We start from the raw sequence: 72089 nt of genomic DNA on the forward strand, positions 1-72089 counted from the left end.
AGATTTTTTAAAGAAATTGAAGATAGAAAGAAGAATGAAGATGACTTGGTTAGAAGACTGAATGATGCTGGAAATGAAAACACAAGACTCGGTCATGAAAATGATATGTGGAAGATAGATTTGATGCATAAACAAAATGACACAAATGAACTCATGAGACAAAAAGGAATCTTGGAAAGTGAACTGGCTGCTGCAAATCATCACAAGGAGAAATTCAAGAAAAGTTTAGAAGAACTTGATGACATGCTGAAAAACTAGAAACCTAATGGAGACACAAATGGTCTTGGCTTTGAAGTTGGTGAAAGCTCTAGTACTGCAAACAATCATAATCATAGTAAACCAGTAAGACAACCTAATGCTTACAAATTTAATGGGAAATGCTTTAACTGTAACAAGTATGGTCATAGAGAAAATCAATGTAGATCTAGAAACTATCAGAACACCAACACACCCACCGGTCAATGTTCTAAATGCAACAAAGTTGGTCATAATTCAGAAAATTGTAGAATGAATGTAAGATGTTATGTTTGTGGAAGATTTGGACACTTATCTAATCAATGCAGAACACAAACAGGCATAGGATATGGGAAAGCTATTCAGAAAAAACAACGTGACTTGTTATGATTGTAACAAGATTGGACATATTGCAAAATTTTGTAGAAGCAAGGCATCACCGACAAATAACAAAGGTCCTAGCTTGAAAGGTAAAGAAAAGGTTGAAGAGGTAAAGAAAGAATTCTAAAAACAATGGATCAGAAAGTCAGATCAGAATGTTGATAGGAATACTCCTCCATCGGCATAATAGAGTATCACTCCATCGGCAGGAGACTCTTCATCTAACTAAAGGAAAATCCTTTGGGGGTTTAGCAATAGATTGAAAAACATGCTATTATACCCTCGGTTGATGGTAAGAACTTAAATTACTTCTATACCCGTAGATGAGTTAAGTTGTGACTTAACTGGCAAGCATTAAATGTGGTAGTTGGAGAAAATAACATTATAAAGCAAGTGTTTTAGCTCCTTTTTCATTCACCGAGCATTCAAATCTTTAAGAGCATGAAAATTTCTGAGTGAAGACATCCTTAGCGAAAGGTGAAGCAGTTCATCCAAGCACTCATCCTTAAGGAAGATTGAGGTGTTTATAACTATGGCTTCCTCATCCACACCTGAATTTATTGCAAACCCTACTACGATTGAAGTTATCAAGCGCCCTAGACCCATATTCAAATTCATTCCCAAAATAGCAAAGAAGGTGATAGTTCTGATACTTAATATAAGTATAGATCCAATACCCAACAAGATGAGAAGGGGGGGGGGGTGAATCATACAAACTTAATCATCCATAAAAACATCAGATTCAACCTCGGTAACATATATTTCAGTAATATAACCAAAATTATTAAACATGCAAACTCAAAAGCATATGAACATCATAAACCTCATAACACCAGATTTAAGGTGGAAACCCAAATAGGGAAAAACCACTATGGGATTTCGGACCCACTAAGAAATATACTCTTCTAGAGTATGCTCGATTAAAAGCAAATCCCATTAAAGATTACAAACACATTGCTAGATGTGACCCGGTTAAGGGATTTCCCTCAGATCTATTAGGATCTTCACCTTGTTAGAAGTTACCTTGTTAAAGGGTTTCAAACACTCAATCTTAATGTCACCTTGCTAGAGGGTTTTACAAATAAGACTGTTAAGTCCACTCGGTTAAGAGATTTTTTGTCACTTTCACAAAATAACAGTAATAAAATCTATCTACAACTTCACATCTAAAATGCTATAGCAGATTCTTATTTCTTCAATACAATCTAGACATAGAACTAATCTTGGCTATCTGCTACGCTTCTATACTCTATTATTCAAACAGGTCTTCAAGCTTCTGTGCTCGGTAATCACTATGTAGCATCCCTATGCATACACTTGCCTGCATACACTGTTTATCAACAATTTCCTATTTATAAACAATCAGGTAACCGCTTAATCTCCTTGATCACATTTCCCATGATCAATCATAGCAATCAGATCTTCAATCTCATCCAGGTTCAATGTATCCTTCGATCTGAAAATGTTTTACCCCACCTTGGAACTTGCATATTAGTCTTGGAACTTGTGCCAGGGTATTGTGGTTCAATCTGAGCTATAGATCTTCATGCCGACTTTTAATTGCCTTAGATTCGTTAGCAAACTTCATTCTTGGCTCACCAATCATTGATCAGTTCCAACTCATTAGCTTCCTTCATTATAAGAATGCATGTAAACATTTAATGCATTCTGTTATAGCTCAGTTATAACTCAGTAACAACTTGGTGAATACTAAACTTCAATCGGTAGACATTCCACCTTCATTAACCGATAGCGATAACCTTAGGGTTTACCGACTAGGTTCCTTAGGGTTTACCGACTAGGTTCTTTGCTTGATAACATAGTATAGTATTAACCTTTACATTTTACAACATATGTATGATGTTAAAACAATCTAATCATCATGATCTCATCATTGTCTGACTCGGTACTAGTTGCCCTTTGAATACCTTATTCATCCCCTTATTCATCATATTCTTTGCTATGTCTTTTACCGACATCTTTATAATCTTCACATCATACTTCTCAAGATATGGCAACATCGTACTGAATTAGAAAATTAATTTCTTGACATCGATGACAAAATAATAATATCAAGACAGTAAACATATTTAATCAGTTATATCCATAATCATCAACAACCTTCTCAATATCCTTATGAAATGCCAACAACCTTTCATTGTCTATTATAATGCAATATTGCCAATAGAAGGATGATACCATAGGTACATTCTCTAAAATACCTAAGGGAGTAGTCTATGCAGAGGATCCTAGAATATACATATATTATTATATAGAAGAATTAGGTGATGATGAGATTAAGAATGTATGTATAGGACTATGATTTGTGATGTAGATGGTAATGTCAAACCGGAACACAAGGTAATAGAAACCCTATGTTTTGTGGATATTCTTAGCATTCCTGATTTTCCTAAAGCTGTGATAAGAATAGTTCCAAGAAGAGTCCATGGAGAATTATTTTGGTTGGATTCCATCCATAAGATCACCAAGGAAGCAATTAGGGCAGTGATAGGGCTACCTTCCATTGGTAGCAGGCCTGACAAAATAAAAAAGGTGTCAAATGACATGGTGATGAAACTAACTAGTGCAACTTTTGACAAAAGATCTCTAAGGGTAAATGATGTGAAGGACATCAATGTCAGATTTGTCAGTATGATTTTAGGCTATAAGGCTATACATGCAAATAGGTTAAACTCAGTATCTAGCCTATGTATCAAAAGTGCATATGGCATGGTTAATGATAATGCTAGAATAGATATGTGTGAATGGCTCAAAAATGAATTGATAGACAATCTAAAGAAGATCAAAAGGGATAAGAAAGGAACCTATAGATTTGGAAATTTGCTTGTTTACTTGATGTTGTACACTACTAAGCAAGTACCCGGTATTGGTAGGAAAGACTTTGGCTTTGACATACCAGTAGGAAAGCAACTATTTGATTTATTAAACAACATGGGAGAAGATAGAGAGAAAAACATAAATGAACATTTTCAAGCATTGAAGGCTGAAATGAAAACTAGAATAAGGCTGCCACAGGACATTGTAGACAAATATCAAAAGGAAATATGTTTTGTAATCAAGAAAGATGAAATCTCGATGGTTTGCAAACTAGTCTTGTTTTGTATGAATGACCTCTCCTTTTTCATTTAGCTTGTTTCTGAAAATCCACTTTGTACCGATTACATTTTTGTCCTTCGATCTTGGGATTAGTGTCCATGTGCATTCTTCTTGATTTGATCAATCTCTTATGTCATAGCATTTATCCAATCTTCACTGTTAAATGCCGCTTTCATTATTCTCGGTTCAAATTCAGATATCAAACATGTGTTCTATTTTAGTTTGTTCCTTGTCATCACTAGATCATCCTTATCTCCTATAATCTGACTTGGTGCATGATGTCTCCTGACATACTTGGCTAATATAGGCTTGGTAGGCTCTGTATGATCTTCTTCATTACTCGGTAACTGGATATTCTCTTCATTTTCTTCAACAGTCTTCTCGGTAGGACTTCTTTGTTGAACATAGACAAATTCATCATAGTCTTCTAGTTCCATGGAATTTCCTTCATCATTTCTTTCTGCAAATTCATCAATTTTCACATTTGCACTTTCTACCATTTTGTTAGATGATTTGATCAGACATTTAAATGCTTTGCTTCTAGAAGAGTAACCTAGAAACGTTCCTTCTTCACTTTTCTGATCAAATTTGCCATTCTATCATCTTTATGAACATAGCATCTACTTCCAAAGATTTTAAAATAACTTACATTAGGTTTTTTATCATACCAGATTTCAGATGGTGTCTTCAAAGTACCTTTCTTCAATTGTACTCGGTTCAGGGTGTAAACTATTGTTCTTATTGCTTCTCTCCAAAATGTTTCTGGCACCTTCTTTTCAATCATAAGTGTTCTAGCATAATCCACAATAGATCTGTTTCTTCTCTCAGCTATTCCATTTTGCTGTGGGGTCCTCGGTGCAAAGACTTGCCTTTTAATACCATTATCATTGCAAAACAAGTTGAACTCATTAGATGTGAACTCTCCTCCTCTATCTGATCTAAGACATTTCAGTTGTCTTCCTCTTTCATTTTCAACTCTTGCCTTGTACCGTTTAAACATTTGAAAAGCTTCTAATTTTTCTTTTAAAAACATTACTGACATCATCCTTGAATAGTCATCCACAAATAATATGAAATATTTATCACCATAATAACTTTGAACTTTCATAGGACCACAAAGATCAGTGTGCACAAGATCTAAAATTTCCTTAGAAGTGTAAGACTTACTTGTAAAGCTTGATCTTGTCATCTTACCCATCTGGCATCCTCGGCACATAGCATTCTCAGGTTTTTCAAGACTCGGTAGGCCTCTTACTCAGTGCTTCTTGCTTATTTTGATCAGATTATCAAAATTTTACATGACAAAACCTTTTATGCCATAACCAGGTATCATCTATCTTTGCATATAAACACTCATTGTAAGTTGAGTCAAGGTGAAATGTGTTACCTTTTGTTTGTGTCACAGTAGCAGCTAACTCTCCATGTTTGTCATAAACATTGATAGTTCCTTTCTGAAACTCTATTCGGTAACCTGTGTTGTTTAGCTATGCTACACTCAACAAATTGTATTTCAAACCTTTAACCCAATAAACATCATTACATTTTGCATTGTCAAGAAGTGTTATGGATCCTTTACCTCTTACCGGACATGGTGCATCATTACCAAATCTAACCTAGCCTCCATCATAATCTTCTAATATAACAAACTTGTGTTTATCTCCTGTCATATGATGTGAGCATCCACTATCTATAATCCAAGAATCATTTTTACTTATATGAGATAGTAGGGATTTTTCTCTATACCTTTCTTCATCTGATCCATCTTTGATAGCCACATAAACAATTTCCTCTATATCAGTATCATCTGATTTATCATCATTAGATTCCTCATTAGCTATTAAGCATGTCTTTTTATCTCTTCTTCTAAAGTCTCGGTGTCCTCTGTAATGATTATCTTTCTGTCTATCATCTCAATAATCTCTCTTTTCAGTGGAATCTTTGTCAGGACAATTAGAAGCCATATGTCCTATCTTATCACAATTGAAACATTTCAAAGGTAGTTTTCCTTTATACTTACCTTTGCCTCTCGGTAACCTTTTGGCTAATAGTGCTTCAAACTCTTCTTGCTTTCTTATTTTCTCATATAATTTGTGTGCTACATCCATGTTCTTACGAAATCTTTCACTTGCTCCACTGTGATCTCCTTCAGAGTACTTATACTTTCTTTCATTGAAATCACTAGATTCATCAAGATGAAAAGAACTAAATGTAGATTCAACTTTATTTACCAAAGATCCACTATTATCAAAATTACTTAACTCAAATGCATGTAGCTTACCAATAGTAGCATCTAAAGAAACTGGCATATTAGGTATAGACCTCAATTCATTGATTGCTGAGACTCAGATTGCATAAGCTAGTAGAAGGGCTCTTAACAACTTACTTGTTATATCCTTTTCTTCAATAGTTCCACCTGCTCCTTTGATTTGATTGACAGTCTCATTTAGTCTTGTACTATACTGGGTTATGTTCTCACCTTAATTCATCCTCATAGATTCAAGTTGTCCTCTTAGACTATCTAATTTTGCTCTTTGAACATGTTCATCTCCACCATATACTGATATGAGCTTATCCCACATTGCCTTTGCATCATTGCAGCCTTCTAGATCATTAAACTCTGAACCGGTCAGTGCAGATGTTATTTCAATCATTGCTTGAATATGTTCTTTCTTTGCCTTTATCTCTTCCATAGTCAATGGATAGGTGCTTGGGGTGACAAAATCATTCTCCAGATGGTATACTGCATATTCTCCAACTCCTGATAGATGTAGCTTCATCCTTTTCTACCATGTAGAGAAACTTGACTTGTTCAGCTTTGGTGCATCCCTCTTATACATCTTTGGATCTTTAACTCAAGTGCCTTCAATCTTTCCTTCCGAAGTCCAAAGCTCTGATACCAATTGATAGTTTTGATACTTAATATAAGTACAAATCCAATACCCAACAAGATGAGAGGGGGGGGGTGAATCATACAAACTTAATCATCCATAAAAACATCAGATTCAACCTCGGTAACATATATTTCAGTAATATAACCAAGACTGTTAAACATGCAAACTCAAAATCATATGAAGATCATAAACCTCATAACACCAGATTTAACGTGGAAACCCAAATAGGGAAAAACCACTATGGGATTTTGGACCCACTAAGAAATATACTCTTCTAGAGTATGCTCAGTTAAAAGCAAATCTTGTTAAAGATTACAAACACATTGCTAGATGTGACCCGGTTAAGGGATTTCCCTCAAATCTGTTAGGATCTTCACCTTGTTAGAAGTGACCTTGTTAAAGGATTTCAAACACTTAATTTGAATGTCACCTTGCTAGAGGGTTTTACAAATAAGGCTATTAAGTCCACTTGGTTAAGAGATTTTTTGTCACTTCACAAAATAATAGTAATAAAATCTATCTGCAACTTCACATCTAAAATGCTAAAGCATATTCTTATTTGTTCAATACAATCTCGACATAGAATTAATCTTGTCTATCTGTTACACTTCTATACTCTGTTATTCAAACAGGTCTTCAAGCTTCTATGCTCGGTAATCACTATGTAGCATCCCTGTGCATACACTTGCTCGCATACACTATTTATCAACAGTTTCCTATTTATAAACAATCAGGTAACTGCTTAATCTCCTTGATCACATTTCCCATGATCAATCATAGCTATCAGATCTTCAATCTCATCTAGGTTCAATGTATCCTTCAAACTAAAAATGTTTTACCCTGCATTGGAACTTGCATATTAGTCTTGGAACTTGTGCTAGGGTATTGCGGTTCAATCTGAGCTGTTGATCATCATGCCAACTTTTAATTGCCTTAGATTCGTTAAAAAACTTCATTCTCGGCTCACCAATCATTGATCAGTTCCAGTTCATCAACTTCCTTCATTAAATAATGCATGTAAACATTTAATGCATTCTGTTATAGCTCAGTTATAACTCAGTAACAACTTGGTGAATACTAAACTTCACTCGGTAGACATTCTGCCTTCATTAACCGATAGCAATAACCTTAGGGTTTATCGACTAGGTTCCTTAGGGTTTACCAACTAGGTTCTTTGCTTGATAACATAGTATAGTATTAACCTTTACATTTTACAACATATGTATGATGTTAAAACAATCTAAACATCATGATCTCATCATTGTCTGGCTCGGTACTAGTTGCCCATTGAATACCTTATTCATCCCCTTATTCATCATATTCTTTCCTGTGTCTTTTACCGACAACTTTATAATCTTCATATCATACTTCTCAAGATATGGCAACATCATATTGAATTAGAAAATAAATTTCTTGACATCAATGACAAAATAATAATATCAAGATAGTAAACATATTTGATTAGTTATATCCATAATCATCAACAACTTTCTCAATATCCTTATGAAATGCCAACAATCTTTCATTGTCTGTTATAATATAATATTGCCAACAGGAGGATGATACCATAGGTGCATTCTCTAAAATACCAAAGGGAGTAGTCTATGCAGAGGATCCTAGAATATACATACATTATCATATAGAAGAATTAGGGGATGATGAGATCAAGAACATGTATAGGACTATGATTTGTGATGTAGATGGTAATGTCAAACCGGAACACAAGGTAATAGAAACCCTAGGTTTTGTGGATATTCTTAGCATTCCTGATTTTCCTAAAGTTGTGATAAGAATAGTTCTAAGAAGAGTCCATTGAGAATTATTTTGGCTGGATTCCATCCATAAGATCACCAAGGAAGTAGTTAGGGCAGTGACAAGGTTACCTTCCATTGGTAGCAGGCCTGACAGAACAAAAAAGGTCTCAAATGACACAGTGATGAAACTAACTAGTGCAACTTCTGACAAAAGATCTCTAAGGTTAAATGATGTGAAGAATCAATGTCAGATTTGTCAATATGATTTAGGCTATAAGGCTATACATGCAAATATGTAAAACTCAGTATCTAGCCTATTTATCAAAAGTGCATATGGCATGGTTAATGATAATGCTAGAATAGATGTGTGTGAATGGCTCAAAGATGAATTGATAGACAATCTAAAGAAGATCAAAAGGGATAAGAAAGGAACCTTTAGATTTGGAAATTTGTTTGTTTTCTTGATGTTGTACACTACGAAGAAAGAACCCGGTATTGGTAGGAAAGACTTTGGCTTTGACATGCTGGTAGGAAAGCAACTATTGGATTTATTAAACAACATGGGAGAAGATAGAGAGAAAAACATAAATGAACATTTTCAAGCACTAAAGGCTCGAATGAAAACTAGAATAAGGCTACCACAAGCAATTGTAGACAAATATCAAAAGGAAATATATTTTGTAATCAAGAAAGATGAAATCTAGATGGAGGCAGTTATCCCTAGGACTATCTCGGTAACTGAAATGGGATATGAAACAGATGATAACATCATTGAAACATATGCAAAAGCTTTCCTTGAAGCACCCAAGGAACCCTTTCAAGAAATCTTTGGTAATGCAGAAACAATTGAGAGTGGAATTCGGTCAAAGAAAAGACTTAAGAAAGTTGAACAAACAGTCAGAAAAGGCACTAGACAAGCTAAAGCAATTAAGGAAGATGTATTAAAACAAACTGGTATCAAGGAAAGTGAGTTGGAAGAATCTCAATCGGAACCTCATCTTTCACTGATTGGAACTTCTTCTGAAAGTGATATATTGGCAGTATTCAAAAGGGTAGAAAGGAAAAGAAAACCCTCACCGGCACCCTCACCTACACCTAGGAAAACAAGACAAAAGCAACGGGCAATTAGGCCTTATGTTAAGAAGTTGACTCCGAAGAAGAAGAAGATAAAACAAGATATTGCTCCACTAGATAAACTTCTTAGTGAAATAACAGAGGATATAAAGTTGAAAAACATTAGCAAACTGTATAATACACTTTCTCCTGATAAAGCATAGAAAATAGTGTAATTTTAGACTTGGATATATACAAGAAATTTTTGTTGGAAATTGTTGATGAGATACCCAATGATTTGTATAGAAGACTAGAAGCCAGAAGGGTAGCCATTGTTGAGCTAGATAGGAAAATAAAAATTGAAAAATTACTCGCAATGCATCCAGTTAACTCACCTGATGAAATAGACCAATTAATCAGTGAGGCTAACCAGACAATGTTTTCAACCACTCACCGGCATGTACCACTGATGGCAAGCCAAGTGAATGAAGTTTCTAAAGAAACAACAGATGCATGGGACATATTCTTTGTTGAAAAAGAAAAATAGGAAGAACTCAAAAGACCCAAGACCATCAGGGTATACCAAAAGGACAAGGATAAGGGGAAAGGTAAGGTAGGTGGACCTCCAAGCCTTAAAATAACTGATAATGTACCCCCACCTCCTTCTGATACTCCACCAGCACATACTACTGATAGTCAACTGGCCACAGAGAGTATGGAGACTCCTCTAGAGGATACAAATCCTAAGTCATATATTTTGTGATACTGTAAATATAAGCATAGAAAAACCAATAAAGAAATCAGCAGAGGACACCATTGGGAAAGAAGCAATGGTAAATGAAACTAAAAAACAATCAGAGGTAAATACAGAGAAACTAGAAGTGCAGATAGAGACTACATCTGAGAAACCGACAACTAAGAGCTTAGAGAAACCTTCTGAGACACAGATGGAGAAACGAGAACAAAAACAAGTTCAAACATGGGTTCAAACTAAAATAGTGCCACTGGCTAAAGCTGAAAAGCCAAAACCTTTGCTAGCAGAAATGTAAACATAGACTGACCCACTAGAGGTCGAAACAAGCAAGGTTATTACTATAACCGACAATGGGGAAATTGTGAAAGTAGTTGGACAAACATCTAGTACTTCAATAGTAGAATTTTGGCCTACAAATGTGACAGAGGTCTTACTGGACTCCATAAAGAAAGATCACAGAGTCTAATGCACAAGCCTATAAGGCTATTGATGACACAATTCCCATTCTTAGATTGATAGCACCAAAGTGAATTGTGGATAATGAAGATTCTTTAGGTCAACTAGACACATTGCCTAAATTCATCACTGCCAACATTTTGAGAGTTGATCAAATAAATGAGGAGACATTTAAAGAGAGAATGAATAAAGAAATAGAAAAATTCTTTGAGGAAATAGTGAAGGAGAATAAGGAGAAAATGGAAACCTTATTACTGACACTAGGAGAATCAATTTTGAATTTTAAGAAACTATATAGAGATACCTGCGAAACCAATATTTTGATAGAGGACATAGATTTAGAGATCCAAAAAGCTCAAGAAGAAATCAACAATATTGCTAACAATTTAATAGGATCATCAGATTCATTTCTGGAAATTGAAAAGAACATTGCAGATCTTGAGGAGAAAATTGAGAAATTAGAAAAAGAAAAAGAAGAGATAAAGGTTAAGGCAAAGAACTTAAAATGCAAACTAAGTCCTAAACTAGATTACCTCATTTCTTTGAGAAAAGAAATTTCTGAGGCTCTGGTTCCCAGACTCAAGACACTGGAAGAGAAAATGCACACTCACTGGTATAGTTCAGAGAATAGAAGCGGCATTAAAGGATAGCAAAAGGTTCAACGACAATCTAAACTTGGTGTTGGCAGGCCCTTTCAAGATTATAACCCACCAGTTACAAGGATCTAGGCAGGAACCACACAACACTGATAGTGAATGACAACCTTTGTCATTGATGTCAAAGGGGGAGTAGTGGAGATGAGACAAATGACCAGAAGAAAGGACATCATCTGCTCAAAGGGAGCACTCAATTTTGAAACAACATTTTTTGGAAAGACAATTTTGGAAAACCATTTTTGGATTTTTCTCATGAGTGTTGCCATCAATGCCAAAGGGGAAGATTGTTGGCAAATGCACACTCTAATGAGAAATTGTAGGGGATTGAAGGTATTTTCATTGATGGCAACCTTGCAATCATATGATACCGGCAAACAGATATAGGCATTGATAGACAGATATAGGCACCGGCAGACAGATATAGGCACCAGCACCGACAGACTCTACACCAGCATACAGAGCACCGGCATCGAAAAGGAAGACTATCGGCACCCTGGCCGACAAGAATTTTGTGTATTTATATTTTGTAATTAATTGTAAAATCTTTTGTAAGCTGACTTGGTGGATTGTAATATGACTCATAAAAGTATGAGATCATTATAAATCATTTATGATGCGAAGTAGGAAAAGATAATAGAAGACCTAATGTGTGAATTTAATGGGATAAAAGTTTATGTATTTTGTAGAGCTTAAACTAGTACTGAATCTGGCATAGTAGATGCTGATCTGAAGCAGTACAAGATATTGGATTTGTATAATCCAATTTTGTAAATCAGTGTAACTTCTTTTGTAACTGAGCAATGAGCTCTAGGCACTTGGCCTTCCTGCATGTGTAGGCCCCTATTGTAAAAAGTAATATTCCCTTACTGGCCAGTAAGCGAATATTGTGGGTCACAAATCCCATCGAGGTTTTTCCCACACCAGGTTTCCTCGTTAAAAATACTGTGTTATCGTGTGTCTCATATGTTGTGGTTATTGTTCTCATTTAGTGCATTACGTTTGGTTTACTGGTACACAATTTTGATATGCTTTTCATGTTATAATTCAAGTAAATTATTATACTAGTCAGATACTGATTCCCCCCCCCTTCTCAGTATCTTTGGGAATCCTAACAAGATGTAGGATTTTGCAAGTGGATGGAGGAGGATTTTAATTAAAACAAAATTACTTTATTTCAACAAAATAGATGCAACTTGCATAAATATAAGTGGGGGATTTAAATAAATTAATTAAATTTGTTTATTTGCAAGGATCAATTTAATTAAAAAGGGAGAAAGGGGAATTCAAATAGATAAAGTAATTTATTTAATTAAAGGCTAGAAAAGGTTTAGGTGAACTTAATTAAATAAATTGAGTAATTCATTTTATTAAATAGATGAATGTGAAGAAATTAATTAAATACAATTTAATTAAATAGAGGAATGGAGTTAAAATCAAAATAAAGTGGCTAGATTTATACGTCTACACCTAGATTATTATGATGATGGATTACTCTTGATGATTGATATGCAATCCATGTGATATATGTGTGTTTCATGTTTGTTTATATTGATTTGATGACATTATATTATGTACTAACCCTATTGTATGATGAGGATGACTATGATATTGCTTGATGTTTGCGAGTGTCTTCTACTGCATTTGTGATAAGTAACAATGTCATACCACTCATTCATGAGCATGATATGTGTTGCTGATGAAAGGTTTGTAGGTACCAGACATCGACTCCACTTGGATTCACATGTCTGAGCATGTCTTATCCCAACAGTAAGTTGATCCAAGATGATATGAAAACCCACTCTATACTCTAGGTTTAAGTTGATTGCCTTGTTGGTTTAGAGTCTTGGTGCGAGTTGTTGTTTAGCGCCTCTTGATTCCTTGGGTTATTCTTGTGCTGTAGAGTTATGTTTATTGTTTGGATTAATTATTATTAATGAACTGATTAATTGATTTATATATTTTAGTAATATTAAATTAATTAATAAATTATTATAGTTTAAAACACTAAATTAAATAAACAGTTGATATAAATATATAAATATTATTGTATAATTATTATTATTTTATCCTTTGGTATTTAGAGTAATGATTTAATATTATTATACTTTATCAAAGAATAACTAATTAATTATTATTTATATAATTTATTGAGGTTATTTAATTATATTCTTTTGATTCTATAATTTATCATCTTTATTTAATTAATTGTGCCCATGGGCTTTTTTTATATTGGTTAATCATATTATTTTAATTACTATACCTACTCTTGGTTCTTAATTTTATTACTTGTCCTACTTACCCTATTTTACTATTGGTTGGTAGCTTGGTAAGATAGCAAAATATTATTTTATATTATTTATGCAAAATATTGGTTTGGTAGGTCTATTATATGGTTTCTTCAAATTTTCTGATTGGTTTAGAGTTTCCTGTAGTTGAAGTTTAATTTTTATTTATTTCACTTTCTAAGTGTGCTATAAAGTTACCATTTGGTTTGGATCAGATTTCAAATTTTCTTGAAGCTTGGCTTGAAGATTTGATTTCTTGGTTGGTGATTGTTGTGTTCTTCACTGAATTTTCTATTGATTTAAAGTGCAATTTTCATGTTGGGGCTTTTGTTCTCTTCTTTCCGAATTTCATTTTTGAATGCCTATATACTTTGTGCCTAATTAAAAGATTGTTTTGGGATTTAGAATAGTTTTTAGAGATTGAATTTATAATTGGAAAATATTTGGGAAGAAAGTGATTTTGAAACAAAATTTGTAGATCCTTGTTTTCAGCTTGAAATATTGCTTGTCGGGAGTGCATTTTCTAGCTTATTCACTATGAATGCTAATTAATCCTCTTTGTGATTGAGATGTGATGATAAGATTTGAATTTTTTATGATAATTCTTTGTTTGATGTACTATGTGTATCTTGTCTCAATATAGTTTTTTAGGTGATTTTGGGCTTCCTGAAGCTTATCGAAAGACATTTTGGTTCTCAGTGATATACATTTTATGGGGATAGACCTTGAAAAGGATTTGCGATTGTATTGCAACTTAATTTAGCTTGTTTAAGGTCTCCTTGAGGTTTTTGTGTTATTAGTGCTTCTCTCCTTTGATATTTTGTGTTTAAGTGTCATTTTGAGCACTATGGGAGAAGGTTCTTTATGCAGTTTTCTTTTTGTGAGTCTGCAACCTTGTAATTTTGTACTCCCTCTGATTTTTGGAGTTTCCAGACCTACTCGGTTGGTTTTGAGTGCCTTTTTTTACCCCTTAGATTATTTGGGCAAGTAGCTTGGCCTTAGGTTTGCATTTTGCTTGATTTTTGGCTTCTTTACCGAAAGCACTAAAAAAAATAACAAAAATGCCACCATATGGACTAGGAGCACCACTATACGGACCAGGGGCACTACCATATGACCCAGGAATGTGATTATTCATCCCAAGGTTGTTGGGGAATGTGCCAAGAGAGATGAAGTCTTGAAACTGAGAAATTGTTTGGTAAGAAGGCTTTTATTAAAGAATCTAGACCTAAAATTCTCATCCATTACCTATATGTTGAATTATCACAAAGAAAAGAAAATGAAATAAGAAGATGGCTATGGTGAAAGGAAAACCGACATAGCACAAGTTGTTTAATTCCACAAATTGCCCCCCACAGGGTTATGGAGAGAACCTTATGGAAGTATATGTTGATTCCCTCGAGTAGTAGTTTGCCAAGTACTTTGTAGTCCCATGTTGAAATTGATGTTGTAACCCTATCCATGATATAGGCCCTACCTTCTGCTATGTCCTTGCCATCTTCTCTGATCATCTTTGTGAAGCTTGTGCAGGGAATTCTCAAAATAAAATTCCCACCCAGAGCTCCCATTACCCTTCGTTGTTCGAATCCTAGTCATTATTATTAATTAATTGATTAATGGATTTATATAGTTTAATAATGGTAAATTAATTAATGAATTAATATAGTTTAAAATAAAAAATTAAATAAATAGTTGATATAAATATTTAAATATTATTAAATGTAGTTATTATTATTTTATCACTTGGTAATTAGAGTAATGATTTAATTTTATTATTGTTTATGTAGGATTAATTAATTAATTATTATTTATTTAATTTATTGAGGTTATTTAATTATGTTCTTTTGATTATTTAATTTATGGGCTTAATTTAATTAATTGTGCCCATAGGTTTTATTTATATTGGATAATCATACTATTTTAATTCCTATTTGTACTCTTATTTTGCTATTGGTCGGTAACTTGGTAAGTTAGATAAATATTATTTTATATTATTTATGCATAGATTTTTTGGGTTGGTAGGTATATGATATGGTTTCCTTGAATTTTCTGATTGGCTAAGAGTTTCCTATAGTTGAAGTTTAATTTTTATTTATTTGGCTTTTTGAGAGTGTTGGCGGGTTACCATTCTGCATAATTTTGGATTAGGTTTTGAATTTTATTGAAGCTTGGATTGAAGATTTCATTTCTTGGTTGTTGATTATTGCGTTCTTCATCAAACTTTCTTTTGATTTGGAGTGCGATTTTTCAGGTTGCAGCTTTTGTTCTCTTCTTTGCAAATTTCATTTTTGAAAGCCTGTATACTTCGTGCTTGATTAAAAGATTGTTTTGGGTTTTAAAATTGTTTTTAGAGACTATATTTGCAATTGGAAAAGATTTGGGAAGGAAGGGATTTTGAAAGAGAATTTGCAGATCCTTGTTTTTAGCTTGAAATATTGCTTGTTAGGAGTGCACTTTCTATCCTATTCACTATGAATGGTAATTAATCCTTTTGTGATTGATATATGATGATAAAATTTAAATTTGTTATGATATTTCTTTCTATTTCTTTGAGTCGTTCTTGTCTCAATATGGTTTTTAGATGATTTTGGGCTTCCTGAAGGTTGACACGAGTCATTTTGGTTCTCGGTGATTTGCATTTTGTAGGGATAGACCTTGAAAAGGATCTGTGATTGTATTTAAGTTCATGCAACTTATTATAAGTTTTTCTTGAGGTTGTTGTGTTATTAGTGCTTCTCTCCTTCGATGTTTTGTGTCTAAGTGCCATTCTAAGCACTGGTGGAGAAGGTTCTTTATGCAATTTTCTTTCCTCGAGTCTGCAACCTTGTAATTTTGTATTCTCTCTCTGATTTTTGGAGTTTCAAGACCTACTAGGTTGGTTTTGAGTGCCATGTTTGATGAGGCTTAGCTGATCTAGGAAAGTACCTTAGCCTTAGGTCTACATTTTGGTTGATTTTTATCTTCTTTAAAAAAAGTGATAAAAAAACTCCCAAAAATGCCACCATGTGGACCAAGAGAACCACCATATAGACTAGGAACACTACCATATGGCCCCAAAAAGATAATTATGCATCCCAAGGGTACCGAGGAATGTGCCAAGAGAGTTGAATTTCTGAAAATGAGAAATTGGGAAAACACCCAAAACTCTACCAACTATACCCAAAATGATATCAGATGGTCTTAGAATGCTATGTTATGTACCGAAAATTCCATAGTACATACCAAAAACACTACACTACATTTAAGGGGCACTCAGCTGCATTCTGGGAGCTCTAGACTACTCTAGAGGTCCTAAAAGTCAGTTTTGAGCAATGTAAGTGATTGTTTGGGTTCGATGCATTCTCCAAAGACATGGGTGGTTTTTTTTAATATTCTTTGAGTTGTATTTGATGTACTTTTATATTTTATAATGTATTTTGTGCTCCAGTAAGAGGGTGTGTGCCTTACCATTTAGGTGTTTCTTATGCTTTGAGTTGCTCCAAAAAGAGGAATATTTCCTTACTGTTGAGGATTCTTCTTATTACTCCAGTGGGATGTGTTATGATTTGTTGTTGAGGATTTTGACTCATGTTTTGTTATGTTCATCATAGGATATTTGATTGTAATGCATTGGTGAAGGCTATTGTCATTTATGAGGCCTTATGTATCCTATTTTTGTGTAGTATGTTCATTATGATTTTATGAGCACTTTAATATCTCTTGTGAGCCTTGATTATTTGGGTTATGATGTTATCTTGTTGTATGTTCCACCTAATAGTTCTGATACTTAATATAAGTACAAATCCAATAGCCAACAAGATGAGAGGGGGGGGGGTGAATCATACAAACTTAATCATCCATAAAAACATCAAATTCAACCTCGGTAACATATATATCAGTCATATAACCAAAACTATCAAACATGCAAACTTAAAAGTATATGAACAATATAAACCTCATAACACCAAATTTAACGTGGAAAATGAAATAGGGAAAAACCACTATGGGATTTCGGACCCACTAAGAAATATACTCTTCTAGAGTATGCTCGGTTAAAAGCAAATCCTGTTAAAGATTACAAACACATTGCTAGATGTGACCCGGTTAAGGGATTTCCCTCAAATCTATTAGGATCTTCACTTTGTTAGAAGTGACCTTGTCAAATGATTTCAAACACTCAATTAGAATGTCACCTTGCTAAAGGATTTACATATAAGACTATTAAGTCCACTCGATTAAGAGATTTTCTGCTACTTCTCAAAATAACAGTAATAAAAATATGTCTGCAACTTCACATCTAAAATTGCTAAAGCAAATTCCTATTTGTTCAATACAATCTAGACATAGAACTAATCTTGTCTATTTGTTGGGCTTCTATACTCTGTTATTCTAACAGGTCTTCAATCTTTTGTGCTCGGTCATCACTATGTAGCATCCCTGTGCATACACTTGCCCACATACATTATTTATCAATAGTTTCCTATTTATAAACAATCTTCTAACTGCTTAACCTCCTTGATCATATTTCCCATGATCAATTATAGCCATCAAATCTTCAATTTTGTCTAGGTTCAAGGCATCTTTCGACTTGAAAAACATTTTACCCTGCCTTGGAACTTGCATAATAGTCTTGGAACTTGTGCCAAGGTATTGCAGTTCAATCTAAGCTGTAGATCTTCATGCTGACTTTCCATTGCCTTAGATTCGTTAACAAACTTCTTCCATGGCTTACCAATCATTTAATTCACTCCAGCTCATCAGCTTCCTTCATTACATATTGCATGTAAACATTTAATGCATTTTGTTATAGCTCAGTTACAACTCAGTGAATACTAAACTTCACCTGGTAGACATACTACCTTCATTAACCGATAGTGATAACCTTAGGGTTTACCGACTAGGTTCCTTAGGGTTTATCAACTAGGTTCTTTGCTTGATAACATAGTATAGTATTAACCTTTATATTTTACAACATATGTATGATGTTAAAACAATCTAAAACATCATGATCTCATCATTGTCTGACTCAATAGTAGTTGCCCATTGAATACCTTATTCATCCCTTTATTCATCATATTCTTTCTGTGTCTTTTACTGACATTTTTATACTCATCAAATCACACTTCTTAAGATATGGCAACATCATACTGAATTAGAAAATCAATTTCTTGATATCAATGACAAAATAATAATATTAAGACAGTAATCATCCTTAATCAATTATATCCATAGTCATCAACAACCTTCTGAATGTCCTTATTGAAATGCCAACAATCTCTCATTCTAATTGGAATGCCAACCTTCTTGTTGTTTGTTATAATGGCAACAATCTCCCCCTTTGGCATTGATTGCAAAACCAATTGATTTGACCTTAATAGATTTGGATTGCTGTGATTCTGAAATGCTAAAATGCTCTCCCCCATACATTAGACTTCTCTTCTATTTTAAGTCTTTATTTCAATCTATAGTCTTCTCTAAGTCTTCTCCCATATATTAGTCTTCTCTCCCTTTGGTAGGTCTTCTCCCCCTTTGGTAGGTCTTCTCCCCCTTTGATAACAATGCCAAAAAGAAAAGAACTAAAACATAATTTCTTTTTGTAAAAAGTTATTTCCTACTATTGTATATCAACTGAGTCTTGGTCAGAGCATTTGTCTTCAATTCCTATTCCCTATATAATTCTCTGTATTATTTCCAGTATTAATTCCAATGCACTTTTAGAAAACATTCTAAAGTGTATAACTCTAGCATCAACTCCCAAAAGATATTCAAGAGAGTCATGGGATTGATGCTTTCACCGAACTCAGTCAGTGAATGGAAGATAGGGGTAGGACCCCTAACTTACTTGTGAGATATTCAAAAGTGTCCTTTGGTAGTGGCTTGGTGAAGATACCTACTATTTTCTCCTTTGTACTAACATATTCCAACACTACTTTGTTCTCTTGAGCTTCTTCTCTAAGATAATGATATTTGATAGATATGTGATTTGTCATAGAGTGCATAACATGATTCTTTGAAATGTTAATGGCACTAGTATTGTCACGGAATATAGTTATTGGCTCAGTAACCTGCTCATTTATACCTTCCAACAGTTGTTTGATCCATGCTATATTGGTGCAATTTAGTGCTGCAACAACATATTCAGCTTCTGTTGTTGACTGAGAAACACATCCTTGTTTCTTGCTAAGCCAACTCACTAGTCTTTCTCCTAAAAAGAAAGCTCCACCACTTGTGCTTTTCCTATCATCAATGTTGTCTACCCAATCAGCATCAGTATAAACTTTTAAATCAAACTCATTTCCTTTCTGATATACTAAGCCATAATCTTCAATGCCTTTCAAGTATCTAAAAATTCTTTTGATTGTTGTCATGTGTGTTTCCTTAGGATCTGCAGAAAATCTTGCAACAATACCTACTACATGTGTTATATCTGGCCTACTGTGAACAACATATTGCAACTTTCCAATCATAGATTGGTAAAGTGTCTCATCAACAGATGTAGATTCAGCATTCTTTGATAATTTACAGTTGGTAGTCATAGGAGTACTTACTAGTTTTGAATCATCCATTCCAAATTTCTTCAAGATTTCCTTTATGTACTTGGATTGGGTAATGAGAATCTCATTTTTCATTTGTAGTATCTGTAAACCTATAAAATACTTTATCTCACCGATTAATGACATCTCAAATTCTTTGCTCATTTCATTTCCAAAGTTCTTGCATAAAGAGTCATTTCCACAAAATATAATATCATCAACAAATCTGCCTGAGATTAGTATTCCATTTTCATCATTCTTCATGTACATGTTGTTCTCACTTGTCCTTATAAAACCAATCTTAATCAAATAAGAGTGCAATCTTTCATACCATGCTCTTGGTGCTTGTTTCAAACCATATAAAGCTTTGTTCCACTTACATACCTGATCTTTATTATTGTCTTCAACAAATCCTTCAGGTTGTTCAATGAAAGCTTCTTCTTCTAATATACCATTCAGAAATGCAGATTTGACATCCATTTGATATACCTTGAAATTCTTGTAAGCAGCATATGCCAACAATATTCTTACTCCTTCAAGTCTTGCCACAGGTGCAAAAGTCTCACCATAATCAATTCCTTCTTCTTGGGCATAACATTTGCAAACTAATCTTGCTTTGTTCCGAATGACCTCACCTTTTTCATTTAGCTTGTTTCTGAAGATCCACTTTGTACTGATTACATTTTTGTCCTTCGGTCTTGGGACTAGTGTCCATGTGCCATTCTTCTTGATTTGATCAATCTCTTTTGTCATAGCATTTATCCAATGTTCACTGTTAAATGCCTCTTTCACTATTCTCGGTTCAAATTCAGATATCAACATGTGTTTTGTCTCAGTTTGTTCCTTGTCATCATTGGATCATCCTTATCTCCTATAATCTGACTTGGTGCATGATGTCTTCTGACATACTTGGCTAATATAGGCTCAGTAGGCTCTATATGATCTTCTTCATCACTCAGTAACTAGATATTTACTTCAGTTTCTTCAACTATTATCTCGGTAGGACTTCTCGATTGCACATAGACAAATTCATCATAGTCTTCTAGTTCCTTGGAATTTCCTTCATCATTTCTTTCTGCAAATTCATCAATTTTCACATTTGCACTTTCTACTATTTTGTTAGATGATTTGATCAGACATTTAAATGCTTTGCTTCTAGCAGAGTAACCTAGAAATGTTCCTTCCTCACTTTTCTGATCAAAACTTGTCATTTCTATCATCTTTATGAACATAGCATCTACTTCAAAAGATTTTAAAATAACTAACATTAGGTTTCTTATCATACCAGATCTCATAAGTTGTCTTCAAAGTACCTTTCTTCAATTGAACTCAGTTCAAGGTGTAAACAATTGTGCTTATTGCTTCTCTCCAAAATGTTTGTGGCACCATCTTCTCAATCATCAGTGTTCTAACACAATCCACAATAGATCTATTTCTTCTTTCAGCTATCCCATTCTACTATGGAGTTCTTGGTGTAGAGACTTGTCTTTTTATACCATGATCATTGCAAAACAAGTTGAACTCATCAGAAGTAAACTCTCCTCCTCTATCTGATCTGAGACATTTCAGTTGTCTTCCTATTTCATTTTCAACTCTGGCCTTGTACCATTTAAACGTTTGAAAATCTTTTGATTTTTCTTTTAAAAACATTACTGAAATCATCCTTGAGTAATCATCCACTAATAATATGAAATACTTATCACCATAATAACTTTGAGCTTTCATAGGACCACAAAGATCAGTGTGTACTAGATCTAAAATTCCTTTATAAGTGTAAGACTTACTTGTAAATCTTGATCTTGTCATTTTACCCATCTGGCATCCTCGGCACATAGCATTCTCAAGTTTTTCAAGACTCGGTAAACCTCTTACTCTGTGCTTCTTACTTATCTTGATCAGGTTATCAAAATTTACATGACAAAACCTCTTATGCCATAGCCAGGTATCATCGATCTTTGCATGCAAACACTTATTCTGAGTTGAGTCAATGTGAAATGTATTACCTTTTGTTTTTGTCCCAGTAGCAGCTAACTTTCCATTCTTGTCATGAACTTTGACAATTCCTTTCTAAAATTCTATTTGGTAACCTGTGTTATTTAACTGTGCTACACTTTACAAATTGTATTTCAAACCTTCAACCCAATAAACATCATTGCATCTTGCATTATCAAGAAGTTTTATAGATCCTTTACCTCTTACCAGACATGGTGCATCATTACCAAATCTAACATAGCCTCCATCATAATCTTCTAACATAACAAACTTATGTTTATCACCTGTCATATGATGTGAGCATCCACTATCTATAATCAAAGAATCATTACTATTTATGTGAGATATTAGGGCTTTTTCTTCATACCTTTCTTCATCTGATCCATCCTTGATAGCCACATAAACAACTTCCTCTATATTAGTCTCATCTAATTTATCATCCTTAGATTCCTCATCAGCTATTAAGCATGTCTTTCTATCTCTTCTTCTGAACTCTTGGTGTCCTCTATAATGGTTATCTTTCTGTCTGTCATGTCGGTAATCTCTCTTTTCACTAGATTCTTTGTTAGGATAGTTAGAAGCCATATGTCCTATCTTATCACAATTGAAACATTTTAAAGGTAGTTTTCCTTTATACTTACCTTTGCCTCTCGATAACCTTTTGGGAAATAGTGCTTCAAACAGTTTGTGTACTTCTTCCATGTTCTTCTGAAATCTTTCACTTGCTCCACTGTGATCTCCTTTAGAGTACTTATACTTTCTTTCATTGTAATCATTAGATTCATTAAGATGAAAAGAACTAAATGCAGATTCAACTTTATTTACCGATGACCCACTGATATCAAAGTTACTTAGCTCAAATGCATGTAGCTTACCAATAGTAGCATCTAAAGAAACTAGCATATTGGGTAGAGACCTCAATTCATTGATTGCAGAGACTCAAATTGTATAGGCAGGTAGAAGGGTTCTTAAAAACTTACTTGTTACATCCTTTTCTTCAATAGTTCCTCCTGCTCCTTTGATTTGATTTACAATCTCCTTTAGTCTTGTACTGTACTAAGTTATGTTCTCACCTTCATTCATCCTCATAGATTCAAGTTGTCCTCATAGACTATCTACTTTTTCTCTTTGAACATGTTCATCTCCACCATATACTAATATGAGCTTAGTCCACATTGCCTTTGCATCAGTACATCCTTCTAGATTATTAAACTCTAAATCAGGCAATGCAGATGTTATTTCAATCATTGCTTGAATATGTTCTTGCTTTGCCTTTATCTCTTCCATAGTCAATGGATAGGTGCTCGGTGTGACAAAATCATTCTCCAGATAGTATACAACATATTCTCCAGCTCCTAATAGATGTAGCTTCATCCTTTTCTGCCATGTAGAGAAACTTGACTTACTCAGCTTCTGTGCATCCCTCTTATACATCTTTGGATCTTTAACTCAAGTGCCTTTAAACTTTCCTTTTGGAGTCCAAAGCTCTGATACCAATTGATAGTTTTGATACTTAATATAAGTATAGATCCAATAGCCAACAAGATGAGAGGCGGGGGTGAATCATACAAACTTAATCATCCATAAAAACATTAGATTCAACGTCGGTAACATATATCAGTCATATAACCAAAATTTTCAAACATGCAAACTTAAAAGAATATGAACAATATAAACCTCATAACACCATATTTAACGTGGAAACCCAAATAGGAAAAAACAACTTTGGGATTTCAGACCCACTAAGAAATATACTCTTCTAGAGTACGCTCGGTTAAAAGCAAATCCTGTTAAAGAATACAAACACATTGCTAGATGTGACCCAGTTAAGGGATTTCCCTCAAATCTATTAGGATCTTCACTTTGTTAGAAGTGACCTTGTAAGAGGATATCAAACACTCAATCAAAATGTCACCTTGATAGAGGATTTACATATAAGACTGTTAAGTCCACTCGGTTAAGAGATTTTCTGCTACTTCTCAAAATAACAGTAATAAAAATATGTTTGCAACTTCACATCTAAAAATGCTAAAGCAGATTCCTATTTGTTCAATACAATCTAGACATAGAACTAATCTTGTCTATTTGCTGGGCTTCTCTACTCTATTATTCTAATAGGTCTTCAAGATTCTATGCTCGGTAATCACTATGTAGCATCCCTGTGCATACACTTGCTCACATAAATTGTTTATCAATAGTTTCCTATTTATAAACAATCTTCTAACCGCTTAACCTCATTGATCACATTTCCCATGATCAGTCATAGCCATCAGATCTTCAATCTTGTCTAGGTTCAATGCATCTTTCGATCTGAAAACATTTTATCTTGCCTTGGAACTTGCATAATAGTCTTCAAACTTGTGCCAGGGTATTGCGGTTCGATCTGAGCTGTATATCTTCATGCCGACTTTCCATTGCCTTAGATTCATTAAGAAACTTCATTAAATAGCTTACCAATCATTTAATTCACTCCAGCTCATTAGTTTCCTTCATTAAATACCACATATAAACATTTAATGCATTCTGTTATAGGTCAGTTACAACTCGGTGAATACTAAACTTCACTCGGTAGACATACCGCCTTCATTAACCGATAGTGATAACCTTAGAGTTTACCGACTAGGTTCTTTGCCTGATAACATAGTATAGTATTAACCTTTACATTTTACAACATATGTATGATGTTAAAACAATCTAAAACATCATGATCTCATCATTGTCTGACTCAGTAGTAGTTGTCCATTGAATACCTTATTCATCCCTTTATTCATCATATTCTTTCTGTGTCTTTTACTGACATCTTTATACTCATCAAATCATACTTCTTAAGATATGGCAAAATCATACTAAATTAGAAAATCGATTTCTTGACATCAATGACAAAATAATAATATTAAGATAGTAATCATCCTTAATTAGTTATATCCATAGTCATCAACAACCTTCTGAATGTCCTTATTGAAATGCCAACAATCTCTCATTGTAATTGGAATGCCAACCTTCTTCTTGTCTGTTATAATGCCAACACCACCCTATGTTCTATGTGCATGCTAGGGGGACTGGGCTTCCAAGTGAGTGACCAGGATCGCAAGGGTCTAGATAGCTAGGTTACTCGAGCTCTAGATCGTCGGATATCTCATTGGGAGTTTGAATTTATAATATAGTGATAACTTAATATAATAACTCTTGGGTTTAGGTAGAATACTTCATCTTACTAAGATATTAAATGGATTATGACCCCTCTACCTTGCCTAGTGGTAGTGATCTGGGATAGGATTGGGAAGGCCTTGGAAACCTAGGTAAGCTAATCTTCCTTACCCCATTAAGGTTGAGATGCCTCTGCATTTGCATTTAGGATGGTTGGGACACATACCCATGTTCCTATTTGTTGCATGCAATGACACTTTCCCTACATGTATGTCGTAGTGTCTTGAGCATTGTTATTTATGTGTTACCTTTTGAGAGTTTGTGTTGGAGGCTTTGAAGATTGGATTCTACATCTTGCATTATTGCATTTATTGTATTCATCTTTCCTTTGGTTGTTAGGTGTCAGCCAATATCTAGAGTGTCAGTGGGATCTTTTGTCATCTCCTAGAATGGGGGGTGGTTTGATGCCTTCTTCCATTGGGATTCCCTTACGTGGATGTGGATATCTTGTCTTCTCAACTTGGGATGGATTCTTGTACAGAAAGTTATTGTAAATGGTTCTTGTGACATATTTGTATAGATTGATGATGCAAATGTAATGTGATTGAAAGACATCCTCTTCATGGTGTAAGGATATTTTATTCATGTAAATGGTGGATAGCATTGTAGGAGAATAAATGAAGTAACTTGTGATATTGGTTTATTAATGGAAATGGAATTATGAATATACATGTTGTTATATAGTTCATATAACTGGAGGACAATTGAGAGACGAGGGGTGAATTAGTTGTCATTAGATTACCACAACCATAAGAATTCAAAACTTTATTACCAAAACATACAATATCAATACCATAATGCATAAACCAACTAGCAGAATAGCAAATATACCAATTAAATACAAGCAATAATTAGAGAATAGTTACCATCCATTCATGACACATGACACCAAGATTTGTATGTGGAAAACCCGATAAAGGGAAAAACCGTGATGGGAAGCCTACCCATAGTTAGATAATAATTTTGCAATAATTATGTGATTACAAATTGAGGATCCTACACTTGCAGGAAGGCCAATAGCCGAGATAAATCTACTCATCACAAAAGGAGCCTCATTGACTACATAAGAAATCTAGACTACAATCCAGAAGGAAGAATGAACTCCTATAATAGAATCTCCAATGCCTGAGTACAATTTCTATTCATCTCAATACTAGAGGTCTTAAACCTCTTGCATAAATCCAAATCGATCACCTATGATCAACCAAATCCTCTGCATGAATGATTATTACATTATTCGATTGCATACACATTTTATTTGATCTGAAATGAGAACTTCCATATATATATACAAACCCTAGACCTTAAACAATTAGGTCGGCCACTCAAACAATAGACCTATTACATAATTATAAAACATGTCGGCTAGAGAGCAAACAAATATCATCCAACCAATAAATAATCTCAGAAACACATCGAGGAGTTCCAACAACACGTTTCATTAAGTTAGACCATAACCTAGATAGTACCAGACCCAATTGAGGTCCACACATGCTAAAGAAATGATTCCAATCAGTGGAGGAATTAACACAATCATCATTAGCATCCTGAATCCCTTCTAGAAGCTGCACCAACACCACTTATGCATAGTATCAAAATTCTTTAACAAAGCTCTACAGGTGAAACCCTTACCGGATCAAGAAACTAGGATTACTAGAATATGAGATAGAATCTGATCACCAAGTCAATACCAATTGATTGAACATATATTTGAATAGCATGAATACAAGATCTAAGCCAATTCCATAAGCCAAAGCATATCAAAGTGTATCAGATCAATATCAACCAGAAACTAACCATCCTACCGGGACCAACTGTATATCGGTAAATAGTCAAAATAGCTAGTATTGATATCAATGACAAAACATCAGTGAATCACATAATCAATTCCTTCATATTTCTAACAGTCACCCGCTTTGACATTAATGGCAACACTAGATGTGAAAAACATCCAAGTGCCAAAAAATGCCAAACAAATCTCCCATAAAAGAATATAGCACTGACGTTTTGATGCATACTCTCCCTGTAAATGTTATCATAGTTAAGCTCATCAAATTTCTCCCCCTAATGTATATAACTCCTTAATTTTTTCACATGAATATCTCTCCCCCTTTGACATCAATGACAAAGATCTGACATAAATATCAAACTAAAATCATAAACCACTGAATTACAAGACTAACTACTCCCGCTGAGTAGTAGCATCACCACATCAGTACAGAATGAATAATAGCTCTGATAATTCATACCGAACTAATGCCAAATAACATTAATCAGGTTTCTATCAGAGTGGCAGAAACCCCTAATCTATCTTTGTGGTACTTAGATGATTCTTTAGGAAAAGGTTTAGTGAAGATGTCTGCAATTTGCTCTTTAGTGTTCACATAAATGAATCTAACTTCATTTTCTTCCACCTTTTCTTTCAAGAAGTTGTATTTGATAGATATGTTCTTTGTCTTAGAGTGAAATATCGGATCCTTGGATATGTCTATAGCTGCAGAGTTATCACAATGAATAACTACCAGCTCATTACAATTCACTTTTATGTCCTTTAACATTTTCTTCATCCATAGAGCTTGTGTATAGTTAGTAGCAGTAGCAACATACTCAGCTTCAGCAGTAGATAAGGAAGTACATGATTGATTCTTGCTGATCCATGAAATAAGTTTATTTCCAAGAAAAAAAATTCCATCGGAAGTTATCTTTTGGTCATCAACATCTCCTGCCTAATCTGCATCTATGTATGCACATAAAGTAAAGTCATCATCTTTAGGATACCACAAACCATATTCATATGTTCCTTGCAAGTACCTACAAATCCTTTTCACTGCATTTTTATGACTTTCTCTATGATCACTTTGATATCTTGATGCAATGCAAACTGCATTCATTATATCATGTCTAGTCTGAGTTAAATATAGCAAACCTTCAATCATAAACTTATATCTGGTAGGATTTACCGGTGTTGATTTTTCTTTCTTTGTTATTTTATCACTTGTAACCATAGGAGTACTAACCGGTTTAGAATTTTCAAGACCAAATTTCTTCAACAATTCCCTAGCATACTTAGTTTGATTGATGAAAATACCTTTATTAGTCTGAGTAATATGCTAACCTAAGAAGAATCTCATTTTCCCAATCATAGACATCTCAAATCCATTCCTCAAATTGTTAGAAAATTCCATGCACAAGTTATCCTTACCTCCAAAAATGATATCATCAACAAAGAACTCAATAATCAGTATATCATCATTAGTGACTTTATAATATAGATTATTGTCAACATTACTTTTAGTGAAACCAAGCTTTAAAAGATATTTAACCAATCTTACATACCAAGCTTTAAGTGCTTGTTTAATCCATATAAAGCTTTCTTTAACCTACAAACCATGTTTTTATCATCTGAAAGTGAAAATCCATCAGGTTTCTCAATATAAACTTCCTCATCAAGATCCCCATTTAGAAAAGCACACTTAACATCCATATGATAAAACTTGTAATTTTTTATGTGCAGCATAGGCAAGAAATAATCTTTCAGCTTCAATCCTAGCTACAGGTGTAAAGGTTTCATCATAATCAATTCCTTTCTTCTGAGAATATCCTTTACAAACCAATCTAGCTTTATTCCTCACTACTTGTCCAACTTCATTCAATTGATTCCTAAAAACCCATTTAGTTCCAATAACAATCTTATTTTTAGGCCAGGGAACTAAAGTCCATGTGTTATTCTTTTCTATTTGATCTAATTCTTCTTCCATAGATTTCATCCAAAATTCATCTTTACATGATTCAGTTACTGATATCGGTTCTATTTGAGAGATTAAACATACCTCATTAGCAATCAATCTTCTTCTTGTCATCACTCCTTTGTTCTTATCCCCAATGATCTGATCTTCTGAGCGATTCAACCTTACATACCTAGGAGTCTTCTGATTTTATGTTCCTCTTCCTTGATCTTGAGTTATTGTTGAATTTCTTGATACTGCCAGAGTAATTGGTTCAACATTTTGTTTCGATATAGGTGTTACTAGTTCAGTTATGATCATTTCTATTACCAGTTCTTGCTCATAAGTTCTTATTTGACTTCTATTCTGCTCATCAACCTTGACATTTGTGTTCTCCACAATTCTTTGAAATGTTTTGTTATAACATCTATATGCTTTTCTTTCATTTGAATAACCAATAAATATTCCTTCATCACATCTATGATCAAATTTGTCAATGAAATCGTCTCTTTTGATATAATATTTACTACAAATATTTTGAATTACTTAACTGTAGGTGTATTACCAAACCATAACTCATAAGGTGTCTTGCTTACTGCTTCTCTCTAGTAGATATAAGGTAGATTAGCTTCCATCATTATGGTTCTAGCAGAATCCAAGATAGTTATGTTCTTTCTTTCCACAACTCCATTTTGCTGAGGTGTTCGGGGAGCAAAAAATTGTCTCCTCATACCATGCTTCTCACAAAAGTTATTAAACTCACCGGATGTGAATTCTCCACCATGATATGACCTTAAGAACTTAATATTTAATATTGTCTCTATATACACTTAAAAATGGTTTGAAGATAATTAATTGAATAAGCAATTATTTAATTAATCTCCCTCCCCAATTTAATTGAATTCATTAGCAATTTGATTAAATACCCCCTTTCATCTACTTGTTAATAAATCTAAGGATTTATTTAATAGGTTCATTTCAATAGTCCTCTTTGATTAATTAATTCTTCCCCATCAAATTCATTTTTTCTAATCTCCTAATTAATTAAAATAAATCAATTATGAGTTGTTGAAATTAATTAGCCTTTTCCTATTATTTGAATGTTTAAATTCAATTCTCCTAATTTTTAACCACCTAACCTAACCATTTCTAAACCTAACCCATTCCATCTAACCACATGTCCCATGTCCTTGAATACTTTGCCCTCTCATGAGCAAAGCTTTGTGACACTTGTCACTAAGTGTTCCCTTTTCATCCAACCTCTTCTAGAAGCCTCTTGACACTTGTCACAATAGAGATGACAAATGTTCCCTTTAATCCAACCTCTTTGCCAACCTCCTCCAATTTCACCATTGATATCTTCAAATCAATCTTGATCATTGATTCCTTCCACCTCACCCCCTAGCCTTGGAAATCCTATAAATAGACCCCATTTTGGAGCACAAAGGGTCCATCCATCTCATTCGCCCCTGATTGATCCCATCTCATTTGCATCTCATGCATTGTTACTATAGGCATATGAAATCTTAGTATATCATTTGAGCATTGTCATCATAGCTTAATTGTATCATTTTAGCATATTTTCTAGTATAATCATGGAATCATGTAGCTTAATCATTATCATTTCTAGATTAAATGCATCCTTTATCATCTATATCCTCCATCTAGGTGTAGTCAAGTCACTGTAATTTGCCTAACTAGATCTGAGAGAAAATTTCATACTCGCATTTACTAGGAGGCGATAGATCGCTTAGCTATGGTTTTATCTTTCTTTTCTTTAAATTCATTAACCATGCTTGTAATGATCTATTGAGTGTTTTGCGTTGTGGTTGCAGGTATACACTTCACAGGCACAACATTTTGGCGCCCACCGTGGGGCCAAAATTATCATTTTTGGCCCCTCAAGCTTCATCAAATCTTTATCTCTACCAGCTCTGAATCAGAATGTCGTACGAGTCCCTTTCTAGCCTAGTACAACATACATTGTAAGCTGGAATGACAAGAGATCCTAACTCGTATGAGCCTTTGGTAAAATTTTAATGTCGTACTATCCCTCATCCTGATTCATACGATGTCTCATCCTGACTTGTATGGTCTCACAAAGATACTCAAATGAGTTGGTAAATAGTGTCGTACAACACTGTGCTTCTGTGATTTTAAAAATTGACTATATTTTAAGGGTTTCATGCTTTAATTGATTATTACTAATGCTAACCCTGGTCTGCTTGTGAGATTTTTGGCAACCTAACTAGTTTTTGCAGGATGGTTTGTCAAAGATTACGCTTGTCAAAGATTCATAAAAACACATCATGACTACTAATGGATCTATTTTGTAGGTTGCCTAAAAGAATTCAACTAAACTCTATTTCTTCTTTAATCTTTCTAGGTACATATGATTTTGCTAAAGGAATGAACAATCATGTATTTTGTGTTTTGATGATAGGCGAGTATGCTCTCACCTTTCTTAGGTGATCAGAAAGCTAGACTCATCATTTTCTTTCATTAGTGCATATCTTTAGTAGGCCTACCCTCCTGAGGAGTTAATAACTCTTAAAGCCATTACGACCGGTGAAAGGGGAATGACCTAAGTGGGAATGGCTAATGCCAAGTAATCCAACCCACTATAAAATAAATGTGATTTGATGAAAATCAAGTCAATGACAGTTCTCGAGAATAGCTCTCCTCCGTATCTTTGGTTATATCAAACCTTAGTTTTCAAGGCTGGGAGACCTCTTAATTGAGTGTTATACCTCGATGCACCGAACGGATCCCTTACTAGTTCCGGTTAAATTAGAAGCTATCTGATTCACCTCCGAAAGGGTGATAATCTTTGTGCAAGAGAGATAGTAACTCTCCCAAGAAACTTTCGATATCATGCCCCCATTAGCATTTGGAGTTGGATAATATGGTGTTGAGAATCCATTGTGTGAGACTCAGTGATCATATTCTAAGTAGCTATTGGGTGTGTACCTAAGTTTGCAAGCAAAGTTTTTCTCTCCTCAGCCAAATTCCTTAGGGTTTAGCATGCTTGGAGTCACTTATCACATCATGTGTTTGCTGTGTACTCATCCCTAAATTGAAAAAATAAGACATCTAAAACTAGAAAACATAAGCAAAACATCAAAATTTAATAATCCAATTTCGGCAAAACAAACATTTTTTTATCTTTGCTTTGTTCTTTGTCATACGAGTTAGGTTCTCTGTCATACTAGATAATAATTTGTCGTATGAGATTCATCATTTTTCGTATAGCTTGGTATGTTTTTATGTATGAGTCTTTTCTTTTTACATGAAACTTCTTATTTGTCATATGGCCTTATATTTCTTCTCATTCTAAGCCGTATAGTCTATCATACCTTTTTCAGATCTATTATTTTTGCTTGCTCAAATTTGCAGTAAGCAGAAACACATGTTATCTATTAATCTGTGCTTAAATTGTCTTCTTCGTCCACTTGGTCAAGTTATCATTTGTCAAATTAGACTTTAGAAATATACACCTTAGTATTTTCAAGTGCTCACCCTCAACAAGTTCAAGATCTAAACATCTCAAAGTGCATTATCACCCTATTTGATAAACTGATCACTCAAACATGGTTTCTCATTAGGATCTATCATCCTCTATCATGAAACTAAAACATTTGGTCAGGATAATCTTTTCCCACATCATAGGATATATCGTAGGATAATCTTTTCCCACATCATAGGATAATCATCATTGCACTCCAAAACTGAAGATTGAAAAACTTACAAACTTTTAAACACTTGAACCATCTATTTGTGTCATATTGTGCTATCACATTTACCTTGACAGGTGATCACTTATCAAAACAACTTTTAGACAATCGAACCCCTGATATGGAAATAACAACATTTGAAATAGCTGAAAATCATATCAACATGACATACCAAAGCAAAACACAAGAAAAAGACATAACAAGCCAACATATCAGAACAATCAAACAAGTTCAAAATCAAAATCCAACTATGTCAAAACCTCACAAGGATTCAAATACATCTCTAAAGAAAGGTGGCTCTTTTATGCAACTCTTAAAAATGCCCCTAAAGGATTTGGCTAAAGAAGATCAAAATCATGCACCTATGTCTAGAAAAGGTTCATTCCCCTATAAGCATATTGACTCTCCAAAGGCATCTATTCCTACACCTCTTGAAATATTGCAAGAATCTTCCATAGCATCATCATCAAAGAATACATCCAAAGATGAAGCTCCCCAAGGGATATCCATAATTGCCATCAAACCTATTTCAGAGGATCATATTCAAAGCTCATCTCCTTCATATTCATTATTTAATTCCTTACAACATCCCCATAGTGCTCTCTTGCAAATTGAAGTCATCATTCATAGAATCCTTGTGAAACATGTCCTAATAGATGGGGGAGCTAGCTTGAACATTTTCCCTTTGAGTCTTGTTTGTGCTCTAGGTTATTCAAAAGATGCAGTTGATCCCCAAAAAAGGATAAAAATCAAAGCATATGATGAAGAAGAGAATTCCTCTAAAGGAATTGTGGTATTACCCCTCAGAGTGGGACCTTTGCAGAATGACACAACATGCCAAGTTCTATACTTGGACCTACCATACAATATACTCCTGGGAAGACCATGGATACAAGACATACAAGCTATTGCATCAACATGTCATCAGTGTTTGAAATTTCCCTAAAATGGGCAAGAATTCACAATATCAGCAGACTCAAATCCATTGCAATGTGGTAGTAATCTGAAATCAGCTCAAGAGGTCATTGTTCCACATAAGAGAGAGGTAGCATAATCAAGCACACAATCTAAGGAACAATCATTTGCATCAATTCTATCAAACATGGAAAAAAAAATGTAGCTAAGAGACCGAGGGACCATCATGGAAAAACAAACAAGAGCAACTTGAAAGTGAAAGGGAAGAAGAAGATGTAGAAGTCGATGTAGTTCACACGTATGTAGGACAAATGTTAGGAACTAGCTTACTTGAATCAAAATCACATTCGGCTGGCATGGACTTAATCGAGGACAATTAGGAGCTACTTGTGCAAGCTCATTTTGATGAGAGTATCGTTCTAGACATGGAAATACACATTGAAAGATTTGACATCTCTATCATGACCCCTAATATCTTTGACATAATTCAACATGAGGATCCTTTACTTTTAATCCACCCTGAACCTATGGACTAGGAAAATGAAAGACATACTGCCATTGATACCTTACCGAATGACCTGGCCATATCCTTATATCTTAATGAAATCAAAGCCACAAAAAATTTCACCAGGGATTCTGCTAAAGTATCTTCCAATCAAGTGGGTGCCAAATCTCCTAGTCGCAAAAATGAACATAAAGAAAACAATATCAAGTCTAATGCTGAAAACCATTTCTTGGCAACATTAGATCTAGAAAAAGTAAAAATAAAGGATGTATCTAATGGTGAAAACCTCTTCAAGGCACCAGAAGATGGGAGATTTGACACCTTACCTGAATTGTATCAAGAGAAGTTATCTATCCTAATAGAACCAACAGAGGTAGTTATCATTGGCACAACTGATCTACATCAAGCAATTCCTCTATCAGAACTAGAAAGGCAAAAATATTTTGAACCCTTCAAAAGATGGCAAATCAATTTTACCTAGTCATATACAGACATTCCAGGGTTTTATCCATATCTTACAATACATCATCTGAATATCAGTCTAGGAACATGTATCATTAATGGAACACAACATGAATCAGGTGTAGATATTCTATTCATTACACCACAAGGTCATACAATCCCAAAAGAATACAAATTAAGTTTTCCATGCACCAACAATACAACAAAATATGAATCTTTGGTTATAGGTATCAAAATGGCTATAGAATGGAACATTACACAACTACAAGTCTTTGGAGACTCTCAGCTCATCATCAATCAAATTAATGATGATTATCAAACAAAGGACGAAAAATTGATGCCTTATAAAAAGATGGTTGATGATATCAAGAAATACATTGTAGAAATAACTTTTCAACAGATGTCATGGCTACACTTGCTTCTCTCCTTCAAACACAAGAAAATCAATAGCGTTATGAATTCATGGTGGAAGAGTTGTTTTACCCTACTCATAATTGTCCGGATTCCCAAACTATTTGTCACCTTGTTGGACATATTCCTCCCGCTATGGCCAGGCTTACACATACCTGAAAGATAACACTTTATCTCTCGATTTATTAAAGAACCAAAAGAGAAACTTTATTTGCTAATCCTCCCATATTACTCTTGTCATGGATACCCTATTTAAACGAGGTCTAGACGATACTCTCTTAAGATGTCTCAAATAAGAAGAATCTGAGAAGGCCTTACATGAAGTCCATAACGACATTTGTGGCACTCATTCAAGTGGTCTTACCCTTTGAAAAACTCATACGCTTAGGCTATTATTGGTCGACTATGGAACAAGATTATTTTCAAATAGCTAGAGCATGAAAACTGTTGAAATGTGGCGACTGATCAACAAAGTACTATACACTCAGCACGTATCCTCACTGAGGTCCGGGGCCGGGCCGGGCCCCGGGCAGGGGTTCAGGGGCGGCAACCCCCGAGAAATTTTTTTTTGCCATTTTTGTTGATGAAAACCGACATTGTAATAAAACCCTAAAAAAGGCCGACTTTGTTTGTTGCCCTAAAAAACGCATGTTATAAGCGGCTGGGATGCTTAAGGCATTGAAAGGTTGATGTACTGTTTTGCTGGATAATAAGAAAGATTGGGACGGCTGTGTATGGTGGACGTAACCCATTCTGGGTGAACCACGTTAAATCTTTGTGTTATCTATGTCCTGTTTTATTTCTTTATCTTTTGTATTTAAATCTGCATATAATTGTTAGTTCATATTTGCTTCAGATCTGCTTGAAACCCTAACAATTGGTATCAGAGCGAGGTTTTCTATAAATTGGTAGGACTTTCAGATTTGAGTGGGAGCAATATTCCAAATTCAAGGTCGAAAAGTTTAACAGCCAGAATTATCAATTATGGAAAATGCAGATGGAGGATTACCTGTATCAAAAGGATTTGTGGCGGCCATTGGAAGGAAAGGCAAAGAAACCGACCACAATATCAGATGAAGAGTGGGACATTTTAGATAGAAAGGCACTGGGATCCATTCGATTGTGCCTTGCATCGTCTGTAGTATTCAATATAACAGAAGCAAAAATGACTGTAGATTTGATGGCAACATTGGCTAAGTTGTATGAGAAACCCTCGACTTCGAATAAGGTATTTCTTATGAAGCGTTTGTTTAATTTGAAAATGAGTGAGGGAGGATCTGTAGCGGAGCACTTAAATGAATTTAATACAATTACCAGTCAATTGTCTTCGGTAAAAATTACCTTTGCAGAAGAGGTTAGGGCTCTCTTGATTTTATGTTCTTTGCCAGAAAGCTGGAATAGCTTGGTTATGGCTGTAAGTAACTCTGTCTCTGGTAAAAATACTTTGGTATTTGATGATATTGTTGGTGTTATCCTAAGCGAGGAAATGCAAAGGAAAAGCACAGGTGAGACTCCAACATCATCGGGTAGTGTTTTGAATGTGGAGAACAGAGGAAGATCAAAGGAAAGAGGAAAAGGCCCTGGGAATGAGAAGTGATGAGGGAAGTCAAAGAAAGGACGCTCTCAATCTAGAGGAAAGAAAGATTGCTGGTACTGCGGAAAGCCTGGTCATCTAAAGAAAGACTGTTGGTCTCGGAAAAACAAAGAAGGAGACAAAAATGAAAATGACAGTAAGGAAGCTAATATTGCAAGTAATACTTTACAAGATGCTTTAATCTTATGTTTGGATAATGTTAATGATTCCTGGGTAATAGATTCTGGGGCTTCATTTCATGCTACACCCCATAGAAAATATTTTCTAGATTATGTTCAAGGTGATTTTGGACAGGTATATTTGGGTGATGATGAGCCCTGTCAAATTATTGGAAAAGGAAAGATAAAGATCAAGTTGCAGAATGGTAATGACTAGTTTCTGCAGGAGGTAAGACATGTTCCTAATTTAAGAAGAAATTTAATTTCTGCAGGGCAACTAGGTAGTGAAGGTTGCATAGTTACCTTCTCAGACAATATGTGGAAGGTCACTAAAGGATCATTAGTAGTAGCTAAAGGTGTGAAGGTAGGCACATTATATCTGTGTACAGGTAACACTTTACTCTACCTTAGCTGCTACAGATAAAGTTACTGCAGGGACAACAACAACAAATGTTGCAAGAACAGATTCGATAATGTGGCACCATAGGCTTGGGCACATGAGTGAGAAAGGGATGAAAATCCTTCACTCCAAAAATCTATTGCCAGGACTAAAGAAGATTGATTTAGAGTTATGTGAAAACTGTGTTTATGGTAAACATAAAAGAGTTAGATTTCTCAAGGTTGGGAAAGAGAAGAAGAGTGAGAAGTTAGAGCTTGTACATTCAGATGTATGGGGACCGGCTCAGGTATCATCTCTTGGTGGCTCTTGTTATTATGTTATTTTTATTGATGACTCAACCAGAAAAACATGGGTATATTTCCTAAAACAAAAATCAGATATTTTTGAAACTTTTAAGAAATGGAAAGCTTTGGTTGAGAATGAGATAGGAAAAAAGTTGAAGTGTCTCAGATCAGATAATGGAGGTGAGTATTGCAGCAAAGCATTTAAAGATTACTATTCCTTAAATGGGATTCAAAAGTAGAAGACAGTTCCAGGAACTCCACAGGAAAATGGTGTGTCAGAGAGAATGAATAGGACTATCATGGAACGTGCGAGGAGCATGAGATTGCATGCTGGATTGCCCTTACATTTTTGGGCAGATGCTGTACATACTACTGTCTATTTGATAAATAGAGGACCTTCAACCCCTTTGGATGGTGGTATTACAGAGGAGGCATGGACTGGTAAAAAGGTAAATTATTCTTTTCTAAAAACTTTTGGTTGCGAAGCTTTTGTCCATGTTGATAAAGAAAACAGAACCAAGCTTGATGCTAAATCTCTGAAATGTACCTTCAATGGATATGGGATAGATGAATATGGCTATCGGTTATGGGATTTTGAAAATAAAAAAATAATTAGAAGTAGAGATGTTATATTCAATGAGAAGGTTATGTATAAAGAACAGATGCAGGAAAAGAAGCATGAACAGGACAAACAAGAATATGTGGTGTTGGATGAGATTCCTAAAAATGAAATGCCACAGGTACCTGTTTCTCAGCAACAACAGATTGTCCCACAAACTCCTGCAAGTGTTAGACATTCTACGAGGACAAGTAGACCCCCTGAAAGATTTTCTCCTTCTTTGTATTCTATTTTATTAATGGATTCTGGTGAACTAGAAGAATATGAAGAAGCAATGCAGGTGGATGCCAAACAATAGTGGCAACTAGGCATGAAAGAGGAGATGGACTCCTTGATGAAAAATAAGACTTGGGACTTAGTCCCTTTACCTGTAGAAAAAAGAGCCTTGCCTAACAAATGGGTTTATCGGCTGAAGGAGGAGGAAGGAGGTCAGAAAAGATATAAGGCCAGACTTGTGGTAAAAGGTTTTGCACAGAAAAAGGGTATAGATTATGATGAAATATTTTCTCCAGTTGTAAAAATGACTTCAATTAGAACTGTACTTAGTCTTGTGGCTGTAGATGATTTACATATTGAACAATTAGATGTCAAAATAGTTTTTCTCCATGGAGATTTGGAGGAGGAAATTTACATGTTGCAACCACAGGGATATGAGATCAAAGGTAAGGAGAACTTGGTGTGCAGGTTGAAGAAAAGTCTGTATGGCCTAAAGCAAGCACCCCGACAATGGTATTTAAAATTTGATAGTTTCATGGCTGAACACAGTTATCATAGATGTCATTCTGATCATTGTGTATATTTTAAGAGATTTGATAATGGCAATTGATGCTCTGCAAAAAGGATTAGAAAATCTGTTTGATGGCAACACACACAAGAGCACAAGAAACAAACGTTAGTGTTAGCAACAAAAGATTATCCTAAACAGGCATATCAAGAGAGATATTAAGCATGAAATAGAAAGCATATAAACATAGAATGAAATAGCTAATCAAGATGCTCATAGTTGCTCCTCCCTTGTTCCTCTCCTCTCCAAGTCCCAAATGAGTGTAGCTCTCAGCTTTTAGCACTAGCCATGGATGCCATATGGAGATTCAAGATGGTTGAATATGATAAGCAAATACTATGCAAGAGTAGATAGTGATGCTATTAAAAAGCTCTATGCTAATGTCAGTATAACAACAATACTCTAAATGCTTCTCCTTTTGCTTGAGGAGAAGGGTTCTATTTATAGAAGAAATAGGGAAATGAAGGGTTAAGATTGAGCAATCTTAACAAGGGTTAGGATTGAAAGTTGGGGATCCATGTGCACAATTGGCACCAATAAAATGGTGACAAGTTTCAACATAGGATTGGGTTGAGAGAAGAGGTTGGAGGCATTAAAGGCCTGAGAAGACCTCATGGTTATCTAGAAGGTAAGGGTCAAGTCTAAATTAAGATTACCCATTGGATTAAGAGTTAATCCAAGGATAAACCTTTGTGCAAATGTTTAAGAGATAATCATGGTCAAAGCATTAATGGCTTGATGAGACCCTTGGGTTGGGTAGAGGTTGAGTCAAAACAAATGTTTTAACCATGTGGGAGGGTTGAATTAACCATTAATGGTTATTGGAGACTTTGGGGATTAAGTGGTTGAAGGTTGAAAGCTTTCAAAGGTTATCCAAGACTTTGAGGGTTAATTTGTTGAACACACAAAGCATTAATTGCTTTTCAAAGACTTTGGAGTCTTTGAGAAGTGACTCCAATTTGCTTAGGAATGTGACAATATTTAGGGGATGGATTAGGTTAATTAGGAAGGGTTTAGAAGAATCTAGAAGGGGTTTAGGCATACAAGTGGATTTTGTAGGAAAATGCAAGTGGGAGAAATTTTGGTATTTTCAATTAAAATAAAATCATTTATTTCAATTAAATGGTGTAAGTTGAATTTGGATAAATATTTAAATAAATATTAATTTATTTAAATGAGAAAAAGAAGATAAAGCATTTAAAATGCTTGAAGACTTTGAGGGAAACCATTAAAGGCTTGAAGACTTTAAGGAAAACCATTAAAGTCTTTAAGAAGACTATAGAAGGAAGCCATCAAGTTTGAAGACTTTAAAGCCATCAAGTTTGAATACTTTAAGGGAAACCATTAAAGGTTTCAAGTGGGTGAGGATAAATAGGATTTTAAATAAATAATTTATTTAAAATAGTTGTGCAACTTGCTTTTGTAGGAAAATACAAGTGGGTGGAGGATAAAGGTGATTTAAATAAATTATTTATTTAAAATAATTGTGCAACTTGCTTTTGTAGGAAAATACAAGTGGGTAGAGGATAAAGGTGATTTAAATAAATGTTAATTTATTTAAATGTGAGAGGTGGGATTTTGGGGGATTTAAATAAATATTAATTTATTTAAATGTGAGAGAATATTTAATTAAACAAATATGATTTATTTATTTAATTAATGGTCTGAATTTGGTTAAGTGAATTAAATCAAATAAATTGAATAATTTATTTAATTAATAGGAGAAAAGGGTTAAGATGAATTAATTAAATATTAATTTAATTAATTATTAATTGATGGTTAAATAATCAAATAAATACTAAGTATTCATTTAATTAAGTGGACAGATTTATGTGACTACATTTGCCCCTCTTTGAGACGGTGCAGTTTATCGCGTCGTTTCAAAGAAAGAAAAATAGGTGTGAAGAAATGCCCCATAAAATGTAAATTTAATGGGTGGTATGCCCCCTCGAGAGATGGGCCGAATGTTTTTTTTTTTTTTTTTTAAAATCGGGCGATCTCTCGAAAAAGAATGAAAAGTGGAGGGGAGGTAGAATAGAAGAAATTAGAACTAATGATGAAAGAATGGAAGAAAATGGAGTGAATATGAAGAAACAACAAGCCAGCGAGTACCCTGAGGTCATGCAAGGGATACATAGCAGATGTAGTGTGGGGTTTGGATTGATGCTATACAATTGATCAAAATTGGTTGGACAATCTGGTGCAATCGGTTGAATTGCCCCGGTCAAGTCAAAGCGTGACAGTTGATGTCAGTTGGTCGCTTGGACATGATAAAGTCTAAGTAAGTGAATCAAAGTGACCTGATGGTGACTTAGACAATTGATGTAATTGCCCGATGTAGTCAAGGTATATGAAGCAAAATACTCGTTGAGACGTAGACAATTGATGTAATTGTCCGTTGGATTGTGTTTGATTGGTTGATCAATTGATAGTATGTGCGTGTGATGGATGGTTGTGGGGAATCATGGCAGCCCCGTTGAGACTAGGTCATTGTGATAAATGCCTGATGTAGTCTAGGATTACCATAATCGATTACCTGTTGAGACCCGAAGATACTTGATCAGAGTATCTGTTGATAGTCTAGGTGTGTGGGAGTCGATGTACCTATGCAGATAGAGTAACTTTCTTGACTTATTGGATGACTTAGGATAGGAAACACAATCCCTCCTATTTAGAGATGGATGGTGATGAACGTGGCTTGATTAGGTTGATTGGGACATGATGTAGGGTATGTGATGGTGATTATCGAGATGGGGAGGGTGAGGGGGGATTCGATGTTAGATAGAAGATATGGAGGACTAGGACCGAGTCCTATGGAAGAAGATGAGTAAAATAGAGTATGCATTATTATGACTATGTATGCATGATATGCAGCTATTATGAATGTATGGATGGGTGGAATGCAACGAAATGCAATATATACAGATGAGATGAAATGACGATCCATGGTGCTTTATTTTTCATCATTGAGCTTTAAAATGTTGTAAGAAAATGCAAGCAACTTGACATAAAGATTCAAGATGACCAGAGTATTTCTTACATGGATTTTTATATAGCAAGTTAATACAAGCAACTTGATATAATGGATCAAGTTGACCTGAGTATTGCTTGCGGAACAGACAAGGATTATCACCGTTCATGCATGACTTGGATCGTCCTCCTTGATCTTAGGCTGATCATATCCTGAGACAAGTGCATACCGTAATAAGAGATAAAACCTTTATCCAGTTTGGATGAGGTAGGAGGAACCAAAGAAAGAGAATTGTACCTGCAAACAAACAATATATACATAAAGAATAAAGAATATGGATCCTTGGTAATGGTTCATGCTCATATGGTCGAGGTATACGCTGTAGTCAGCAAGCCGTAGTGATCTATGACTGCATTTTGCATAAGATCACGTAGCTTGGTGAACTTCCCACGTAGACACCATTAGTACATGTCCCAGAACTTCATCGGAAATAATGCGCAAATGATACAAAACAATGCTGAAAGATCCCGATACCGATAAACGAACGATTGTACTCACAAATCAAACAAGTATTTGATAGCTTAACATAATTTTCTTGTCAAAGAAAATGTCATCTTGTCTTTGTTTTGGTAAGGAAGGATGCATCCTTGTTTAAAGACAGGTTTGGATTTGTTAATGTCGATTGTGTGGTTTGATTGGTAAATGGTCATTGTGTGAGTATTTTGTCAATGTTTGTTTTGTATCTGATCGGATGAATATGTACAAGGTGTTGTCATGTTTTTGGGTGATTTTCGATGGTTTTTGATGTTTTTGGATTTTTGTGAGACATTTTTGAATGTTTGTGGTATTTTGATGATTGCTTGAATGAAGAGCGTAATGACACATAAGACAATGTAGAATCCACTTCCATCACTAGGGTTAAGGGTATTGCCCCCAGTTTGTAGACCTGACTATGAAAAGGTGGGATGCTAGACGCATGGAGTACTTTCTTAATTGCAGATCAAATAACAAGACGTGGTTGGGATGGATGGATGTGTGTATGTATGAATGTGATCGCAACGAGCCTGAAAGATACTGGAGCCATTGCCTTTACGAGTGGCGCCTGTTTGCCAGGTTTTCACCATCGTACTTACCCAAGGTGCCACCGGAGTGTTTGTTCACCGTTTGGATGCATGATTTTTCTTGACTTTTTTGAATGTTTTTGTATTTTCTTCAGGACATTTTCTGAATGTTTTTGATATTTTCTTGATATGTAGGGGAGCCTGATGCTCTGTACAGCTTATGTGTAAAACCGTTTGAGGTGCATGCTATTGATTGGATCTGCGAGCGGTTCTCCGTCTGATGTAGCCAACTGATATGCCCCGGACCCAAATACAGCAGTGACAACATATGGGCCTAGCCAATTTGATTCAAACTTGCCTTGATGTTCTCTGTTTGGTTGGTTGCGAGGATTTTCTCGAAGAACAAGATCACCTACCTCAAATGTACGAGATCTAACTCGGTGATTGTAGCTTCTACTCATGCGCTGCTGATAGGCTTTGAGGTGATTGTATGCAGCTTGTCGCTTCTCATCAAGTAACTCTAAGTCCTGAAGACGGGATATTCTGTATGCTTCATCATCGATGAGATTGTGCAAGGAAACCCGTAATGATGGTATCTCGACCTCAATAGGCAAGATAGCTTCAGCACCATAGACCAATGAATAAGGAGTTGCACCTGTAGGGGTCCGAATGCTAGTTCGATATGCCCATAGCGCTGGATTCAATTGAACATGCCAATCACGACCGACATCATTGACTGTCTTCTTTAGGATCCTCAATATGTTTTTATTGGATGCTTCGGCCTGACCATTGCCTTGTGGGTAATAGGGAGTGGAAAAGCGGTGTTGGATATGAAATTTCTCACAAAGCTCACGAACATCCTGATTTTTGAAAGGAAGACCGTTATCTGTGACAATGGACATGGGCACACCATACCGGCAGATGATGTAATTGAGGATGAATGAGGCGATCTGCTTGCCGGTGACTTGGGTAAGTGGAACAGCTTCGATCCACTTGGTGAAATATTCGGTGGCAGTAATAATGAATTTATGGCCATTGGATGAAGATGGATGGATTTTACCCACAAGATCAAGACCCCATTGACAAAAAGGCCATGGTGTTGTGATTGGTTGTAGTTCCTGTGCTGGTGCATGTATCAGGTCGCCATGAACTTGACATTTCTTGCATTTCCTGACAAAGTAGTAGGAATCCTTTTCCATAGATGGCCAATAATATCCAGCTCGCAAGAGTTTCTTGGCGAGTGACGGACCACTTGAATGAGTCCCGCAAATTCCTTCATGTACCTCTTCCAAAACCTTTGTTATCTCATCTTGTTCCAGACATCGAAGGAGAGTACCATCAAGACTACGTCGGTATAAGATTTCGGCAATAATGGTATATCGAGCAGTTTGGCGAATGAAGGTTTTTCGTTGGTTATTCGATTGGTTGGGAGGAAGGGTATGATCGCGAAGATAGGTGTAGAACTCACCGTACCATGGGGATTCAGAACCAACAAGGCGACATATCATTTCAGATTCAGGGATATCATAAGCGGGGATCCAAAGCTGTTCTACCAAGAACTCGTAGCGTGTTGAATTTTGTGGAAGATCTAGGAGAGATGCGATGGTAGCCATGGCATCAGCAGCTCGATTCTGATCTCTTGGTATCTGCTCAAAAGTGATAGTAGTAAATGATGCCTTTAGATTGTCCACCATTTGCTTATATGGCATGAGTTTAGCATCTTTGGTCTGATATTCATCTGTTGCTTGTCGAATGACTAGTTGGGAATCGCCATATACTTGTAGTTCTTGTAATTTCCATTGTACGGCTAACCTGAGTCCCGTGATCAAGGCCTCATACTCTGCTATGTTGTTTGTGCATGGAAATGTGAGCCTGTAAGACTTCGGGATGCTATCACCTTGAGGTGTGATAAACAGAATGCCTGCCCCCGAGCCGTGCCTAGTGTATGAACCATCAAAATATAGTTTCCATGGTTGTACTTCTGTGATCATGAATATCTCTTCATCTGGAAAATTGGAAATGAGAGGATGATCGCCTATGAGAGGTGCATCAGCCAACTGATCTGCAATAACTTGACCTTTGATAGCTTTACGGTCCACATACTCAATGTCAAATTCACTTAGAATCATTACCCATTTGGCCAAGCGACCTGTCAATGCTGCTTTGCTGAGTAAGTACTTGAGTGGATCAATCTTTGCAATGAGTTGCACCTTGTGTGTCAACAGATAGTGCCTCAGTTTAGTGGCTGCTAAGATTACTGCTAGGCAAGCTCGCTCAATAGGCGTGTAATTGAGTTCATAGCCCACCAGTGTGCGAGAGATATAGTAAACAGCACACTCTTTGCCTTTTGCATTATGTTGTGCCAGTAGTACACCCAATGCTGTACTTGTTGCTGAGATATAAAGTAACAACGGTCTACTTGAATCTGGTGGCATCAGCAATGGTGGATTCATGAGATAGTCTTTAAGCATCTGAAATGCTTGCTGGCATCTGGCATCCCACTGAAAGCGGATGTTCTTGTGTAGCAGGTGTGTGAAGGGGTGACACTTATCAGCCAATTGTGCAATGAATCTACGGATGGATTGAAGCCGTCCTTGTAGTGTCCTTAGCTGACTGATATTCCTTGGAGGTGGCATGTCCATTATTGCCTTAACCTTTGCTGGATCGACCTCAATACCTTTGCTTGAGACAATGTATCCTAGAAGCTTCCCGGAGGTCACTCCGAAGACACATTTCTTTGGGTTGAGTCGAACATGGTACTGTTCCAGTCTATCAAAGATTTTATCTAAGATGTGAAGATGTCCTTCTCTAGTAAGTGATTTTGCTAGTAAATCATCCACATAATCTTCCATTATAGTATGCATCATGTCATGGAAGATGGTGGTCATTGCTCTTTGATAGGTTGCTCCTGCATTCTTTAGACCAAAAGGCATTACATTCCAGCAGTATGTGCCCCATGGACATGTGAAGGCTGTCTTATGTTGGTCCTCTGGTGCGATCTTTATTTGATTGTATCCCGAAAAGCCATCCATGAGTGAAAGCATGGCATGTCCTGCTGTCAAATCTACTATGATGTCAATATTTGGTAGAGGGAAATCATCCTTAGGACATGCCTTATTTAGATCTCTGAAGTCTGTACAAATGCGGATGCCCCCTTTTGGTTTGCCAACTGGCACAATATTGGAGATCCATTCTGCATAATCAATTGGTCTAATGAAACCAACATCCAGGAGTTTCTTGAGTTCTGTTTTGACTAGCACGGCAATCTGAGGATGCATCTTACGAAGCTTCTGCTTGACAGGTTTGGCTCCTTTTGCTACTGTGAGATGATGCATGACTAAATCAGGATCAAGCCCAGGCATGTCTGCATATGACCATGCAAAGTTGATCTGGCGTTGCTGGAAGAACTCGATAAATTGAGGCTGTTCCTCTGGAGTGAGAAGAGATGCCAGATGTATGATATGAGGGTTTTCAGGAGTCCCCACATTGTATTCTTTGGTCTCCTCAATGAGGATCGTTGATCGTTCCTGTTGTGTATTAGCAGGGAGAATGTCAAACCCTTCATCCTCAGGCGCCTCAGAGAGGTTTTCACCATTGGATACGCTCTTTCTTTTTACTTTTGTTGGATCAAACAGTGCCACAGTGTGGTTTTCACTAGAAGATCCATGTTTTAATGTTATATTTTTGCAGCTGAAGGGTTTGGCATCCGCCCCGAAGTATGCTGCGCTATTAAGTTCAATGGCGAATCCAGCTTTGTGATCCCCGCTTGGTAGATTATCCCTTAATTCCAAAAAGTCAATGATAGCCTCATCGTTTTGGAAGAGGTCAAGACATGGGGGATTTGGTTGGTTCCATTCGATGAGTTTAGGGTGGATAATGGGCATTACTTCATCGATTAAGTTAAGTGCAGGAGATGTATCAGTGAGGGTTAAGACAGTGTGGTGAAGGTCGTTGATGGTACTCTCCCTGTCAGAATCAGGCGTAGGATGGGACGTAGGGTCTGTGGAAGATGTTTCCAGCTCAGGAACCCAAGTGGTCTTTATCTGTGCTCCTCCGTAAACAGGGATGTCTTTGCGGGGTGGAGGTGGTGATGTGTCTTCCTCATCTGAAGTGTTAAGTTGCATTGAATCGAATTCCCACTCATGTGAGTCGGTCTCTAAATCACTCTCCAGCATCCGATTGCTATACCATACTGGGATGTCGCTGGAGTTGAATACTGCAGGTGTGATTGGTTTATGTACCTTTGTGGTGATCGGTGCTGCAGGAACCATGATGGGGTTTAAAGGATTTGTTACTGGAAGTATTGGTAATGGTGACTCAGTGGCTTCTGCTGGAATTACTGGCGCCATATATGTTGCAGCGGGTTCTGATACAGTTGCTGCTGCTATTGGTGTTATTGATGGGATTACTGGTTCGTTTGGTGGGATGATTGGCATTGTAGATGGTTGTGGTGGGTTTGTGAGCCTCGATGGGGTAGTGGGGATAGTGTTTGATGGTGCTTTGATTATGAAAGGTGTCCTCTTTGTAGTAGGTGGGCAAAATGGTTTGCTAGGTTTTCCTTTGAATCTGAGTTTAGGAAGGATCTCTTTTTCAAAACCTAGGCCTGTATTACCTTTGGGCTTGAATTCTGGTAGCAGCGGTTCGTGTCGTCCTTGTTTGCAGTATCCCAAAGCACTCTGACCATCATATCCCATTCTTTGCATAATGAGGAGGCCTTTGCCATATTGTTCCGTAGGAAGTGTAACTTGTAGTTTGTCAGTGGTGATGGGATCTTTATAGATCCAGTCCGCTAGGTCCTCATCTTGTGTCTCTTCCTCTTGACTCTTTCCAAGAATGAAAGGCGTTAAGGCACACGCAGGCGTGATTAGTGGTTGCTGGAGCAACTGCTGTGGTTTACCATGTGTTCTAGGAGAAGTGGGCATTTGTCCCACACAAAAGAGCTGACTCAAGTTATATTCTCCAGGACCTTCCTCTGCTACTTTCATCTTTAGCTTTTCTTGCTTGGGCATAGGGGTGTTTGAACTGGCAAGAGAGGCGGGATTTATATATGATGTGGAGGAAATGGCTTCTCTATTATTAGGAACGGTAATCTCTGGTTGATGGCTGATATTATGGCAAAATGCAAAGGGATTTGCATCGCCCAGGATTGTGATCTCGACCCCGTTATGTGGGAACTTGATACATTGATGGTAGGTAGATGGAACGGCTTGCATGGCATGTATCCAAGGTCTCCCTAATAATAGATTATATGGCAGAGGAAGGTCCAGAACCTGACAGATGATGTGCTTTACCACAGGGCCTACTCGGATTGGTAGTACCACAGCTCCTTTGGATGAACGCTCTGCATCATCATAGGCCTTGATGGTGATCTTTTTGCGAGGATCCACTGATTCTAGTGCATATCCCAATGCTGTGACCAACTGTAGTGTACAAATGTTTAGGCCTGCTCCATTATCTATCAAGACTCGCTTGATCCTGTGTTGGTTGACAAATCCTTCAATGTGTAGCGAAGCGTTATGAGGTTGTTGGAAGGAAGAGTTGTCACTTTCGGAAAAAGTGAGACAAGGTGATGACTTTAGAGTTCCAACCATGGCTTGAAATTGGTCCGTATTTAGGTTTGCAGGGACTGACGCCTCTTGGAGTGCTTGATCCAAGATTGTTTTATGAGAGGGTGACAGACGCAAAAGCTCCAAGATGGATATAAGCGCAGGGGTTTTGTCTAATTGTTCCACAAGATTGTACTGCTTTGGGATGGAGGTGGTGCCTTGTGGAGCTGCCTTTATGGTGACCTTGCCACGACGTGTAACAACATTGCAATTTGAGGTGGGATTTTTGAAGGTGATAGTTGCAATTTGTTCACTAGCATCATACAGGTGATTGACAGTGTAATTATACGCAGCTTGCGTATAATCAGTGGTATCAGGACCTCGTCTGGACATGGAAGGACCCCTTTGATCTTGCGATGGAAGTGGATTTTTGAACATCTGATGATCATTATTGGTTGTTTTTGGATCATGTCCTTCAATCTCAATTTCTCCTCGATCAATAAGATCTTGAATGAGATCTTTCAATCGGTGACAATTACTTGTCTTGTGTCCTCTTCCTTGATGGAACTCACAGTGTTCAGTATCTCTCCACCATGCAGGTTTGACCTGAGGCTCATAATTTGATAACTTAGGTAGAGTGATCAAATTCTGAGAAATGAGTTGTCGCATCACCGTTTCAATGGGTTCCCCTAAGGGAGTGTAAGTGCGTTTTTGTTTTTGTGGACGAGGTCTTGGTTCATCTTGAGATGTGATGCGACCTTGATTAGGAGGACCATGTGTATTATTTTGAGGTGGAGGATTTTGTCCTGCAAACCTAACCATAGGTTGTGCATTTTGGACAGTCCTGGCATCCACAACTCCATCATTGACGATATTCTTATTCTTGTTCCAGAAGTTCGGTTTATCGCTATTGAAGCGCGGGCGAGGAGCATCTTTTGGTTCATTAAAGATTTTGATGAGTCCTTTTTTGATGAGTGCCCTTTCACATTTTATACCCTTGGTGATCATATCGTTAAAAGAGTCTGTGTCTTTGACATCCAGGTGAAATTCCATTTCTTCATTTAAGTTGGAAATGAAAATTTCCACTAGTTCTTGTTCAGGTAACTGAAGAGAACGTCTGCTAGACATTTGGCGCCATCGTTGCAGGAATACTGAGAATAATTCACCTGGTTTTTGTTTGGTGTTGCATAGCTCAGCCATGGTGATGTCGCGTTCAATATTATAAGAGTAATGAGATAGGAACTTCTGGATGAGTTCCTCAAATGTTCTAATGCCACCTGGAAGTCGGGAAAACCATGATGTGGTTGTTCCTCCCAAGCTTTGGGGAAAAAGGCGCATTAGGTATGTGTCCTCATAAGCTACTTCAAGACAAGCAGAATGAAATTCTCGGACATGATCACGGGGATCCCCCTTTCCTCTATATTTTTCAAATTTGGGTGTTTCAAACCCGCGTGGAAAGGGTGGCATATAAAGATTCCTATCAAACGGATAGGGACAGATGTCGTTAAGTGAAAATTGATTGGTCTTAACACCACTATGAAGTTGTTGGGCGAGATTCGCGACTTGTTGCCGCAACATCTCCATTTCATTTGGAGGAGGAGGTGGTGGGTTACCTCGAGGGATGTTATATCTGATGGGATCTCTACGCCTTTCCTCCTCATGGTGACTTTGTCTTTCTGATGCTTGTCTTAATTGGGCAAGATCAAAGTCTGAGGGGAGTTTGGCTCCTTCTTGAGCAAGTCTTAAGAAGTGAGCATCCGCATTGCTCCTGAGAATTTCATCAAATAATCTATTAAAGTGAGGGTTATGCTGAACCCTTTCGATTGTTGAAGGAGTGGGACTACTTGGGTTTTCATCATTTACATTTCCTCCAAGTGCTTCTTGAAATTCATTGAGGTTGTCCTCTTCTTCCTCAATTTCTATTTCTCGTTGCCTTGATCGCGATCGGGTTTGATCCATTTTGTTTGCAAGTTTGTGTTGAAGTTGATTGAAGATGATGATGAGTTGGTGATGAAATGAAAGATTGATGGTTGGTGATTTGTGTTGTATGGGGATCTCTAGCACTTTAAGGTAGATGTAACCGAAATTCCTTCTTTGAATTGCTTGTTTGTTTGATAAGTTTGGATGTGATAAGGTGTAGAGAAATCTGAGATGTGTTATAGATTTTGACTACCTAGCAATGAGAAGATTCACTCATGAACTAGTTTTAACCTGCGTAGATGTGTCTCTTAGGATGAGCTTATCCTAGATGTAGAAACAATCTAAAAAGTGATGTGATGTGTTTGATTTCAAGCAATATCCAAAAAGGAATCTTGGGACAAGAACCTCTTAATGTTTTGAGAGTTTTGGGATGGATTGATGATGAAGTGATGATGTATGAGTGAGATGATGGATGTTTTTGTTTTCAACTTCAATAAAAACTCTGTGTCACAGATGGGACAAACTCTACCTCTTCCCTTTCAGGCGTTGGTGGCACTTCTCGAGCTGTGTTGTAGGTGATACAAACGTTTTGGGAAGAAGTTGGGATTAATCTTTCCTCCTTGATTTTTGTGATAACTCAGAGCTCTATATTGCATAAAAGCTCTGCGGTTCAGTGATTCTGAATCAAACTCGTTTGTTTTACCTTGAAGATAGAGACGCATGCGATGTAGAAAGACTCTATGTGAGACAAAAATTTGTCTATTGAGATAGAAGAATTTCCTCCTTTTGATCAAAGCCTTTGAGCTTAGTGGTCTCCTTTTCAAGGTGATATTCTGATGACACTTCTTCTTTCGCAAGATGTGAAGAATGGTCATAAATTTTTGATTCTTTGTTTGTTTGTACCTTGTTTTTGATGTTTTTGGTTGTGTTGACAGATGTTGGATGAATACTTTGTTTTTGGGATTGATTTTCTGATTTTTCTTTGACAAGAAAACAAAGCAAGCACACAAACACAAAATTGTAGCCTCAAAGGCACAAATGAGTATGGGTCTAGATCAACCCAATCCTTGGACTTGTTTTTGACCCTTCCTTTAGATTTATTTTAAGGTGTATTTCCAAAGCCTGAAGTCGGCTCAATTCGCACTAGGTCTGTAAAACGAACACACTTCAAACACTTTTTATCCCTAAGGTCAAATGGCCAGTTGTGATAAATTTAGCCCACATCTTGATATTTCTTCGACTTTGGTACTACATACCTTATGAATCCCGCCATGGCAGGTAAGGATGTGATATACTAAGTCTTGCACGAGCATAACAAATAGATGATCCCTATGATGGGGGAGTCACCACTTTTATCAAGCCACAAGTGACTTTTCAAAAAGCTATGTTTCTACTCAAGGAAATATGTATGGTGAGTATCTTGGGAGCAAAACCATCTATGCTCTTGCACTAAATTATACCTCAAATATCCTCAATCAATAGAACGGGTGGGCTACTACTTAAAGGTGTTTAGTTATGTTCGATGTTTTTGGACATAAGTTCATTCTGCAGTGACTCACTTAAGAGCCTTGTAACTGGTGGTGGGGCCCATTTGTCCTTTCGGCCAGTTACACTGTAGGAACAGCTATACCCAAGGCTACAGCTTTCGCTCTCACCTGATTTCTATAGCGGCTCGAAGGATTTACCGCTCGAGGTCGTTCCCAAGAGTATCGATCCCTTGGCAGGCCTCTCTTAAAAAGATAAAATGTGAGTGTTACTAACACTTTTCTCTTGCACCTAGGACCACGAAAGCCAAGGGAGAGGATAGTGTGTGTTAGAAGTAGGACCACTCGACCAACTCTTTGCACAAGTGTGCCAAGCACGAAAAACACTTGTTCTTTTTAATCTATCATTGCAATGTGATCTAACTATTTGGAGATGTTGCTCCAACAATCATGGTGTTCTTTTTAATTTTCAAAGGCAATTGTTTGAGTAAACTAGAATTTGAAAATCCTGGTCAACTTAATGAAAAACATGTTTGCATGAAGTAAAATTGCTTTAAAAATGAGACAAGTTGATTGTGAATTTTATTTGCACCAAAAATGGAAGTGTGGATTGTGAGTTTTATCTTGATGCAAGAAATAAAATTTGCCTTGTTTATTTTAAGCACCAAAACGAAGTTTGTTTCCTAACTTGCAAAAAAATAAAGTTGTTTTTGTATAAGTTTGTGGTTCTTTTTACCTTGGAACAATGAAATTCTTTTTAAGAGCCCCAAACAAATGTGTGATTCTTTTTTTTTAAAAGCCCAAAGTTGAAATGTGAAGTTAATTTTAAACCAAAATAAAAAGTGAATTCATTTTTAAAACCAACTTCAAAAAACAAGTTAGTAAAAAAATATAAATATACTTTTTAATCTAATTTAAATCTGCACAAAAGAGAAAAATAGTTAGTAAAATCGGCCTATTTGGTGGGCTTCTACAAGCCTTTTTTTTTTTTTTTTTTTGGTTTTTTTTTTTTGGTTACAAGGTGATTTGTACAACGTTTTGTTACAATAGCGCTAGTCTACATTTGAACAGAGGCACTATTTAACACAAACGCACTAAAAGAAAGGGAAAGACAGAGAAGGAAAAAGCACTGAAACAGGGTGAATAGCGCCAAAATAATGTCAAACGCACCAAAACAGTGTCAAAAGCGCAACCTGTGTGACATTTTCAACATTCAAACATGTTATTGGTTAAAAACAAGTTGATCTTTTTGGTGTTTGGATTCACGTCGGGTTCACCAAATGATGTCATGGAAATGGGGACAAGGCAACAACAAAGTTCAATGTTAATAAGTTAGTTTCAACCATAAAAACAAAACAAAGAACTAAAAACCATTCCAAACATATCAAGAGAGATTTCAAAAAGCATGAAAGAAGTTTAACAAAATAAAAGAAAGGAGAAGAGCCTCCCTAAGATGCTTCCATGATGCCTTTTGATGCTTCTCCCTTGTTTCTCTCCTCTCCAAGTCCCAAATGAGTGTAGCTCTCAGCTTTTAGCACTAGCCATGGATGCCATATGGAGATTCAAGATGGTTGAATATGATAAGCAAATACTATGCAAGAGTAGATAGTGATGCTATTAAAAAGCTCTATGCTAATGTCAGTATAACAACAATACTCTAAATGCTTCTCCTTTTTCTTGAGGAGAAGGGTTCTATTTATAGAAGAAATAGGGAAATGAAGGGTTAAGATTGAGCAATCTTAACAAGGGTTAGGATTGAAAGTTGGGGATCCATGTGCACAATTGGCACCAATAAAATGGTGACAAGTTTCAACATAGGATTGGGTTGAGAGAAGAGGTTGGAGGCATTAAAGGCCTGAGAAGACCTCATGGTTATCTAGAAGGTAAGGGTCAAGTCTAAATTAAGATTACCCATTGGATTAAGAGTTAATCCAAGGATAAACCTTTGTGCAAATGTTTAAGAGATAATCATGGTCAAAGCATTAATGGCTTGATGAGACCCTTGGGTTGGGTAGAGGTTGAGTCAAAACAAATGTTTTAACCATGTGGGAGGGTTGAATTAACCATTAATGGTTATTGGAGACTTTGGGGATTAAGTGGTTGAAGGTTGAAAGCTTTCAAAGGTTATCCAAGACTTTGAGGGTTAATTTGTTGAACACACAAAGCATTAATTGCTTTTCAAAGACTTTGGAGTCTTTGAGAAGTGACTCCAATTTGCTTAGGAATGTGACAATATTTAGGGGATGGATTAGGTTAATTAGGAAGGGTTTAGAAGAATCTAGAAGGGGTTTAGGCATACAAGTGGATTTTGTAGGAAAATGCAAGTGGGAGAAATTTTGGTATTTTCAATTAAAATAAAATCATTTATTTCAATTAAATGGTGTAAGTTGAATTTGGATAAATATTTAAATAAATATTAATTTATTTAAATGAGAAAAAGAAGATAAAGCATTTAAAATGCTTGAAGACTTTGAGGGAAACCATTAAAGGCTTGAAGACTTTAAGGAAAACCATTAAAGTCTTTAAGAAGACTATAGAAGGAAGCCATCAAGTTTGAAGACTTTAAAGCCATCAAGTTTGAATACTTTAAGGGAAACCATTAAAGGTTTCAAGTGGGTGAGGATAAATAGGATTTTAAATAAATAATTTATTTAAAATAGTTGTGCAACTTGCTTTTGTAGGAAAATACAAGTGGGTGGAGGATAAAGGTGATTTAAATAAATTATTTATTTAAAATAATTGTGCAACTTGCTTTTGTAGGAAAATACAAGTGGGTAGAGGATAAAGGTGATTTAAATAAATGTTAATTTATTTAAATGTGAGAGGTGGGATTTTGGGGGATTTAAATAAATATTAATTTATTTAAATGTGAGAGAATATTTAATTAAACAAATATGATTTATTTATTTAATTAATGGTCTGAATTTGGTTAAGTGAATTAAATCAAATAAATTGAATAATTTATTTAATTAATAGGAGAAAAGGGTTAAGATGAATTAATTAAATATTAATTTAATTAATTATTAATTGATGGTTAAATAATCAAATAAATACTAAGTATTCATTTAATTAAGTGGACAGATTTATGTGACTACAGCAATTATATTATCTTGTTGCTTTATGTTGATGACATGCTTGTTGTTGGGTCTAACATGCAACATATAAATGATCTTAAACAAAAATTGGCCAGGTCATTTGCTATGAAGGATTTGGGTGCAGCTAAGCAAATTCTCGGTATGAGGATTACACGGGACAGGAAAAATAGAACCTTGAATTTGTCCCAAAGTGGGTATATAAAGAAGGTGTTGAAAAGATTTAACATGCAGGATGCAAAAGTAGTTAGTACACCTTTGGCTAGTCATTTCAAATTGACTAAGGAGATGTGCCCAAAGGCACAGGAAGAGGTTAATAAAATGTCTAACATCCCGTATTCATCAGCTGTTGGCAGTCTGATGTATGCAATGGTATGCACAAGGCCAGATATTGCACATGCAGTGGGAGTTGTGAGCAGGTTTATGAGTAATCCGGGTATGGAACATTGGAATGCTGTGAAATAGATTCTTCGGTATTTGAAAGGAACTACTATGAAGGCATTATGTTTCAAAGGATCTAATGCTACTCTAAGTGGATTTGTTGACTCTGATCTGGTGGGTGATATTGATTCACGGAGGAGTAATACAGGGTATGTTTTTACTATAGGGGGAACTGCAGTCAGTTGGATTTCTAGGCTGCAAAAGGTTGTTGTACTTTCAACCACTGAAGCTGAGTAAGTTGCTGCTACAGAAGCCAGCAAAGAGATGATTTGGTTGTAATGTTTTCTGAAGGAATTGGGTCAGACACAAGAGGATAACCCATTGTATACTGATAGCCAGAGTACCATTCATCTTGCAAAGAACTCTTCTTTTCATTCAAGGACAAAGCACATTCAGCTCAGGTACCACTTCATTCGGACTATTTTGGAGGAGGGTCAGTTACGGCTTGAGAAGATTCACACAAGTGAGAATCCTGCTGATATGTTCACAAAGGCAGTTCCATAGGAGAAGCTGATTTCTTCATCAATTTCTGTTGGTCTTCTTGATTGATAATTGTGGAATTTATACCAGTCAAGTCCTAGTGTTTTATCCAGCGGATGTTACATGTACAGTGGTGTCGTGTAGTATCAGTCTCCAAGTGGGAGATTGTTCGGTGTGGAGACTGATCCGTCTCCAAGTGGGAGATTGTTGAAATGTGGCGACTGATCAGCAAAGTACTATACACTCAGCACGTATCCTCGCTGAGGTTCGGGGCTAGGCCGGGCCCCGGGCAGGGGTTTGGGGGCGGCAGCCCCCAAGAAATTTTTTTTTGCTATTTTTGTTGATGAAAACCGACATTGTAATAAAACCCTAAAAAAGGCCGACTTTGTTTGTTGCCCTAAAAAACACATGTTATAAGCGGCTGGGATGCTTAAGGCATTGAAAGGTTGATGTACTATTTTGCTAGATAATAAGAAAGATTGGGACGGCTGTGTATGGTGGACGTAACCCATTCTGGGTGAACCATGTTAAATCTTTGTGTTATCTGTGTCCTGTTTTATTTCTTTATCTTTTGTATTTAAATCTGCATATAATTGTTAGTTCATATTTGCTTCGGATCTGCTTGAAACCCTAACAAAAACAATATCAGATCCATGGGAATTTGATTCATGCACCAACACAAGAACTTCATGCTTTAGCAACATCTTGGCCTTTTTATCAATGGGGTCTTGATCTAGTAGGAAAGATAAATCCTTCTCTATCTAATGGTCACAAATTCATCCTTGTAGCTACATAATATTTTACAAAATGGATTGAGGTCATACCTCTCACAAATATCACAGGAAAACAACATGCTACATTTATCTTGAATTATATCATCTGTCACTATGGAATACCAATGACCATTATCACTGATAATGGGCAACCATTCAAGAATCGGGATGTACAAGAGCTATGTGAGAATTTCAAGATCCAACAAAGGTTCTCCACACCTTATTATCCATAGGGAAATGGGCAAGCAGAAGCATCTAAGAAGACTATCCTAAAAATCCTTAAAAAGATAATCAACAATGCTGGAAAAGATTGGCATATTGTTATCTTGTCATTCATCCCTCATAGCAAGAGCAAGTCACCACTAAAAATTTTATTTGAGTCTTTGTCTTGTTGAAAATTCCTTGGTTCAATCCTTAATCTGCTTGTAAGTCATCTCTTAATCTGTAGCACCAAGTTTCAATGGTCTGTTTGAACCTCATGAACCCCTTGTACCATTCTGAAAGGATTTCATAATGTTCATTTAGGTACCATAGGTTCTAAGTTGTGTCTAAAATGTTTTCAAGCTAATGTTCACTCAAGTGTTTTGCAGCAATTCTATTTCACGATCACAAATGATGTTTCATATCCTCTTTCTCCAGACCGTGAACTATTTGAACCTAGTTCAAACAGTTCAATGATGTTCAACATGTTCGATAAAGTTAAAAAGGCTAGTGACAGTTAACAAAAGTTAATCTTTTCAAAGTAAACTTTCCTTGGCACAGTGTACGCTTTGAACTACCTGAACCCTCATGAAGTCAGTTCAAATTGTTCATGCATGTTCAAATCAGGTGGGTCCCATAGAATAAAGGACATGATCGTGCATTTATTGCTAAGTATGATGAAGATTTAACCATATCTTGGGTGACGTCAACTGGCCGTTTTTTGAAGGGAAGTGATCATTTTTGGGAATTGGTAGTTACCCTGATGGGATGGGGTATGGGATAGACTAGCCTAGTCTATGCTCTTGGATCCTTTCCTTGGATAACCAAGTGTTGTAACTACACCCTAGGGTCTCTAGGACTTCCTCTGCTTGTGGAATCCCCTGACCTTGCCCAATCCACCCACCAACAATTTGAATTTTCACTCCTAAGGTCTCACCTACTCATGAGACTCAAAGAACCCTTACTTAGGCTAATAAGGGTTTAGTTTGTTCCACACCTTCTTAGTGATAGTTTTGATACTTAATATAAGTACAGATCCAATAGCAAAAAAGATGAGAGGGGGGGAGGGTGAATCATAGAAAATTAATCATTTATAAAAACATCAGATTCAACTTCGGTAACATATATATTGGTCATATAACCAAACACTATCAAACATGCAAACTCAAAAGCATATGAACAATATAAACCTCATAACACTAGATTTAACATGGAAACCCAAATAGGGAAAAACCATTGTGGGATTTCGGACCCACCAAGAAATATACTCTTCTAGAGTATGCTCGGTTAAAAGCAAATCCTATTAAAGATTACAAACACATTGCTAGATGTGACCCGGTTAAGGGATTTCCCTCAGATCTATTAGGATCTTCACTTTGTTAGAAGTGACCTTGTCAAAGGATTTCAAACACTCAATCAGAATGTTACCTTGCTAGAGGATTTACATATAAGACTGTTAAGTCCACTCAGTTAAGAGATTTTTTGTCACTTTCACAAAATAAGAGTAATAAAAATCTATCTGCAACTTCACATCTAAAATGCTAAAGAAGCTTCCTATTTGTTCAATATAATCTAGACATAGAACTAATCTTTTCTATCTGCTAGGCATCTATACTCTGTTATTCTAACAGGTATTCAAGCTTCTGTGCTTAGTGATCACTATGTAGCATCCCTATGCATACACTTGCATGCATACATTGTTTATCAACAGTTTCCTATTTATAAACAATCTTCTAACCACTTAATCTCATTGATCACATTTCCCATGATCAATCATAGCCATTAGATCTTCAATCTTGTCTAGGTTCAATGTATCTTTCAATCTAAAAATGTTTTACCCCACCTTGGAACTTGCATTGTCACCTTGAAACTTGCGTTAGGGTATTGCAGTTCAATCTGAGTTGTAGATCTTTATGCCGACTTTCAATTGCCTTAGATTCATTAGAAAACTTCATCCACAACTTACCAATCATTGATCTGCTCCAGCTCATCAACTTCTTTCATTAAATATCACATGTAAACATTTAATGCATTATGTTATAGCTCGGTTGTAACTTGGTAAATACTAAACTTCACTTGGTAGACATTATGCCTTCATTAACTGATAGCAATAACCTTAGGGTTTACTGACTAGGTTCCTTAGGGTTTACCAACTAGGTTCTTTGCTCGATAATATAGTATAGTATTAACCTTTACATTTTACAACATATGTATGATGTTAAAACAATCTAAAACATCATGATCTCATCATTGTCTGACTCGGTAGTAGTTTCCCATTGAATACCTTATTCATCCCTTTATTCATCATATTCTTTCCTGTGCCTTTTACCAACTTCTTTATAATCTTCATATCATGCTTCTCAAGATATGGCAACATCATACTGAATTAGAAAATCAATTTCTTGACATCAATGACAAAATAATAATATCAAGATAGTAAAACATCTTTAATTAGTTATGTCCATAATCATCAACAACCTTCTCAATATCCTTATTGAAATGTCAACAATCTTTTATTGTCTGTTATACTGTAATATTGTCAACAATCTCCCCCTTTGGCATTGATGGCAAAACCAATTGATTTGACCTTTAAAAGATTCGGATTGCTGTGATTCTAAAATGATGAAATGCTCTCCCCATACATTAGACTTCTCTTCTGTTTTCAGCTTTATTTCAATCGGTAGTCTTCTCTCAGTTTTCTCCCATAAATTTGTCTTCTCCCCCTTGGTAGGTCTTCTCCCCCTTGATAGGTCTTCTCCCCCTTTGACAACAATGCCAAAAAGAAAAGAACTAAAACATAATTTATTTCTGTAAGAAGTTATTTCCCGCTGTTGTGTATCAACTGAGTCTCGGTCAAAGCATTTGTCTTCAATTCCTATTCCTTGTAATATTCTCTGTATTATTCCAGTATTAATTCCAGTACACTTTTAGAAAACATTCTAAAGTGTATAACTCCAGCATCAACTCCCAAAAGATATTCAATAGAGTCATCGAATTGATGCTTTCACCAAACTTGGTCAGTGAATAGAAGATAGGGGTAGGACCCCTAACTTACTTCTAAGATATTCAAAAGTGTCCTTTGGAAGTGGCTTGGTGAAGATATCTGCTATTTGCTCCTTTGTGCTAACATATTCCAACACCACTTTCTTCTCTTGAGCTTCTTCTCTAAGATAATGATATTTGATAGATATTTGCTTTGTCTTAGAGTGCATAATAGGATTCTTTGAAATATTAATGGCACTAGTTTTATCATAGAATATAGTTATAGGCTCGGTAACTTTCTCATTTATACCTTCCAATAGTTGTTTGATCCATGCTATATTGGTGCAATTCAGTGCTGCAGCAACATATTCAGCTTCTGTTGTTGACTAAGAAACACATCCTTGTTTCTTGCTAAGCCAACTCACTAGTCTTTCTCCTAAAAAGAAATCTCCTCCACTTGTGCTTTTCCTGTCATCAATATTGCCTACCCAATCAGCATCAGTATAAACTTTTAAATCAAAATCATTTCCTTTCTGATATACTAAGCCATAATCTTTAGTGCCTTTTAAGTATCTGAAAATTCTTTTGATTGTCGTCTGTTGGAATAATGATATATTTGTCATTAGTGAATACACTTAGTGAAAACACTTATTCGATTTTGAATGGTTACCGAGCTCATCACTCAGTCTACAGCCTATACCGAGCATTCAGTAAAGCTCACCGATTAAACAGTTCAAACCAAGCATATGAGACAAACAACAGTTACCGAGAAGTCAGTTCTCACCGAGTCACCAGTGGTTACCGAGTGACACTATATCTACCGAGTCACCACAGCTACCGAGTTCCAAGCTACACTTCGGGACTAGTATGGACCGAGCTTCTACTCTTACCGAGAGCATGATGATGCCAAGTACTGTAGTGGACACCGTGTATCAGAAGATCACCGAGCCAGCTTGAGGAACCGAGTATCTACCAACTCAGTAATATTTTGTTCACCTATGTAAGGCCGACTTAAGAATGATTTTATGTTATTAATTTGTATGAGGCTGACTTTATGAAATGTAAATGTAATTATGGACGGTATATATATGTGATGTATTATACCATCTGTAAGAAGTATGAAAAATGTAAGATGTATAGATATGCGAAATTAGAAAGAGCAGAGCAGAAACTGCATTAAGGCAGCAGACCAGAACATTTTCGCAGAGTCAGAAAAGGAGCAGAATCAACATATCTATCTTAGAAGGAGATCAATACTCAAAGGATCTTATCAGCAATAAAGTTGTAAGTCAAGATCTACTGTTTCATCCTAACAGTTGAATCAGTTTGTAAATCCTTTTACCGGGTAGACTTAACAGTCTTTTGTAAATCTCTTAACCGAGTGCATACTTCATTGTATGTTTGTAAATCCTCTAACAAGGTGGACCTAGCAGTCCAAATTTGCTTCTAACAGGGTAGATCATCAGAAGTGATCATTGTAAGCCTTAACCGGCCAACTTTTACTGCAGTACCAAAGTTTTGTGGGTACCATCCCCACCCCAGTTTTACTTTCTATTTGGAAGGTTTCTGGGTCACCAAATCATTGTGTTATGTGTTGTGAATGATTATATTTTCATTCATGCAGTAGATTAAATGAATGAATGGTTTAATATATGCAAGTGCAGAAATGAATTAAAAGTTTTAAGAGTTACTGATTCACCCCTCCCCTCTCAGTAACTTGGTTAGTCCTGAATATTTTCAACAATTGGTATCAGAGCATTGTGGTTCTCAGAGTAAAAGTTTGACAGCTTGAGAAAAGATCAAGACAATGGAGATATTCAGACTTGACAAAGCTATTGAGAATGAAAAGCTAGATCTGGAAATGGCCATAGCACAACTCAAAGAAGCAAGAGAACATCTTTCCCAATCCCTAAAAAGAAGAAAGGAACTAGCAAAAGAAATAAATGATCATGAGTATGTTGAAACAAAAATTGAAGATCTCTTTCCTACAAGTAGTTCAAATGAAGTAGATGAAGCAAACAATGCAATCAAAGAACTCCGAGAAAAAAATGGATTACTGCAAAAAGAAGTAAGGATGCTAAGAAGAGAACAGGAAATTTAGTCTGCAAGATTTTGTGAAATCTTGGAACAAAGGAATAAAATGCAAAATGAAATAGAAAGGAAGAAACAATGAAATTGTACAGCATGAAGATCTCACCGAGCAACTCTCCAATGCAAATGAAGAGATCAGAATTCTCAAAGAACAGAATGAAAGTTTGAAAAATGAGCTAGATATTCAAAAGCAAGCAAATGAAAGGATGATGAAATCTCAAACAGACTTGGATCAATTAAATGAGCAAAATCTTCACAAACAAAAAGGTAAAGCTGGTCTTGGTCACAATGAAGAAGGTGAATCTTCCGAGAAAGGTAGCCAAAGAAATCAAAGACCTACATGCAATTACTGTGGTAAGACAAGTCACACATCAAACAAATGTTGGAGCAATGGAAAGACAAGATTCAAAGGCAAATGCTACAGCTGTAATCAGCATGGTCACAAGGCTAGTGAATGCAAGGAGAAACCAAAATTTGAAGGCAAATTTCACAAATGCAAGAAACAAGGTCACAAGGCATCAGAATGTAGAACAAAGACATTCACTCCAGCAGAACAAATTGTCAAAGAAATATTTGGTTGGGATTACAATACCTGGTGCAGATGTCATTATTGTGGAGAATATGGACACATTGGGATGAATTGTACAAGGCATCATCTAAGGAAGAAAGATACAACCGTAAGATGTTATACATGCATTGAACTCGGACATATAGCCAAGAACTACATGAACACAAAGAAGGTTGAAGATGAAAAGAAAGCTAAAGCTGACAACATTCGGAAACAGATGAGACAGCAGTGGGTTCCTAAATCTACCGAGCAGGATAATTCAAGCAATGGTCCTGTCACTCAAGAATTGGGTGACCCCACCATTACAAATTAGATCCATTAAAGAAGATAAGGAACTGCATCTTCAAAGCCTTACCATAAGCAGTTCCAAAATACAAAAGCATAATCGATGAAATCAGTATTTCCGATACATACAGAAAAGTCACTTACCGAGTTGAATGTTATCGAGCATGGTAAAACTGCAGACCTTACCGAGTTAGGTCAGACATAAGAACACCGAGTTAGGTCAGTCTTATCGAGCAATCGCTAAAGTCATTAAGTCATCTCACCTACCCACTTATCAAGCATTAATGACAGAATTTTAATAAAAAGGGCAAAATCGACTTCATTCTTCACCACGTTATTCAGCATTCGAAGAGCTTAGGTTTTCAAAGTGCTTAAGGAGATTTAAGACGAATTTGCAGCGAAGGATCTAAAAAGAACTCATTCCATTCAGCAATGACTTCCACTAGCACCACCAGCAGGAGCAAGGCGAAGAAGACTTCCAATATGTTAGTGAAAGGAGTTGAATGGACAACGCCGAACTTCAAACTCGTTCCAGCGATCGCAGAATCACTCGACCCAAGTGGAGCACAATCCAGAATTCCTTCCAAGGTACTTCTTATCAATGACATTCGTACTCATTTCAAATGCACTATTCAGGAGTTAGGGACTTTAGAAATGGACAATGCCCTAAGTCAGCTATGTGTTGACAAAACCCTAAAACCCGAGCATAGACATTTGGAAATCAAAGGTTTGACCCATATCCCACACCTACCAAGAAACTTTCAAGTAAAATGGATTAGGTATGTATTGAGCCATGTACATGATGGACAACTATGGTTAGATCAACCTATCTTAATAACAAAGAAGATGATTCATAGAATCACAGGTTTACCGATGTCAGACAAAGCAAAATCCACCAAAACCCTAGGTCGGGACGAACTGCAGGAGTTAACTCTTGCCGAGTGGGATGGCAGAGGATTGAAAATTAACAATGTATCTGATGTTGAACTTAAATTTGGTATTATTATCATTGCATATAATCTGTATAGTTCCAGTAGGCTAAATAGTGTGGCATGTGAGGCAGTAGACCTTGCCTACAAGGTAGTAAAGAAGAACATGGATTTTGACCTAGCAGAGGTTTTACTAACACAATTCAACAAGAACATGGACAGTATAAGGACATCAAAGAATAATCCATGCAAATTTGGTTCTTTGTTGATTTGCATATTTTTCTATGTACAAAACTTTTTCCCTTCTAAAGGCACAGTAGTATGGAGGAAGGATACTCCAATTTTGTATCAGATAAATGAGTTTATAGCAGAAATAGGTCAGAATTTTGAGACAGTAATGGATAATTATTTTGAAGAATTCAAGGACAAAATGAACAATAGGTTCAGGATTCCTCCTAAGTTGGTAAAAGATTACAAGGATGATATATGCTTCATGGTAGACTGTGATAAAGTTTACATCCAGGTAGCCATACCCCGAGTGGCATGGGTAAAACCATTGCCCTATGAAATTAACATAGATGAAGCAAGGGATATAATAGAAGCCCTGATAAATGAACCAGCCATTCCCAACACCCCTGCATTTGGCACTTATGATGAGGCCAAAGCCAGAATTGAGCTTGAAATCAAGCTTCCAAAGGCCATCACCAGTACCAAGAGAAAGGCAGCTAAAGAAACAAAAGAAACAGAAGAGGAATCAGAAGAGGAAGCAGAAACACCAAAGAAGAAAGGCAAAGTAGTAATCACCAAGCCCAAACCTAAAACTGCAGTGTTCACAAGGAGAACCAGGAAAGGGCAGAAAGAAAGTATAGTTGTATTCAGGAAACCCCCTCCTACCTTCAAAGAAAAACTAAAACAGTTGGAACAAGGATCTGGCATGTCTAACTTCAAGGCACTGAAGTATGAAAGCAGATCAGATGCAGAAAAGATGCAGATCGAGGAGCTTTTACTGAACAAAATGGGTAAATGGAAATATACCCCAGATGATATCAGTTCTCAAATTCCAAATGAGCTTCTAGTCAAGATTAGACCAAGATGGACTTCAGCAGTGCAAACTGTCAAAGACATTTATGCACAATCCTTAAAATAGTTGTTACCGAACCTGACATATAAAGAAGTAAAAGAGGCATTAAAGAAGAATGAACACCAAATGACACTTAGGTTTCATACCTTCTTAGTTCTCTCCAAGCAGATAGAAGCAATAGTAAATAATGCCACAATTGTGTGGAAAAGGATATATAATCTGCCAATGCCATCTGACCCCACGGTAACAATTGAGGGTGATAAAGATGATGAAGAGGATGAAGAGAAGAAGGAAGAAGAAGAAGCAGCTGAGGAAGAAGGTGACACGGTAATAATAGATGATGAAGAAGGTGACATGGTAATAATAGGTGATGAAGAAGATGATCCTGAATAGGTAGCAGCAGAAGTCATTGCATCTCTTCCTCACTCACCTCAGAAAGGCGTTGCATCATCAGCTTCAGCCAGCAGGATTGTGAGCACAGTAGCTACATCTATTGCTCAATCCTTGCCAATCACCTCTCAGCTCCAGACCCCAACAGTTACCTCATCCACCGAGCTGCAGAGCATGTCATTATCTACCGGGATGCAGAGTGTTGCCTCTACCGAACAACAAGTGACTTCTTCATTCACCGAGATCACAACTTCTCCTGCAGCATGTATAGTAAGTTTTGCAACCTCTCCAGTTTTGACACATTCTTTAGTACAAATGATCACACCAATCAACACTCCTGTATGTACATCAATTTTGGGAATAGTCGGTACATCCATGAGTCTTCCTCTAGTAAATCCCATTCCAGTTATAACAGCTACTCCAACCTTATCAACCATTGTAACTATATCAAAAGATAAGGAAGTAAGCACAGAAGTAATACAAAAGACACCTTTAAAACTTCTACTTACCGGCAAGGCTATAGAGGATGATATAGATCTGGATAAAGAGATTGTCATTCCACAAATAGACCTCAATACTACATCAATTGATGAAATGAGATTGATCAGCCAGTTGTTAGAATAGAAAGCAAAACAAAAACAACTAAGAAGTGAGAGAGACAGGGAATTCAACATCATAAACGGTGCAAAGACCATTCTCACAGATGCCTTAGGTATAAAAGTTGATCCCTCTCAACACATTTTGCTACAACTCGAAGAGGCTGTGAATAGATTCAATGAGGACTCATCAGGAGAAGAGAAACTGATAGAAAGAACTGAGAAGAAATTTGATAACAAGGTGCTTGAGCACATTGCTCAGCAGATAGCAATAAAACAAGTTGAATTTACCACTATTTTGGCCAAGTTAGAAAATTCTTTTAATAATGTAACTTCATTTTTTGCAAAGTTATGTGATGTTACCGAGTTCACAAAAGGAATCAGAGATCAACTGAAGAAAATTGATGATGATCTGAAAGCAAGTGCACAACAGTTGCAGCTTGACCCCAGCTCAAGCTCAACTCACCATTCAAACATCAGATTCCTATTAGATAAGCAATCAGAATTGCTCAGGGAAGATGCAAGGATCCGGTCTACATTGTTAGATATTCAGAATATGATCCTCCCTAACATGGATACAATGCAGAAACACATTACACATTCCAAAACATTGATCCATGATAACATTTTTTCAGTTGCAGAGCATGTAATTGAACTTTCAGCCAAAGTTCAAGTTGCATTGTCTATTTGCACAATTTTGCAAGAAAATTGGGATAAGACCTTGGCTCATATCAAACAAGTACACTCAGAGTTTATCTCACACTTTAATATTTCTATTTGAGTTATCTATTCTTTGGCATTATTGTCAAAAAGGGGGAGAATATGGAACATATTATTAGAGACAAAGGGAGAATGATTAAGGGAGAATGTAAATAACAATTGGTATAGAGATAAGTGTATAGAATCATATGTATATTCTATGGGGGAGTTATGTACAGTGAGATATACAGGTATATACAGCAATCTACAATTGGTATCAATTTTGAAGAATCAAGTCAGCATGACAGATTCATTTTTGTCTCATAAGTGTTTTTGTCACTAATGCCAAAGGGGGAGATTGTTGGAATAATGATATATTTGTCATTAGTGAATACACTTAGTGAAAACACTTATTCGATTTTGAATGGTTACTGAGCTCATCACTCAGTCTACAGCCTATACCGAGCATTCAGTAAAGCTCACCGATTAAACAGTTCAAACCGAGCATATGAGACAAACAGCAGTTACCGAGAAGTCAGTTCTCACCGAGTCACCAGTGGTTACCGAGTGACACTATATCTACCAAGTCACCACAGCTACCGAGTTCCAAGCTACACTTCGGGACTAGTATGGACCGAGCTTCTACTCTTACCGAGAGCATGACGATGCCGAGTACTGTAGTGGACGCCGTGTATCAGAAGATCACCGAGCCAGCTTGAGAAACCGAGTATCTACCGACTCAGTAATATTTTGTTCACCTATGTAAGGCCGACTTAAGAATGAGTTTATGTTATTAATTTGTATGAGGCCGACTTTATGAAATGTAAATGTAATTATGGACGGTATATATATGTGATGTATTATACCATCTGTAAGAAGTATGAAAAATGTAAGAAGTATAAAAAATGTAAGATGTATGGATATGCGAAATTAGAAAGAGCAGAGCAGAAACTACATTAAGGCAGCAGACCAGAACATTTTCGCAGAGTCAGAAAAGGAGCAGAATCGACATATCTATCTCAGAAGGAGATCAATACTCAAAGGATCTTATCAGCAATAAAGTTGTAAGTCAAGATCTACTATTTCATCCTAACAGTTGAATCAGTTTGTAAATCCTTTTACCGGGTAGACTTAACAGTCTTTTGTAAATCTCTTAACCGAGTGCATACTTCATTGTATGTTTGTAAATCCTCTAACAAGGTGGACCTAGCAGTCCAAATTTGCTTCTAACAGGGCAGATCATCAGAAGTGATCATTGTAAGCCTTAACCGGCCAACTTTTACTGCAGTATCAAAGTTTTGTGGGTACCATCCCCACCCCAGTTTTACTTTCTATTTGGAAGGTTTCTGGGTCACCAAATCGTTGTGTTATGTGTTGTGAATGATTATATTTTCATGCATGCAGTAGATTAAATGAATGAATGGTTTAATATATGCAATTGCAGAAATGAATTAAAATTTTTAAGAGTTACTGATTCACCCCTCCCCTCTCAGTAACTTGGTTAGTCCTGAATATTTTCAACAGTCGTCATGTGTGTTTTCTTAGGATCTACAGAGAATCTTGCAACTATACCTACTGCATGTGCTATGTTTGGTCTGCTGTGAACAACGTATTGTAGTTTTCCAATCATGGATTGGTAGTTTGTCTCATCAATAGATGCAGATTCATCATTCTTTCATAATTTACAGTTGGTAGTCATAGGAGTCCTTACTAGTTTTGAATCCTTCATTCCAAATTTCTTCAAGATTTCCTTTATGTACTTGGATTGAGTAATGAAAATCTCATTTTTCATTTGCAGTATCTGTAAACCTATAAAATACTTTATCTCACCAATTAATGACATCTCAAATTCTTTTTTCATTTCATTTCCAAAGTTCTTGCATAAAGAGTCATTTCCACAAAATATAATATCATCAACAAATATGGCTGAGATTAGTATTCCATTTTCATCATTCTTTATGTACATGTTGCTATTCTCACTTGTCCCTATAAAACCAATCTTAATTAAATAAGAGTGCAATATTTCATACCATGCTCTTGGTGCTTGCTTCAAACCATATAAAGCTTTGTTCAACTTACATACCTAATCTTTGTTATTGTCTTCAACAAATCCTTCAGGTTATTCAATGAAAACTTCTTCTTCTAATATTCCATTTAGAAATGCAGATTTGACATCCATTTGATATACCTTGAAATTCTTGTAAGTAGCATATGCCAACAATGTTCTTACTCCTTCAAGTCTAGCAACAGGTGCAAAAGTTTGACCATAATCAATTCCTTGAAATTTGATATACCTTGAAATTCTTGTAAGTAGCATATGCCAACAATGTTCTTACTCCTTCAAGTCTAGCAACAGGTGCAAAAGTTTGACCATAATCAATTCCTTCTTCTTGTGGATAACCTTTGCAAACTAGTCTTGCGTAGTTTCAAATGACATTCCCTTTTTCATTTAGCTTGTTTCTGAAGATCCACTTTGTACCGATTACATTTTTGTCCTTCAGTCTTGGGACCAATGTCCTTGTGTCATTCTTCTTGATTTGATCAATCTCTTATATCATAGCATTTATCCAATCTTCACTGTTAAATGCCTCTTTCACTATTCTCGGTTTAAATTCAAATATCAAACATGTGTTCTATCTTAGTTTGTTCCTTGTCATCATTGGATCATCCTTATCTCCTATAATCTGACTTGGTGCATGATTTCTTCTGACATACTTGGCTAATACAGGCTTGGTAGGCTCTGTATGATCTTCTTCATCACTCGATAACTGGATATTTCATTCATTTTCTTCAACAGTTATCTCAGTAGGACTTCTCTGTTGCACATAGACAAATTCATCATAGTCTTCTGGTTCTTTGGAATTACCTTCATCATTTCTTTCTACAAATTCATCAATTTTCACATTTGCACTTTCTACTATTTTTTTAGATGATTTGATCAGAGATTTAAGTGCTTTGCTTCTAGAAGAATAACCTAGAAACATTCCTTCTTCACTTTTCTGATCAAACTTACCATTTCTATCATTTGTATGAACATAGCATTTACTTCCAAAGATTTTAAAATAACTAACATTAGGTTTCTTGTCATACTAGATTTCATAAGGTGTCTTCAAAGTACCTTTCTTTAATTGAACTAGGTTCAAGGTGTAAATAGTTGTGCTTATTGCTTCTCTCCAAAATGTTTGTGGAACCTTCTTCTCAATCATTAGTGTTCTAGCACAATCCACAATAGATCTATTCCGTCTGTCAGCTATCTCAGTCGGCTGTGGAGTTCTCGGTACAAAGACTTGTCTTTTTATACCATGATCATTGCAAAATAGATTGAACTCATCAAATGTAAACTCTCCTCCTCTATTTGATCTAAGACATTTCAGATGTCTTCCTGTTTCATTTTCAACTCTTGCCTTGTACCATTTAAACATTTGAAAAGCTTCTGATTTTTCTTTTTAAAACATTATTGACATCATCCTTGAGTAATCATCCACAAATAATACAAAATATTTATCAGCATAATAACTCTGAACTTTCATAGGACCACAAAGATCAGTCTGGACAAGATCTCAAATTCCCTTAGAAGTGTAGGAATTACTTGTAAAGCTTGATCTTGTCATCTTACCCATCTAGCATCCTCAGCACATAGCATTCTCAGGTTTTTCAAGACTCCATACACCTCTTACTCGGTGCTTCTTACTTATTTTGATCAGATTATCAAAATTAACATGACAAAACCTTGTATGCCATAACCAAGTATCATCTATCCTTGCATGCAAACACTTATTCCATGTTGATTCAAGGTGAAATGTGTTACCTTTTGTTTATGTCTCGATAGCAGCTAACTTTCCATTCTTGTCATGAACTTTGACAATTCCTTTCTGAAATTCTATTCGGTAACCTGTGTTGTTTAGCTATGCTACACTCAACAAATTGTATTTCAAACCTTCAACCCAATAAACATCATTACATTTAGCATTATCAAGAAGTTTTATGGATCCTTTACGTCTTACCGGACATGGTGCATCATTAACAAATCTAACATAGCCTCCATCATAATCTTCTAACATAACAAACTTGTGTTTATCTCCTGTCATATGATGTGAGCATCCACTATCTATAATCCAAGAATCATTAGTGTTTGTGTGAGATATTAGGGCTTTTTCTTCATACCTTTCTTCATCTGATCCATCCTTGATAGCCAGATAAACAACTTCCTCTATATCAATCTCATTTGATTTATCATCGTTAGATTCCTCATCAGCTATTAAGCATGTCTTACTATCTCTTCTTCTGAAGTCCCGGTGTCCTCTATAATGGTTATCTTTCTGTCTGTCATCTCGGTAATCTCTCTTTTCAGTAAAATCTCTGTCAGGACAGTTAGAAGCCATATGTCCAATCTTATCACAATTGAAACATTTCAAAGGTAGTTTTCCTTTATACTTACCTTTGCCTCTTGGTAACCTTTTGGCTAATAGTGCTTCTAACTCTTCTTGTTTTTTGATTTCTTCATACAGTTTGTGTACTTCTTCCATGTTCTTCCAAAATCTTTCACTTGCTCCGCTGTGATCTCCTTTAGAGTACTTATACTTTCTTTCATTGTAATCATTAGATTCATTAAGATGAAAAGAGCTAAATGCAGATTCAACTTTATTTACCGAAGATCCACTATTATCAAAATTACTAAACTTAAATGCATGTAGCTTACCAATAGTAGCATCTAAAGAAACTGGCATATTGGGTATAGACCTGAATTCATTGATTGCAGAGACTTGGATTGCATACGCAGGTAGAAGGGTTCTTAACAACTTACTTGTTACATACTTGTCTTCAATAGTTCCTCCTGCTCCTTTGATTTGATTTACAATCTCCTTTAGTCTTGTATTGTACTGAGTTATGTTCTCACCTTCGATCATCTTCATAGATTCAAGTTGTCCTCTTAGACTATCCACATTTTCTCTTTGAACATGTTCATCTCCTCCATATACTGATATGAGTTTAGTCCACATTGCCTTTGCATAAATACATCCTTCTAGATCATTAAACTCTGAATCGGTCAATGCAGATGCTATTTCAATCATTGCTTGAATGTGTTCTTGCTTCACCTTTATCTCTTCAATTGTCAATGGATAGGTGCTTGGTGTGATGAAATCATTCTCCAGATAATAGATAGAATATTCTCCAACTCTAGATAGATGCAACTTCATCCTTTTCTACCATGTAGAGAAACTTGACTTGTTCAGCTTCGGTGCATCCCTCTTATACATCTTTGGATCTTTAACTCAAGTGCCTTTAAACTTTCCTTTTGGAGTCCAAATCTCTAATACCAATTGATAGTTATGATACTTAGTATAAGTACAGATCCAATAGCCAACAAGATGAGAGGGGGGGGTGAATCATACAAACTTAATCATCCATAAAAACATCAGATTCAACCTCCGTAACATATATATCAGTCATATAACCAAAAATTGTCAAACATGCAAACTCAAAAGCATATGAACAATATAAACCTCATAACACCATATTTAACGTGGAAACCCAAATAGGGAAAAACCACTGTGGGATTCGGGACCCACTAAGAAATATACTCTTCTAGAGTATGCTCGATTAAAAGCAAATCCT

The sequence above is a fragment of the Cryptomeria japonica genome, chromosome 8 (assembly GCF_030272615.1).
Source record: "Cryptomeria japonica chromosome 8, Sugi_1.0, whole genome shotgun sequence".
NCBI lineage: Eukaryota > Viridiplantae > Streptophyta > Pinopsida > Cupressales > Cupressaceae > Cryptomeria > Cryptomeria japonica.